Here is a 72089-nt window from a genome sequence, read left to right as displayed (position 1 = left end):
TAAAATCACAGAAAAACATACAAACTCATAGTAAAGTCTAGAAATGTAATTTTTGCATAAAAACTAATAAAAACATAGTAAAAAGTAATTAAAACATACTAAAAACTACCTAAAAATAGTGCCAAAAAGCCTATAAATTATCCGCTCATCACAACACCAAACTTAAATTGTTGCTTGTCCCCAAGCAACTGAAAATCAAATAGGATAAAAAGAAGAGGATATACTATAAATTCCAAAATATCAATGAAACTTAGCTCCAATTAGATGAGCGGGACTAGTAGCTTTTTGCCTCTGAACAATTTTGGCATCTCACTTTATCCTTTGAAGTTCAGAATGATTGGCATCTATAGGAACTCACAATTTAGATAGTGTTATTGATTCTCCTAGTTCAGTATGTTGATTCTTGAACACAGCTACTTTATGAGTCTTGGTCGTGGCCCTAAGCACTTTGTTTTCCAGTATTACCACCGAATACATAAATGCCACAGACACAAAACTGCGGATTCAAAATTGTAACCAAGCATCACCCATTGGTTCTATTCCCGATTCATAACAGAAACCTAAAAGAAAAGAATTGAAGAAGCCCATTCAGAAACAAGAAAATTACATTGTGATTTAATTTTATTTAGATTCGATCTCGATGAAAACAATACATCAATGAGGAGTCGGTAGTCATTGGTTCAAATCCAATAGTAGGTAAGTAGGTATAGGTCAAACTTATTACCTTTTCAGATTGTGACTCAGCTTTGCTAGAGTCCCCAATTAGAGGTGTCCAGGGTTCTTAAGCACACTCTTTTTGCTTTGGATCACGACTTTAACCGCTCAGTCTCAAATTTTTTACTTGACACCTTCACGCCACAAGCACATGGTTAGGGACAGCTTGGTTTAGCCGCTTAGGCCAAGATTTTATTTCTTTAGGCCCTCCTATCCACTGATGCTCAAAGCCTTGGATCCTTTTTACTCTTGCCTTTTAACTTAAAGGGTTACTGGCTTTTTGCTCTTGCCTTTTTGGTTTAAAGAGCTCTTGGCTTTTTCTGCTTGCTTTTTCTTTTTCTTTTATTTTCGCCATTTTTTTCACAAGCTTTGTTCTTCACTGCTTTTTCTTGCTTCAAGAATCAATTTTATGATTTTTCAAATTATCAATAACATTTCTCCTTTTTCATTATTCTTTCAAGAGCCAATAATTTTAACATTCATAAACAACAAATTCAAAAATATGTACTGTTCAAGCATTCATTCAGAAAACAAAAAGTATTGACACCACATCAAAATAATTAAACTAATTTCAAGAATGAATTCGAAATTCATGTACTTCTTGTTCTTTTGTAATTAAAACATTTTTCATTTAAGAAAGGTGATGGATTCATAGGACATTCATAGTGATCATGTAATAAAGACACAAACATAAATAAACATAAAGCATAGTAAACGAAAAATAGAAAAATAAAGAACAAGGAAATTAAAGAACGGGTCCACCTTAGTGATGGCGGCTAGTTCTTCCTCTTGAAGAAAGGTGATGGATTCATAGGACATTCATAGTGATCATGTAATAAAGACACAAACATAAATAAACATAAAGCATAGTAAACGAAAAATAGAAAAATAAAGAACAAGGAAATTAAAGAACGGGTCCACCTTAGTGATGGCGGCTAGTTCTTCCTCTTGAAGAAAGGTGATGGATTCATAGGACATTCATAGTGATCATGTAATAAAGACACAAACATAAATAAACATAAAGCATAGTAAACGAAAAATAGAAAAATAAAGAACAAGGAAATTAAAGAACGGGTCCACCTTAGTGATGGCGGCTAGTTCTTCCTCTTGAAGATCTTATGGAGTGCTTTAGCTCCTCAATGTCTCTTCCTTGCCTTTGTTGCTCCTCCCTCATAGCTCTTTGATCTTCTCTAATTTCATGGAGGAGGATGGAATGCTCTTGGTGCTCCACCCTTTGTTGTCCCATGTTGGAACTTAATTCTCCTAGGGAGGTGCTAATTTGCTCCCAATAGTTTTGTGGAGGAAAGTGCATCCCTTGAGGCATCTCAGGGATTTCATGATGAGAAATTTCCTCATGCTCTTGTTGAGGTCTATGAGTGGGCTCTCTTGTTTGCTCCATCCTCTTCTTAGTGATGGGCTTTTGAGATGAAACTCTCCATCTTCCATGACTCGGAGGTGGAAGCAATTGCCTTCTCTTTCCTCTTTCTAGAGGTTTCTCCGGCCTTAGGTGCCATTAGTGGTTATGGAAAAACAAAAAACAATGCTTTTACCACATCAAACTTAGAAGGTTTGCTCGTCCTGAAGCAAAAGAAGAAAGAAAGTAGTAGAAGAAGAAGAAAATAGAGGAGATTGAGGGAGATATGTGGTTTGGCCAAGGGGTTTATATAGGGGTGGGGGGAGGGTTAGGTTTCGTGTATTAGGGTTGGGTTTGGGAGGGAAAGGATTTTGAATTTGGAGGTAGGTGGGGTTTTTGGGAAAGTGAATGAGGTGATTGGTGAAGGGTATTTGGGAAGAGATATGGAGGTGATTGGTGAAGGGTATTTGGGGAAGAGTGTTATGAAAAGATGTGAAGAAGAGAGAGAGAAGAGGTGGGGTAGGTGGGGATCCTATGGGGTCCACAGATCCTGAGGGGTCAAGGACTTAGCATCCCTGCTCCATTGAGGCATTCAAAAATGCCCTTAGAGTGCAATCCTGGCGTTTAACGCCAGACTGTTGCTTGTTTCTGGCGTTAAACGCCAGCTTTTCTCCCTTTATTGGCATTTAACGCCAAGTTGGTGCTTGTTTCTGGAGTTAAACGCCAGACTGTAGCTTGTTTCTGGCGTTTAACGCCAGCTTGATGCTTCTTTCTGGCGTTAAACACCAGTCTGATGCTTCTTACCGGCGTTTAAACACCAGTAAGCTCTTCCTCCAGGGTGAGCTATTTTTAATACTGTTTTTCATTCTATTTTTGATTTTTTAGTTGTTTTTGTGACTTCACATGATCATCAACCTACAGAAAACATAAAATAACAATGGAAAATAAATAGATATAATTAAATAATATTGGGTTGCCTCCCAATAAGCACTTCTTTAATATCAATAGCTTGACAGTGAGCTCTCATGGAGCCTCACAGATAATCAGAGCAGGGTTGGGGCCTCTCAACACCAAACTTAGAGTTTGGTTATGGCCTCTCAACACCAAACTTAGAGTTTGGTTATGGCCTCCCATCACCAAACTTAGAGTTTGAATATTGGGGTTTTGTTTGACTCTGTATTGAGAGAAGCTTTTTATGCTTCCTCTCCATGGTTACAGAAGGAGAACCTTGAGTCTTAAATACAAGGTAGTCCTCATTTAACTGAAGGACCAACTGTCCTCTGTCAACATCAATCACAGCTTTTGCTGTGGCTAGGAAGGGTCTGCCAAGGATGATGGATTCATTCTCATCCTTCCCAGTGTCTAGGATTATGAAGTCAGCAGGGATGTAAAGGCCTTCAACCTTCACTAGCACGTCCTCTACTAGTCCATAAGCCTGTTTCATTGATTTGTCTACCATCTCTAGTGAGATTCTTGCAGCTTGTACCTCAAAGATTCCCAGTTTCTCCATTACAGAGAGGGGCATGAGGTTTATCCCTGACCCCAGGTCACACAGAGCCTTCTCAAAGGTCATGGTGCCTATGGTACAAGGTATGAAGAATTTTTCGGGATCCGGTTTCTTCTGAGGTAATGTCTGCCTCATTAATGCATTCAGTTCATTGGTGAACAAGGGGGGTTCATCCTCCCTAGTCTCAGTACCAAATAACTTGGCATTCAGGTTCATGATTGCTCCTAGATATTTAGCAACTTGCTCTTCAGTGATGTCTTCATCCTCTTCAGAGGAAGAATATTCATCAGAGCTCATGAATGGCAGAAGGAAGTTCAATGGAATCTCTATGGTCTGTGTATGAGCCAAAGATTCCTATGGTTCCTCAAAGGGAAACTCCTTTTGATGGTTTCAGTGGCTAAGAGAAGGGGGGGTTGAATCTTAGCCCCCTTTTTTTTTTTTTTGCTAACACTTGCTGGATTCAGAGGAGACTTTTCTGTTTTTAGCTCGTCCCTAGCCACGAGACATTTTCATTTTGTCTCGTCACTTGGCACGAGACATTTTTTGTTTTTGCTCCTGTGCAGTAGAAAACAGAAATGAGGTAGGAGAGGAAGAAAATCACACCAAGATATATCCTGGTTCGGCTGCTAAGTGCAGTGCAGCCTACATCCAGTCTCCATCACAACAATGATGGAATTTCACTATAATCAATCTGATTACAACTTGTAAAGTGCTAACCCAACTTACAAGGGGATTCCCACAGAATCATGAAACACAACATAGATGAACAAAGGAACTCTAAGACATCTATGGCTTTTTCTTTTAATTTTGCACTCTCTGCCTTTTTCCGCTCTATGGCTTTTTCATTACAAACCTCACTGTTTGCCTTTTACCATGAGACTCAAGACATGACAAAATTAAACAGAAAAATATAAAACAGAATACATTGAAGGAGAAGAGAAAACTGTTAGCTCAGGTAGCTCTGAGAACTCTGTGCCTTGCACTCTCAATTTTTCTCCTTGCTTCAAACAGTGGCTGTCCACCCTTAATATAGAAGAGGGGAGCCTCCACTTATTGAAGCCAAAACTGAACCAACATCTTCTTCCTTCAACAAAACCGGTTCGGCCACATAGAGAGAGAAGAGATAACCATGCATTAACCAACATGCAATTACCTCTAGTCCTTTCTTGATCATCACCCTTCATCAATCCGAGCTCTCCATCCTTGGCTTGCTCTCCAAGATGGAATTCTGGCCCTTGATGCTTCATGATGATGATGACTTCATCTGCTTCAATCTCTGCCTTCAACCATCACTTCGCCACTCTAGCTACTTCCTGTGGTGGTTGAGCAGAATCGAAGACAAGCCATGCTTCAAGAATCTCCTCCAGCTGGCCGAATCTTCTTCTTCCATTTTGAGCATGAAAGACTCAAGATAACCTCACCAAATCTAACCACATTTGGTGAATATCTTAGCCACAGCTCATTTTTATTTTAGTATGTTTTCTTGCCATCATTGTGATGGTCTTTAGGCTTGCTTTCTCTTCATCTCGGTAGCTTACTTTTGCTTCCATGGCTGCCAATATTTTCTGAGTAAAGACCGAAGAGAGAAAGAGTTGTGAGAGAGAAGAAAGAGAAAATATTCAATGGGTTTGAACAATAATCAATGAACAAAGAGAGAGAATGTAAAAGTTAATTCAAGTTTCCCACTTCCCTTTGTTGAGTAGCGTGTAGTGTCATAATAGCTATCAAATCAATCTTCTCTCTCTTTCTTATGTTTCCAATGTATTAATTAAATTTGAAATCCTTCAAAATAATGAAGTGGAATCCGTTGGAAGCATTTAGGCATTTCATTTGCTTCATGGATTCGAATAAGGCATGGAAACATTCATCAACATTGGGCTTGGTAGCAACAATATTTGATCTTGGCCCATTAATAACATTTGCTTTCCTGATAAAATTTGGAACATGCATAAAGCAAGTGGAAAGCATGTAACCCACTTGGGCTTAGAGCAGAAAATTATTTGGGCCCAAGTAACATTAAAACAGCCACATTTATTTTTGTTAATAAAACCAAGGCTGAGTGTAAATTGGGCTTAGCACAATACATTTGTTTCCGGCCCATGATTAAACCTGCAGCAAAATTATAATCATCAATGTATTGAATAAAAATTCAGATCAAATAATTTTGCAATTAATTAATTTTAATAATGTTTAGTCATCACACATATTAATTTAGAGTTTTCCAAACTCATCAATCTCCCCCTTGATGACAAACAATATTAAAATTGAAATGGAAAGAAATTTAAAATTGAGTAAGAGTACTCCCTTTAAATTTGTATTTCTCCCCCTTTCAAATTGTCACATTGCTCCCCCTTAATATATGCTGTTTTTACCAAGGGAAGCATTAACCTGTAACAATTTTAATCAAGCTTCAAATAACAATGTTATTTAGCATATTTATTACATGATGCTAAATGCTTGATTTATGAGCAGAGTTGGATGATAATCAAAACTCATTTGTTATCAATAATTTGATTTTCTGCTCAAACGTACACATATCAACAGAACACAAACCAGTGTTGTTCAGAAAATTTCCAAATATTTTCCAGTCCAGATATCAGAGCAATGTCATTCAAAATAAGGAAAATATTTTTGAAACACATAATAGCACATCAAAGCATGGCAGATGTTAGATAACACAGTTTAAAGGAACTGCCAAAAATAAATTTTCAAACCAACAAGTTTGTCAAATATGAACCATCAGCCAGGCATCACCATAAATCAAACACCAAATGCAGTTCATACATCAAGGATCATAATAGAACAAATGCATTCTTTGAACAAGGATAGTCATGAATTTTCAATTTGAAAATTTCAACCCTTGTCCCCTGTTTTTCCAGCCCCTGTTTTATTCCAATTTCAATTTTGGAATCTAAATTTCCTCCCCCTTTTGGCATCAAGGGGCATAAAAACCTGCAACAAGAGACATGAGCAATACATAATATTTATAACAAAGCAGTAATTGTTCAGAGTATCATACGGCAGGGAGTATCAAGTCATGCCTTTACAAAAAAACAAAAGAAGGATTGAGCCTATTGTTGCCAATATCAAATAAAAGTAGAGGAATAGTCACTAATTATCAGAAACATTGAACTCAGAACCAGAATCATCTTCAGAATCTCCTGTTCCCATTTCATCATCAAAGGTTTGAATCATGAAACCGACCCTTTCATAGCACTTCGTCCAGGCTTTCTCATTTGCATATGCCAATTTTCGGGCAGCCTTGCTTGACTTTAGCATCAATTTGGACATATTGCGGAATTCACTGAGAGCCTCCCTGATGGATGCCGTGACCTTTGAGGGTTCAGGGTGGCTTTCCAAATCGCTTAGAGAGGGTTCGGAGGCAACAGACTGCTTGCTTTTCTTGTTCGAAACTCCTCCTCCTTTAATCTGTGACACTTTGTTCTCAACAGATTCATTAGACAAATCAACCTTAAAATATTCGAATATACATGTAAGAAACATGCCATAAGGAAGATTAGCCTTTTTTTTGTGCTTCTTACTGCTTCCCACATATGACGTGTCATAATATAAGCAAATGAAATTGGAGTGGAAGTAATAAGAGCAAAGAGGATGATAGAGTCAGAAACTGTTACTCTATGATGAGAACCACTTTGAGGAGTGATGATATGAGTGATGATACGGTGTAACAGAGAGTTCTCTGGGCCGAGGGATTTGTGAGTTGGGATTAATCCATCAAGCCCGGACAGGTTGGCACAGATGTGTCGCATTACAGTTTGTTGAGTAACTCCCACTTGATCATCCCATTTATCAACCATATAAACCTTTGGTCCCTCATCTTCATACCCAAGGGCAGCACCAATGGTTTGAGGAGTGAGTGTTATGTAAACACGCTTGACATAAGAGTGGATTGACCCACCAATCAAGCGCATGTTTGCATAAAATTCCCGGACCAGCCCCGGGTATACCAATTTCTGAATGTGAGTCAGAGGAGTCCATTTCAGAGCATCAAACAGAGACGAAAAGTTCATTCCTTTGGTGGCAAGATTTGGAAGGTTCACCAAGTAAGAGGGGCAGAGATTGCGCTGCAGAAGAACATCTTTGTGAAATTCATAGAATGCACATGAGTGGAAGCGAGAAGGATCAAAATGTGAATGAGTTTTGTGGAATTTGTTTTTGAACTCTAGAGATTCCAGATTGGGGGGTTCGCTTGTGTCATGCAGAGCAAAGGTTTTCTGTTTCTTTTGGGAGCTTTTTGCATGAGGGGTAGTTCTTTTTGGTGGTGATGGAGGTGGAGTAGTATGTGATGTTTCTTCATCTTCTTCAACACTTGGTTGCTTGTTCTTCCCTGTCTTGCCTCTCCCTGAAGTTTTCTGAGCAATAACCTTTCGGCGCATGGTTTCGGTTTTCTTGGAGGGAGGTGACTGAGTAGAGGATGAGGTAGAATGGAGATGGATATGTGTATGGGTTGGAGGTGATGAGAAAGGTGGGTTTTTTGGAATGGGGGTTCGGCTACTTCGCCTAACAGCGGTTTTCTTTTTCATGGTGGATGAATGAGGGGTTGAATATGAAGGGGTGAGGGCTGAATGAGAGGAGGATGAAAGGAGGTTAGAGGTGCAATAAATGAGGATTGGAGAGAGATGATGGGAGGTTAATGACCATAATGGCACGGTTATTATCCAAATGGGAGTTTCAAAAAGTGATAAAGAGGGAGTTTTTCCTTGAATCAAGGGATTTAGTTGGAAGGAAAAGATATGATTTGACAACATGTATCTTCCAACTAGATTTGAAAAGACAATCTAAGAGATTTTGTGATTTTTATTTTTCAAGGAATAACTAACTAAACTGCCATGGTGGGGTCAGAATTTATTAGGTGGGGCCCAGGAGAATTTAAATTTGTGTTGCCTCCCCCTTGAACAGAGCTCCTCTATCAAGCTTGCGTTTTTATCTCGTCCAAACCTACGAGCAAAACTGAACAGAGTCACATATTCACAAATTTTCAATGAAACTTAAATCAAACATTCCCAAACTTTTTCTTAAGGTGCAGAATCTGTCTTCACAGAGAGGTTTTGTAAAAATATCAGCAATTTGGTCTTCAGATTTTACAAATTGAATATCAATAGTACCCTTTTGCACATGTTCCCTAATAAAATGATATTTTATCTCAATGTGCTTTGTTCTTGAGTGCAGAACAGGATTCTTTGAAATGTTTATGGCACTCATATTGTCACAAAATAAAGGAATACTATTGATTTTTAATTTGTAATCTTCTAATTGTGTTTTTAACCAAATTAATTGAGTGCAACATGCAGATGCGGAAATGTATTCAGCTTCAGCTGTGGATAGAGCCACTGTGGCTTGTTTCTTGCTTGACCACATGTTGAGTGAGCTTCCAAGGAAGCAACACATGCCGGACGTGCTTCTTCTATCCACTCTATCTCCCGCATAATCTGCATCACAAAACCCTACTGCACAAAATTCATCAGATTTAGGATACCACAAGCCATAATCACAAGTTCCCTTAATGTATCTAATGATGCGTTTAACAGCCGTAAGATGGGATTCTTTTGGGTGAGATTGAAATCTTGAACATACACCCACACTTTGAACAATATCCGGTCTAGAGGAGGTAAGGTACATGAGTGAACCTATCATTCCTCTATACCTTGTTTCATCCACATCTTGACCATCATCATCCTTTTCAAGTTTTGTGTTGGGATGCATTGGTGTACTCATTGCTTTGGAATTTTCTAGGCCAAACTTTTTGATAAGTTCTTTTGCATACTTTCCTTGGTAAATAAAAGTACCACTAGGAGTTTGTTTAATTTGGAGGCCAAGAAAGAAGGTAAGCTCTCCCATTAAACTCATTTCAAACTCACTAGTCATGAGTTTTCCAAACTCTTCACACAAGGAAATGTTGGCCGATCCAAATACAATGTCATCAACATAAACTTGAACAAGAAGCATGTCATCATTAGATGCTTTGATAAATAAAGTAGTGTCGGTGGTTCCCCTTTGAAATTGATTTTCCAACAAGAAGGCACTAAGCCTTTCATACCAAGCTCTTGGAGCTTGTCTAAGACCATAAAGAGCCTTAGTTAATTTGAAAACATGATTTGGAAACTCTTTTTGTTCAAAACCGGGGGGTTGTGCCACATACACTTCTCTATCAATAAAGCCATTAAGGAAAGCACACTTAACATCCATTTGAAACATTTTGAAACCTTTATGGGCGGCATAGGCAAGAAGCAATCTAATTGCTTCCATTCTAGCTACCGGAGCAAAAGACTCATCAAAATCTATACCCTCTTCTTGATCGTAACCTTGGGCCACTAATCTAGCCTTGTTCCGAACAACTTGTCCATCCTCACCAAGTTTATTTTTAAATACCCACTTAGTACCGGTAACTTTCTTACCATCCGGATGAGGTACTAGTGTCCAAACCTCATTCTTGTCAAATTGAGCAAGCTCTTCTTGCATTGCTTTAACCCATGATGGATCCTCAAGAGCTTGTTTGACATTGTTGGGCTCTATTTGAGACAAGAGAGCAAGATTGCTAGGTTCGGCTTGCCTTTTGGTGGATGATCTTGTTGTTACACCATGAGAGGGATCACCAATGATGAAATCATGAGGATAACCCCTCATAGATTTCCATTCTCTAGGCTTTCGGATGGGTGTAGTACTTTGATGATCTTCTGGTGGTCTCACTGTTTCAGTTGCTCGTGCCTGTTCAGGAGACAAAATGGAAATGTCTCCTCCAATCTGACGAGACAAAACCGGGCTGACAGATTCTTCACTTTGAACAGATTTGGGGTTTTCTTTACTTGTTCCAGCCTCTTCACAATCTGAATCAATATCCTTCACAATACTGGGAATTAAGTTAGAATCACAAAAAGTAACATGTATGGATTCCTCTATTGTCCTATGCTCCTTGAGATAAACTCTATAGGCCTTGCTTGTGGTGGAGTATCCAACAAACATTCCTTCATAGGATTTTGGATCAAACTTTCCAAGATTTTCTTTATTATTAAGCACAAAACATTTGCATCCAAAAACATGAAAATACTTAAGATTTGGAGGGGTTCCTTTCCATAGCTCATAAGGTGTTTTCTTTAACCCTTTTCTAATGATTGTTCTATTCAAAATATAACATGCTGTGTTCACAGCTTCAGCCCATAAGAATTTAGGAATTTCACTCTCACACAACATAGCCCTAGTCATTTCTTGAAGGCTTCTATTCCTTCTTTCAACCACTCCATTTTGTTGGGGGGTTCTAGGACATGAAAAATTGTGAGAAATCCCTAAGTCATCACAGAATTTTTCAAAATCTTGATTTTCAAATTCTCTTCCATGATCACTTCTTAAATGGGCAATTTTTAAATCCTTTTCATTTTGAATTTTCTTACAAAGGGTGGAAAAAGCATAAAAGGCATCATTCTTATGAGCAAGGAAAAGTACCCAACCAAATCTAGAGTAATCATCTACCACCACAAGACCATAATGTTTACCTCCTAAACTTTGAGTTCTAGTAGGACCAAAAAGATCAATATGTAACATTTCCAATGGCCGTTTGGTTGATATTCCATCTTTTGATTTAAAAGAGGATTTTACTTGTTTGCCCAATTGACAAGCGTCACAAGTAAGATCCTTATCAAACTTGATGTTTGGAATCCCTCTAACCAAATTTCTTTTAACTAGCTTAGAGATTTGATACATGCTAGCATGTCCCAACTTTCTATGCCAAAGCCATTTTTCAGATTCAAAAGATGTGAAGCATGTTACATTTTGTTCCTTTAAATCCTCAAGAGTTAATCCATACACATTGTTGCATCTTTTAGTTTCAAAAAGAACATTCCCAGTTTTTTCACACACAACTAAACAAACAGATTTCTTAAAAATAACTTCAAAACCCAAATCACAAAGTTGACTAACACTAAGCAAATTATGTTTCAAGCCATGTACAAGGAGAACATCATTTATACAAGAAGAAAAGTTTTTACCAACTTTCCCAACAGCCACAATTTTTCCTTTTGCATCATCACCGAAAGTGACAAGTCCTCCATCATAGTCATCAAGCTTTATGAAGAAGGTTGCCTTTCCGGTCATATGCCTAGAGCATCCGCTGTCCATATACCACACATTTTCCTTCCTTTTGGATGCTAGGCACACCTACAAAACAATGCTTAAGTAACCTTAGGTATCCAAATCTTTTTGGATCCTTTTACGTTAAACCATCTTCTATGTCCTAAGCCATTGTAATCAAAAACAATTTTATAAACTTTGTCACCAACCATTCTTTCACCGAAAAAGCATTGAATGGGAAAGTGTCCATTCCGATTGCATAGTCTACAAAACCTTGGAGTTGCCTTTTTGTTAAAGTAGGTGGGATCTTGAAATCTTGTGTCATTAGAAGATGAAGCAATATTTTCAAAATGTAAATTTTCAGATTTATGAAACCCCAACCCAGCCTTATCATAAAGAGGTTTTTGACTAGCCAAGATGTGATTTAAACTTTCAGAACTTTGTGTAAATTTGGCCAAGTCTTCCTCAAGTCTTTTAACCTTTTTAAGCAACTCTTCATTTTGTTTAAAACAGTCCACATATGCAAGAACACAATGGTTACTTTCACAGCTCCTAACTTGGGCTCTTAACTGTTTATTTTCTTCAACAAGATCACACGCAGTTTCGGCCTCTCTCACTTTTTCTTTTAGAAAACTGTTTTCGGCCTTAAGAATGGTAATTTGCTGTTCAAGTTCTTGATTTTCCAGCAGAAAACATCTTATTTTTTCAGAAAGGTGGTCTATCATAAGATGGAGATCTTCAGTATTAGGGTTATGAAAGACTACCTGATCTATGTGGTCTGCCATGAGACATGTTTGTGACTTGGTCTCGGTTTCTTCATCATCATCATTAGAATCATTCTCCAAGTCTTCCCATGTGGCCATCAGTCCTTTCTTCTTTCCCTTTTTTGGCTTTTCCTCCTTCTTCAGCTTGGGACAATCAGATTTGAAATGCCCCATTTCCTTGCAATTGTAGCAAGTTACCTTGCTGAGGTCTTTCTTCACTTTCCTTGTGCTGCTGCCTTTGCCTCTGAGCTTAGCCATTTTCCTGAATTTTTTTGCAAATAAAACAAACTCATTTTCAGAAGAGTTATCACTGGATTCATCATCCAGGGGGTTAGTCACAGAAGAAAATGCAATTCCTTTCTTTTTTGTATCCTTTTTTAAATAGGTATTTTCAAAAGCAAGAAGATTTCCTCTCAAATCATCAAGAGTCATAGAGTCTAAGCTACTGCTCTCAGAAATAATTAAGGCTTTAGTTTCCCACTCTTTTGTGAGACATCTCAACACTCTTCTCACTAGCACAGAATCAGAATGTGTAATTCCCAGAGCATCTAAGCCAACAATGATAGCATTGAAACGTTCAAACATTTCATCAATGGACTCTCCTTCCTTCATTGCAAACGTTTCATATTCTCTGTTTAGCATATCTGCCCGAGTCTTCTTGACAATGGTGGTTCCTTCATGGGTGATTTGCAATTTGTCCCAGATTTCCTTTGCCGTTGTGCATCTTGATACCCGTCGGTACTCCTCAAAGCTGATAGCACAATTGAGCAGATTTATTGCCTTGGCATTTAACTCCACCTTCTTCCTATCTTCCTCGGTCCATCTTGCTTCTGGTTTGATAGAAACAACTCCTTCTGCACTTGTGGTAGTTGGAAATTTAGGCCCTTCGAGGATAATCTTCCAAAGTCTGTAATCCACTGCTTGTACGAATATCTTCATCCTCTCCTTCCAATAGGTATAGTTTTTCCCATTGAAAAGAGGGGGTCTGTTGCTTGATTGTCCTTCAGTTAGATTATAAGACACCACATTTGCGCCACTGTTTTCTGCCATGAGGATCTTTACTCCAAGCTGCAAAGCTTGATCTCTTTGAGACCAAGCTCTGATACCAATTGATGGTTTCAGTGGCTAAGAGAAGGGGGGGTTGAATCTTAGCCCCCTTTTTTTTTTTTTTTGCTAACACTTGCTGGATTCAGAGGAGACTTTTCTGTTTTTAGCTCGTCCCTAGCCACGAGACATTTTCATTTTGTCTCGTCACTTGGCACGAGACATTTTTTGTTTTTGCTCCTGTGCAGTAGAAAACAGAAATGAGGTAGGAGAGGAAGAAAATCACACCAAGATATATCCTGGTTCGGCTGCTAAGTGCAGTGCAGCCTACATCCAGTCTCCATCACAACAATGATGGAATTTCACTATAATCAATCTAATTACAACTTGTAAAGTGCTAACCCAACTTACAAGGGGATTCCCACAGAATCATGAAACACAACATAGATGAACAAAGGAACTCTAAGACATCTATGGCTTTTTCTTTTAATTTTGCACTCTCTGCCTTTTTCCGCTCTATGGCTTTTTCATTACAAACCTCACTGTTTGCCTTTTACCATGAGACTCAAGACATGACAAAATTAAACAGAAAAATATAAAACAGAATACATTGAAGGAGAAGAGAAAACTGTTAGCTCAGGTAGCTCTGAGAACTCTGTGCCTTGCACTCTCAATTTTTCTCCTTGCTTCAAACAGTGGCTGTCCACCCTTAATATAGAAGAGGGGAGCCTCCACTTATTGAAGCCAAAACTGAACCAACATCTTCTTCCTTCAACAAAACCGGTTCGGCCACATAGAGAGAGAAGAGATAACCATGCATTAACCAACATGCAATTACCTCTAGTCCTTTCTTGATCATCACCCTTCATCAATCCGAGCTCTCCATCCTTGGCTTGCTCTCCAAGATGGAATTCTGGCCCTTGATGCTTCATGATGATGATGACTTCATCTGCTTCAATCTCTGCCTTCAACCATCACTTCGCCACTCTAGCTACTTCCTGTGGTGGTTGAGCAGAATCGAAGACAAGCCATGCTTCAAGAATCTCCTCCAGCTGGCCGAATCTTCTTCTTCCATTTTGAGCATGAAAGACTCAAGATAACCTCACCAAATCTAACCACATTTGGTGAATATCTTAGCCACAGCTCATTTTTATTTTAGTATGTTTTCTTGCCATCATTGTGATGGTCTTTAGGCTTGCTTTCTCTTCATCTCGGTAGCTTACTTTTGCTTCCATGGCTGCCAATATTTTCTGAGTAAAGACCGAAGAGAGAAAGAGTTGTGAGAGAGAAGAAAGAGAAAATATTCAATGGGTTTGAACAATAATCAATGAACAAAGAGAGAGAATGTAAAAGTTAATTCAAGTTTCCCACTTCCCTTTGTTGAGTAGCGTGTAGTGTCATAATAGCTATCAAATCAATCTTCTCTCTCTTTCTTATGTTTCCAATGTATTAATTAAATTTGAAATCCTTCAAAATAATGAAGTGGAATCCGTTGGAAGCATTTAGGCATTTCATTTGCTTCATGGATTCGAATAAGGCATGGAAACATTCATCAACATTGGGCTTGGTAGCAACAATATTTGATCTTGGCCCATTAATAACATTTGCTTTCCTGATAAAATTTGGAACATGCATAAAGCAAGTGGAAAGCATGTAACCCACTTGGGCTTAGAGCAGAAAATTATTTGGGCCCAAGTAACATTAAAACAGCCACATTTATTTTTGTTAATAAAACCAAGGCTGAGTGTAAATTGGGCTTAGCACAATACATTTGTTTCCGGCCCATGATTAAACCTGCAGCAAAATTATAATCATCAATGTATTGAATAAAAATTCAGATCAAATAATTTTGCAATTAATTAATTTTAATAATGTTTAGTCATCACACATATTAATTTAGAGTTTTCCAAACTCATCACCTTTCTATCTAGAGGACATCCCAGGAGGCTTTTCTCACTAGGACTCACATCCTCCTCACTCTCTCCAGGTTCGGCCATGTTGGTCATGGTTATGGCCTTGCACTCTCTCTTGGGATTTTCTTCTATATTGCTTGGGAGAGTACTGGGAGGAGTTTTAGTAATCTTCTTACTCAGCTGACCCACCTGTGCCTCCAAATTTCTAATGGAGGACCTTGTTTCATTCATGAAACTTAGTGTGGTCTTGGATAGATCAGAGACTATGGTTGCCAGGCCAGAATGGCTCTGTTCAGAATTCTCTGCCTGTTGCTAAGAAGATGATGGAAAAGGCTTGCTATTGCTAAACCTATTTCTTCTACCATTATTATTAAAGCCTTGTTGAGGCTTCTGTTGGTCCTTCCATGAGAAATTTGAATGACTTCTCCATGAAGGATTATAGGTGTTCCCGTAGGGTTCTCCCATGTAATTTACCTCTGCCATTGCAGGGTTCTCAGGATCATAAGCTTCTTCTTCAGAAGATGCTTCTTTAGTACTGTTGGATGCAGCTTGCAATCCATTCAGACTCTGAGAAATCATATTGACTTACTGAGTCAATATTTTGTTCTGAGCCAATATGGCATTCAAAGTATCAATTTCAAGAACTCATTTCTTCTGAGTTGCCCCATTATTCACAGGATTTCTTTCAGAAGTGTACATGAATTGGTTATTTGCAACCATTTCAATGAGTTCCTGAGCTTCTTTAGGTGTCTTCTTCAGATGAAGAGATCCACCTGCAGAATTGTCCAATGACATCTTGGACAGTTCAGACAGACCATCGTAGAATATGCATATGATGATCCATTCTGAAAGCATACCAGAATGACACCTTCTAATCAATTGCTTGTATCTTTTCCAAGCTTCATAGAGGGATTCACCTTTCTTCTGTCTGAAGGTTTGGACTTCCACTCTAAGCTTACTCAATTTTTGAGGTGGAAAAGACTTTGCCACGAAGGCATTGACCAGATTTTCCCAAGAGTTCAGGCTGTCCTTAGGTTGTGAATCCAACCATGTCCTAGCTCTATCTCTTACAGCAAAAGGAAAAAGCATAAGCCTGTAGATCTTAGGGTCAATCCTATGAGTCTTAACAGTGTTACAGATTTGTAAGAACTCAGCTAAAAACTGATAAGGATCTTCCAATGGAAGTCCATGATACTTGCAATTCTGCTGCATTAGAGAAACTAATTGAGGCTTAAACTCAAAGTTGTTTGCTCCAATTGCAGAAATAGAGATGCTCCTTCCACAGAAGTCAGAAGAGGGTGCAATGAAGTCACCAAGCATCTTCCTTGCATTGTTGGCATTGTTGTTATTTTTGGCCATGTCTCCTTCTTTTTCGAAAAGTTCTGTCAGGTCCTCTCCAGAGGGTTGTGCTTTAGATTCTCTTAGTTTCCTCTTAAGATTCCTTTCAGGTTCAGGATCAGCTTCAATAAGAATGTCTTTATCCCTGTTCCCGCTCATATGAAAAAGAAGAGAACAGAAAAGAAAAGGAATCCTCTATGTCACAGTATAGAGATTCCTTTATGTGAGTAGAAGAATAGAAGAAGAGAAGAAGGAGAAGAGAAAAATTCGAACACAGAGAAGAAGAGGGGGTTCAAATTTTGAGTGGAAGAGGAGTGTTAGTAAATAAATAAATAAATAAATAGAAAGAGATGAGAGGGGGAAGAATTTGAAATTTTAAATTGAAACAAAAGGAAAATATTTTTGTTTTTGTTTAATTAATTAATTAGAATTCGAAAATTAAAAAGAGAAATAAGATTAAATTAAAATTTAAAACAATTAGTTAATTAAAAGGAATTTTGAAAAAGTGGGGAGGAGTTTTCGAAAATTAGAGAGAGAAAATTAGTTAGGTGGTTTTGAAAAAGATATGATTGAAATAGAAAACTTTTAAAATCAAACAAAAAGTCAAGTAGTTAATTGAAAAAGATTTGAAAATCAAATTTTGTAAAGATGAGAAGTTAGAAAAGATTTTGAAATTGATTTTGAAAAAGGTATGATTGAAATTTATTTTGAAAAAGATTTGAAAAAAAATTTAAAAAGATTTTATTTTGAAATTAAAGTTGATTACTTGACTAACAAGAAACTAAAAGATATGATTTTAAAATTTAAAGATTGATCCTTTCTTAATAGGCAAGTAACAACTTAAAATTTTTGAATCAAAATATTAATTGCTAGCATTTATTTCGAAAATTATGAAACAAAATAAGAAAAATATTTTTGAAAATCAATTTGAAATTTTCGAAAATATGAAAGAAAAATTGAAAAAGATTTGATTTTTTGAAAAAGATAAAATTTTTAAATTGAAAATTTGACTTGACTCATAAGAAGTAACTAAATTTTTAAAAATTTTTTACTAAGTCAATCCAAATTTTTGAAATTTATGAGAAGAATAAGGGAAAGATATTTTTTTTATTTTTGATTTTTAATGAGGAACAAGAAAAACATCAAAATGACTCAAAACATGAAAATTCAAGATCAAAACACATGATGCATGCAAGAACACTTTGAATGTCAAGATGAACACCAAGAACACTTTGAATGTCAAGATGAACACCAAGAACTTATTTTTGAAAATTTTTAAGAAAAAAAAATATGCAAGACACTAAACTTAGAAATTTTCAATGTTTAGACACTAACAAATTGAAAATGCATATAAAAACAAGAAAAGACACAAAACATAAAAATGCAAAGATCAAACAAAGAAAATCATCAAGAACAACTTGAAGATTATGAAGAACACATGAGTTTTCGAAAATTTTAAGAAAAGTTAAAAATATGCAATTGACACCAAACTTAAAAATTGACACTAGACTCAAACAAGAAACATCAAATTATTTTTGGTTTTATGATTTTATTAAATTTTTTGTATTTTTCGAAAATTATTTGAAAAAAGAAAATAAGGAAATTCAAAATTTTTAATAAGAATTCCAGGAATCATGCAATGTTAGTCTAAAGCTCCAGTCCAGGAATTAGACATGGCTTACTAGCCAGCCAAGCTTTCAGTGAAAGCTTCGGTCCAAAACTCTAGACATGGCCAATAGCCAGCCAAGCTTTAGCAGATCATTACATACAACAGCTAAATTGCTGAGAAAGACAAAGAAGCTCTTCTAAGGATAGTTGAAACCTCGGTCCAAAGGATTAGATATGGCTTAACAGCCAGCCAGGATTCAACATATCTCATGAAACTCTAGAATTCATTCTTAAAAATTCTGAAGAACATAAAATAATTTATTTTTTTGAAAATTTTTTGAAAATAAAAACAATAAAAACAAAAAGCTTAAAATTAAAATAAAATTACCTAATCTGAGCAACAAGATGAACCGTCAGTTGTCCAAACACGAACAATCCCCGGCAACGGCACCAAAAACTTGGTGCACGAAATTGTGATGTCAACGGCGCCAAAAACTTGGTATGCACGATTGTAATCTCAACTCCTTTTCACAACTCCGCACAACTAACCAGCAAGTGCACTGGGTCGTCCAAGTAATAAACCTTACGTGAGTAAGGGTCGATCCCACGGAGATTGTCGGCTTGAAGCAAGCTATGGTCATCCTTGTAAATCTCAGTCAGGCAGATTCAAATGGTTATGAGGTTTTGATAATTAAAAGATAAATAAAATAAGATAGAAATACTTATGTAATTCATTGGTGGGATTTCAGATAAGCGTATGGAGATGCTTATTGCTTCTGAATCTCTGCTTTCCTATTGCTTTCGTCTAATCATTCATACTCCTTTCCATGGCAAGCTGTATGTTGGGGATCACCGTTGTCAATGGCTACCGTCTGTCCTCTCAGTGAAAATGGTCCAAATGTGCTGTCACCGCACAGCTAATCATCTGTCGGTTCTCGATCATGTTGGAATAGGATCCATTGATCCTTTTGCGTCTGTCACTACACCCAACACTCGCGAGTTTGAAGCTCGTCACAGTCATCCCTTCCCAGATCCTACTCGGAATACCACAGACAAGGTTTAGACTTTCCGGATCTCAGGAATGGCGGCCAATAATTCTAGGCTATACCACGAAGACTCTGATCTTTCAGAATGGAGGCTAAGAGATACACACTCAAGCTATTGCAGATAGAACGGAAGTGGTTGTCAGGCACGCGTTCATAGGTGAGAATGATGATGAGTGTCACAGATCATCACATTCATCAGGTTGAAGTGCGAGTGAATATCTTAGAATAAGAATAAGCTTGAATTGAATAGAAAAATAATAGTACTTTGCATTAATTCATGAGGAACAGCAGAGCTCCACACCTTAATATATGGGGTGTAGAAACTTCACCGTTGAAAATACATAAGTGATGAAGGTCCAGGCATGGCCGAATGGCCAGCCTCCAAACGTGTACAATATGATCTATGATAGCTGACGATCAGGTTTTTCTATCGGTAAAGAAATATAAAAATATGATCGCATTGTAAGTATAGCTTCTAAACCAACAGAAAATACTTTTGTACAAAAGTTTTGGTTGTCACAAGTACAAATCCCTTTAAAATTGATAACTGAAGTATTTAAACCTCGGTTCGTCTTCTCAAGGAACTGCAAGGAGGTGTTCTTATTATTGGTTATGAGTTTTGTAAATTGGGGGTTTTGAAAGTAAGGAACAAGTAATTTAAATGACAAGTAAAATAAATAAATAACTGTAAAGTAAACTCTTGGCAAGGTATGAAAATTCGAAGTCCTATCTTAGTTATCCTTATCAATGGTGATGAGAATTATATTTTGCTCCCACTAAGTCAACCTCTAACTATGAAGGTAAGTCAAGTGGATAAATCAATTTAACACCTAAAGTCCTAGTTAACTCCTAAGGAAAGACTAGAGTTATAGGAATTTAAATCAATCAGCAAAGATAACAATTATCAATCACGATGAGTTTGACAACTCAAGAGTTACCAATCAATCAACCAAAGCCAAAAAGGAAAAGTCTAACTTATTTAGATAAATAAAGAAAAGTAATCATAATTCTGAAATACCTCAAATTGCATTAAGTAGAATATTCAAATCTAACATGAAAAGGTTCATAAGCCAATTTGGCAACATAAGTCAAATACAAATAAAAGCAATAGAATAAATAAAAGTAGAAGAGAACATAAATTAAAGGAACATTGAACCTGTAATGAAGATAAGCAGTCCTAAAATTGAGAGAAATCCTAATCCTAATCCTAAGACCTAAGAGAGAGGAGAGAACCTCTCTCTCTAAAAACTACATCTAAATTGTGAAAAGTGAATAATTGTCGACCTCCTTATGAATGGATGCATTCCCCCACTTTATAACCTTTAATCTGTGCTTTCTGTACTTGGATCTGGGCCAAAAAGGGTTTCAGAAATCGCTGAAAGCGTTTTCTGCAGTTTCTGGTGCGTGGCGTCTGTCACGCGCCCGCGTGGGTCACGCGGTCGCGTTATCTGGGAGTTTTCCTTATCATGCGTTTGCTTCGGTCACGCGTACGCGTCATCTGCGTTCTGCTCAAGATGCGCGTCCGCGTCAGTCATGCGTTCGCGTCACTGCCTTTTCGCACTAGGCATGCGGCCGCGTCGTCCATGCGTTCGCGTCGCTGCCAGTTTCTTCAAAAACTCCATTTTATGCTTTCCTTCCATTTTTGTATGTTTCCTTTCCATCCTTTAAATCATTCCTACCTTAGGAGATCTGAAAATACTCAGCACACAAATCACGGCATCGAATGATAATAAAAGGTAATTAAAATAATTATTTTTAAAGCATAGGAAACATGTTTTTCACATATATCACATAATAAGGAAGGGAAAGTATAACCATGCAATTTCACATGAATAAGTGGGTGAAGGTTTGAATAAATCACTTAAATTGAGCACAATTATATCATGAAATATGGGTTTATCAATAGCATAGAACTGATCAAAGATATAAAATAAATCTCTAAAAGTAGTTTATATACTAGACTAGTAACCTAGGGTTACAGAAATGAGTAAATGATGCAAAAATCCACTTCCGGGTCCACTTGTTGTGTGTTTGGGCTGAGCATTGAGCTTTACACATGTAGAGACTTCTCTTGGAGTTAAACACAAGGTTTCAGCCTGTTTGTGGTGTTTAACTCTGGTTTGTAACATGTTTCTGGCGTTTAACTTCAGAATAGGGCAGAAAGTTGGCGTTTGAACGCCAGTTTGCGTCATCAAAACTCGAGCGAAGTATGGACTATTATATATTGCTTGAAAGCCCTGGATGTCTGATTTCCAAAGCAATTGAGAGCGCGCCAATTGGGTTTCTGTAGCTCCAGAAAATCCATTTCGAGTGCAGGGAGGTCAGAATCCAACAGCATCTGCAGTCTTTTTTCAGCCTCTGAATCAGATTTTTGCTCAGGTCCCTCAATTTCAGCCAGAAAATACCTGAAATCACAGAAAAATACACAAACTCATATTAAAGTCTAGAAATGTGATTTTTACATAAAAACTAATAAAAACATAGTAAAAAGTAATTAAAACATGCTAAAAACTACCTAAAAATAGTGCCAAAAAGCGTATAAATTATCCGCTCATCACTCCGACATCTCATAGTAAATCATTGGAGCTTTAGGGTTGACAGACAGAGGAGAAGGTAAGGCTTGGACTAAACTAAACTATCGGGCTACATACTGAGGAGAATAAAAGTATTAATTTTTTTTAAGGGTTCAGGATGATTCATGAGGTAGGCTGATAGGGAGGATTTGAGGAGTTAATATTTTATCCCACATATCATCGAGTATTGCTTGATTCTCTGGTTGAGAGCTAGTAAAAGAGTTAAAGCATGAAACAGAACTAGGTCGAAATGAAAATGGGTTTGGGAAATAAGAAACATTATGGTCTTCTTTGATGTTGAATAGAATCCGAACAAAGTGTCAAAAGGTACCAATGGGAGACATGGTATTTGGTCTCGTCTAAGAACTTTGGAAAAGATGAATACCATCGATTGGAGTGTTGGGAACTTTAGAATCAGAAACTGTGAGTCGAGATTCAAGAACAACTTTGAGCCACAAATTTACAACCCAGAGGGGACCAAAAGGGTTTATCGAAAGATCTCTTTGTCGAATTTCACCAACAATCAAGAAAAGTGTTTCATAAAGATGACTCATAATCAAAGCAGGAAGGTCGATGAGTTTTTTGCGATGAAGCATAATGGCAAGGGGCAAGTAGTTGTTCTTTTGAATTTAAACCGATTTTGAGCAGAATACAAAGGAGTTGAGCCAAAGCAAGAGGAAAGCTACATGCTTACTATCAAAAGTAAGGTCTCTATCAGAACCCATGTTATTTTGAATGAAACTCGATATGGAGTTCGAGTCGAACTTAATGTCAAAATCATCCTCAGGATAATCGGTCGACCATGACACGAATTCACCATCAATTAGTAAGCTGGTCAGGGTCGAAATGTCCATCAGAGTCGGATCCATCATTCCATAAGAAAAATGAAAGTTATTAGTGGTAGGGCACCAAAAGTACAAACTAGCCCCTATTAAAGGAGAAATGTAAGAAAAGTTGAAGGTAGCTAATTCTAAGGCATGAACAATATTTAGAGATTCCTAAATTGGTTTATACACAGGTGCAAGTTGAGATATCCAGGTCAAAAAAGGAAACTCAAATCCCTAGGGGGAGCAGTTCTAAAGACCAGCAAAGTATGAAGCCTTGACATTCTTGTAGAAAATCAATGATAAATTCTCTGGGATGAGATGAAAAGAAAGAAAAAATAGAATTAATTTGTTCTTGGGTTGTCAAAGGACTTAAGAAAGAATACAATGCTCCAATAACTGAAAATGGTAGGAATATTTAGCGACGCCAGAGATCAGAGGTCTCTGCAGTTGGGTTTGGGGCTTTCAAAGCTCCATCTTCATTGTAGAACTGCGCCACTTCGGCCACTAATGGAAGAAGGAGAATGACTTTATCACCTTTTTCATGAGCATGAGAAGCAGCAGCAATGGTTGTCTAAGAAAAGGAAGCGGCAGTGATGGCCGGTGTAGAGCTTGAATGGGAAATTGATTGGGAAGCCGTGGAAAGTATTTGAAGGTGGGAGTTTTGAAAATTGGGGATGATTTGATTGCAAAAGTAATGATGGCGTGAGGAGTACTCTATTCAAAAATGGCTCATTAAAACCCAGGGAACGTTATAAATTTTCAGAAAAGCGCGCGTCATTTTTGAATGATGTGTAACTGTCCTTTCAAATTTTGAGGATCTAAAAAGGTTGCATGTGCTTAGCAAGAGGAACGTTAAAACTTGTATTTTGAACAAAATAACAAGTTTTAAAGGGGCAATTTTTTGGTAAAAAAATAGATTTTTCTCGATCAAATGGGGCGTTTTGACTGCCAATGGTTTCAACTACAGAAAAAGTGTTTCGGCTACAGAAGCAGAGACAGGTAAGCTAAAGTATAAGAAATATAGTACAAAGAAAGTTGAGGTCGAAAGGTAGTTATTACTTTTTCTTGAGCATCAAGACTTGCTATTTGACCTTTAAGCTGAGTAAAAAATATGAGTGTAAAATTTGAAGAGCAAGCTAAAGAAAACATGGGACCTGAAAATCAAGAAAGACGTGCATGTTAAAACTTGGGAGACAAGATTTTTCATGGCCATGGCTAAGAAAAATAAGTAAGATAGTGGACAACATGCTCCATAGCAAGTCCATCTCTATGGTCTATAAATAGTAGAAACTTAGAAGAGTTCTAGGACTTCAATCAAGATCACTAAATCATCACATAAACTCATAAAATTCCCAGTCCCAGTGACGTAATGAAAGAACATGAAGTGCAAGTACAAGTGAGTGTTAGAAGTCAACTTTTAATTTATTTTCTTTTGTTTATTTGATTCATTTTATTTCATTTCTTTGCACTTTTGTTGTTATTCTACTTTCATTGAAATTTTTACACTTTTATTTGTTAAGTTTTTTTTTTATTTAATTAATTTATTCTTTTACTTTATTCATTATAAATCTGCCACTAGTAATTTTAAGATAAGTCACTTTAACATTATTATTAAGCAATTTTCGAGTCGAGTTCACTCTTTTTAGAAGAGTCGTATCTCTCTCCAAACTGAGATCTTGATACAAACTCGATTTGATGTCCTGTCTAAAAATAACAAAAATCGAGTGAAACAGTTATAAATACCTATTAATAATTCATTGTTTAACTAATCCTAAAATGTTCGAAATTATTAGGGTATTTGGTACGGGAATCTGTTATTTGTTAATTTTTGTACACTTTATGGTACACTTTAGTCTATACAAATTTGAGAGCTTCATAGATCCAAATTGGCACGTTATCCGGCCCATTACACAATTCCTACTAAGAGAATAATGTAACAAGCAAGCACTTCTTCTAATGGTAACAATCAATGGTCATTATCCTCTCGGTATAGTAACCGAATTTTAAATCTTTCAAGAATACATTTTTCCTTTCATCACTCACATCTACCTCACATCTCTCTCTCTCTTTCTCTGGATTGAAAAAATAACAACACACAACATCAATAATTATCCGAAAAAAGGAAAAAAGGAAAAAAGAAGAAAGGAGGATGATGATGAATCCAAGCGAGTTGCAGCGGTTTGCGGTGTCAAATCGATTCACAAGGTTCCCAAAATCGTTCTCCCTGCGGAAGAAGGTACCATGGTGGTACAAAATACTAGACCCACGGTCAAGATTCATCGCAAGATGGAACCGCACCTTCCTTTATGCGTGCATTGTGGCACTGTTCCTTGACCCTCTCTACTTCTACTATCCCATAACGGGCGACAAGGCTTGCATGCAAACCGATTGGTACCTGGGCGTCGTCGTCACCTTCGCCAGAACCGTGGCCGATCTTTTCTTCCTCTTCCACATGGTCCTCAAATTCCGGACGGCCTACGTTAACCCTCTCACTCGTGTTTATGGCCACAAGGAGCTCGTCACCGATCCCCACCTCATTGCCAAAAGGTACCTCAAGCATGATTTCATCATCGATCTACTTGCCACCCTTCCTTTGCCTCAGGTACGCATTATGCACTCAATCAATGTCAATCCATTACTTTCTACATCAAAATAATCAAGTGTGAGTGCAGATTGTGATTTGGTTCGTGATTCCGGCAGTGAAAGGGTCAACTGTAGCACAAGGAAATCACACAATATCCCTCATTGTCCTCATTCAGTATGTTCCCCGATTGTTTCAGATTTTTCCTCTTCAACGTCGAATCTTAAAGACTAGTGGGCTTATAACCAAAACTGCATTGGCTGGGGCTGTGTACAATCTTTGTTTCTACATGTTGGCCAGCCATGTAATGATCATGCATTCATTCACATTCATACTTCAAATTTGAAACCTAACACAAAATCACTTACATATTATAATAACCAAGGATTTAAAGATTATGGTTATGGTCACATTTATTTGCATACATTTTATTCAGTGGTTTAACTTGCTTCTTTTCAATGCTGCCCTTTGTGTCCCTGGCTAACGTGGTTATCAAAATTTGTCCCTTTGTGATCACAACCATAATATTGTGGCCATAATTGCAATGTGAAACCCTTATAATAATTAATTAGAGAAATAAGAGGAATGAGAAAGGGATTCATAAATTAATAGGGTTATATTGTTGTCAGTGCAGGTTTTGGGGGCATCATGGTATGTGTCATCGATCCAAAGACAATTTGAGTGTTGGAGAATAACTTGTAGGAGGGAGATGAATAGAACACACTCTCCATCTTGCAAACCAGCGTATCTTGATTGCAATCTTTTGGATGATCCAGCAAGACAAGCATGGTTTAAGAGAACCAGTGTGCTTGCTGACTGTGATGCTCTCAATGACAAGAATGACTTTCAATTTGGAATGTTTTCTGATGCTTTCACCGACCATGTTTCTTCCTCCACCTTTTCTCAAAAGTATTTTTATTGCCTTTGGTGGGGCCTCAAAAATTTAACGTACGCCATCCATATTTCTCTATTTCTTAATCCCAGATTACTTGTTTTAGTTCTTAAGGTATAATGAGTTCCGCTTGGATTTTTTGAGGAGAAAAGTATTTTTTTAATTACAAAATTTAATTTTATTCAATTTAAAGAGTTTTTGGAATTATTTTTTTAAAAAATATTTTTTTATAAAATTTTAAATGATTTAATTTAATATTTACATAATTCAATTATATCTATTGAATGATCATTTATATAGTAAAAGTAAAAAGTAGATATTTTTAATAATATATATAATTATGTAATTAAATTTATGTGTAAAATTATTTTATATTGTATGTTAAATTTAAATTCAATTTTTTTTAAAAAAAAAAATTATTTCGTGTATGTTGCATTATCTTTCATTTATTATCATCAGTACTTTACTATTAAAATTAGACTTTAAATTTTAAAGAATAATACATTCTTTATTTTTCGAAGAGCACATTAGCATTCATACTTTTGAAATTAATTTTTTAAAAAATACATTTCATAAAAATTGTAAAAAAAGAAACAAAACTAGTTCATGTGTTACTATACATTTCATGTATTAGCAGGAGCACTTCACCTTTTAAGGTTCTCTAACGGTGTTTTCAACTCTACTATTTGATGTACAGATCTTATGCTCAAGGTCTTAATACGAGCACTTACGTTGGTGAAACCGTATTTTCAAGTTTCATTTGCATCGCAGGTTCAATCCTCTTTGCGCATCTCATTGGTAATATGCAGGTATTAATCAAATAATAAGTACATAATAATATTTTTTTTTCAACGATAGTCATTAAAATTAACAATTACATGTTTTTTGCTCTTATTAAAAAGAATTATCTGCAATCTTCAACTGCAAGACTTGAAGAATGGAGACTGAAACAAAAGGATACAGAAGAGTGGATGAATCATAGGCAACTTCCACCGGAACTTCAACAACGCATTCGCAGGTTTGTTCAATATAAATGGCTTGCCACAAGAGGCGTAGATGAAGAAGCAATTTTGCGTGATTTGCCTATTGATCTTCGACGCCAGATTCAAAGGCATCTTTGTCTTGACATTGTTCGTCGGGTAAGTCTCCCTTTTATACCGCTTTCGCTTCAAAAATCAAAATATATATTTTGGTCATCCATTTGCTAAGGGGCATGCATAGCAAATATGTGGAAAAAGGATTATTTGTAATTTGTAAAGTGTGTTTAGGTTCCTTTCTTCGGTCAAATGGATGATCAACTCCTAGATGCCATATGTGAACGTCTTGTTGCATCCTTAAACACAAAAGACACATACATTGTAAGGGAAGGTGATCCAGTGAGAGAAATGCTCTTCATCATTAGAGGACAACTTGAGAGTTCAACCACTGATGGTGGAAGAACAGGGTACTACAACTCTATCATTCTTAGACCAGGTGATTTCTGTGGTGAAGAGTTGCTGACGTGGGCCTTGATGCCCACCTCAAACCTCAGCCTTCCAGACTCTACTAGAACTGTCAAGACTGTTACTGAAGTCGAAGCGTTTGCTCTCAGAGCTGAGGATCTAAAGTTTGTTTCAAATCAATTCAAGCGTCTACATAGCAAGAAACTCCAGCATGCTTTTAGGTGTGTATGTCCACATCATTTCTCTTACACCAAAACATTTCTTGCATTAGGTTCCTCCTCCTAAATGATGATGATATTATTAGTGTTAGTGTGTTATCTGATGCAACTCCAGAAATATGCCAGATAAAATATGAAAATAAAAAAATAAGTTGTTAAATTTTTTTTCTCAGGACATAAATTAGTTAAAGTTAGAGATAATTTTCAATTTGAGCTGTGGTACTTATCAAAATATAGTCTCTAATTTTTAAAATAACTAAATTGATATTTAAATTTATAAATTGTGAATTTTTTTGTATTTAATTCAATTACTGTTAACATAGAATTGGTATAGAACATTAAAGTATTAACATGACATCTCTAATAATAAGCTAATATGGTTAAAATTTTAGTATGAACAAATAGATATCTTAAATTAGTTCTAATTTAAGATATCTATTTGATCATATTAAAATTTTAATACTTTATTAATGGAGATGTCAAGCTAATACTATAATGTTTCATATTAACACTATATTAATGGCAGTTGAATTAGGAACAAGCGAATATTTGTGATTTGTAAATGCATAGACCAATTTGATTATTTACAAAAATCAAATACTATTTTGTTGAGCTATTAAAATTTTAGAGATCAAATTAAATATCACCTCATTAAAGTTAATTATTCATATGATTTCTTTTTAAAAAAAACTTGAGACACAAAAATATCTAGATTATTAGAAACAACTGACTAACTAAAGAATATATGTGTCTTATGTTTTCAATAATAAAAACGTTTGGGCAGTACAAATTTATTAAAATCAAAATCACGGACAGATAGTAAAAACCATGTCTGCCACATTCATAGATACGCATGCCCATAAATGAAACAGGTATACCAAATTTGAATAGCTATGAATAATTCAACGTGTGACCAAATCATGGTTTCATTATTAGGTACTATTCCCATCAATGGAGGGCTTGGGGGGCTGCCTTTATACAGACTGCTTGGAGACGCTATCGTAAGAGAAAACTGACAATGGAGTTGTTACAAAAAGAGAACTTGTACTACACCAATATCGAGCAAGATGATGATGAAGGTGAAGAACAAAGGGTAGGAGGGAGTTCATCAAGTAGTGGAAACCGCGCACAGATTTCAACTACCGTTTTGGCATCTAGGTTTGCTGCAAACACAAGAAGAGGTGTCGCTAAGAAGATTGCAATACCTGATAGTGATAGTTTGAAGATGCCCAAAATGTTCAAGCCAACAGAACCTGATTTCTCAACTTTCCAAGATGAAAATTAACTAGCTGAGGCGGTATATTACTATGATAGGCTAATCATTGGTAGCTGATCGACTTAACAAATATATTATAGCAAACTACTAACTAAGGAGGTTGCATTGTTTTATTTGTTAGCTTACGATACAATTTTTATTATTGTAGCTAGAATCATATTTTGCAGTTCTGCACGCGCCTAAGCTATTGACATTATTATTCATCATACTAACTTCTAATTCTGATTTTATCTAATTTCTCGTCTTAGTCTTACGGATGGGAATAAGAATAGTACTTATAGTATTTGTTGAGTTAGAATTGATTTTGGATATATTAATATGATGATAAATATTTATTATATTGGGTTAAAAATCTAAGTATAGTTTAATGTGTATTAGTATTGCAAGTCTAATACTTCATTTCTCAGCTCAACTCATGTTGCTTCAGTAAATTTTTACAATACACAAATCAAAACACAACCCAATGCATATAATGAGAAAAATCAGAACTAAGATACAAGAAAAGAAAGGTTTTACATTTGCTAAGAGAAAGGAAAAAAAGAAGCAAATGGGACATTTGGCATTATTATGGAAAAAGAAAAACAACAAGGATACAAGAACAACAACACTAAACTAAGGACAGTAGAAGATCAAAATTCAAAGGTTGGTAGAATAAAAACAAAATACAAGAGCAGTAGAGATAGTGAAGTAGCTACAAAGACCACGGAGATAGAATGGAGCAAAATGAAAAAGCATTGCATGTTAAGAAAGACAACTACAACGGACAGAATCAACAAGAAAAATGAAGAGCTAGTGATCAAATTTGAAGAGCAAATTTCATACTATAAAACTGAATTCTCAACAACATTTGAGATAAGCAAATTAGAGAGAAAAAAATTCTAAGCATCATCTCATATATGCAGAATTATTTTCCTTTTTCTTGAACTTCATTTTAGATTTTTTTGTTATGACTATATAAGTTTTCATGTAATATTATAGATTAACTATAGAAAACTAAAATCATATCTTGGCCGATTTCCTTCCAAGCCTAAAAACACCTCAAAACCTCGTTTTCACAAGTTTCCAAGCCTCCAAAGTCCACTTGACAAGCTTCCAACCACCAGAGTTTCAATTCAAGCACTCCACTTCACCAATTTAACATCAACTTCACATATATTCAACCTAATTTCATATAATTTCATACATATTCACAATTTCAATACCCTAACCTCATAAAATTGGAAATCCAAAAGGGAATAATGGTTTTTTACCCCACCCATTGATGATTGGGGTAAAACCCAACAATTATCCAAGGCTACATTGCACCTAAGCCATCAAAATCATAAAAATCTCTTAATATTTAAACAAAAAAATGTGAATCTGAGTGGAAGGAGGAACTGGCATGAAAATCTGAGTAATTGGTATTGTTTTTGTTATGGTTTGGTTGGCTTTGGATTGAAAATTTTGGAAAATTTGAGGTTTTGAGTCTTTGGTAAAATCTGAATTTTTTAAACCAACTTTGACACGTTGTAATTTGGCTCTCGAACCCTCAAATTTGGTGAAACTTATCTTAAATAAAAATTAGGTCTGAGTAGTTTATGCCGTTCGAAAAACAGACGAAAAATAATTTTTAACAAAAAAGTTATGCACGTTTGAAGTTTAGGTTAAAAAAATAGAATTTTGCAAAAATTATTGAAAACCAGAAATTCTGGTATATGTGCCCACACACACTATTGTGTGCACGCACGGACTAGAGCGTAAGGTGAGACTCGTGCGTACGCACACCCTGAAAATTTTACAAGTTGTGCATACGCACACTATGGTGCGTACGCACAGGCTGAGAATTCACTCTGGTGCGTGCGTAATTTGTGTTTTAATCCTTATTCTAAATATTTTTATTCTTCCAAATTATAAAATTTAATTTTTTAATATCCTTGACTCATAATTAATTTATTTATTAATTATTATTAATTTACAGAGTTTTACATCTTTTCTTTACAAATTTATTGTGTCTTGATGCGAGTAATTATGTGTTCAAACTTATTATTATGTTGTGTGCAAGTAAAGACATTTATGTTATGTATTTCTATACATATAATTGTTATAATGTATGCCGTTTGAAACTTTTTAAAAATTATTGTGGTGTGACGGGGTGTATGAAGGCAATGAAAGAAAGAGAGACTGTGGGTGAGGGACTGAGGGAGAAAACTGTGATTCCTTTTGATCTTTCGGCTTTGATTTTTTGAGATTCGTAACTCCAATAAAAAATCTAATTCGATAAAAGTATTTGAATCTTTCTCTTCTACGTGATGGCGTTATTTTTGTCCGGCAGAAGTTGATAATGACGTAGCTCCTCTTTCTCTTGAGTTCGGCCAATTGAAATTCTAGGAGTTACAGACGATTTTTGACGTTTTCTTCTTCAGCAACTCGGTCAGAAAGCTTCTCCAGAGTATTCGTTGTTTTGATTTCGTACGGAGGTAAGGTTTGGTAACTTTATAATAATTAAATGTGAATTTGATAAGTGAAAATGTTAATTTGGTAGATTATTGTTTGAGTTTGAATGAGTTTATTATTGAATTATTATTGTTACTTGTGATTTTTTAGTTTGGCTATAAGGAATAGCTCAGCTGTGATTGTTTTAATAGTTTTGGGACTGTTGTGATGTGGTATTTTGAGGAAATTGATGAGATTTGGTGGTTGAAAGATTAAATTAAAAGTTTAGAAAAATCAGTAACCGAAAGACTCAAAAACGGATTAAAATACAAGTAATATTTTGAAAGGAAGGGGTTAAGAATTTCGGTTTTGGTATAAAAGAAATATTAGTAATTATATTTTATTTTTGAAGGGTAACTTTTTATTTGTATATAAAAATCGAGGTACAATTTGTAATTATATAAGTTTCTAGGTATTTTGGGTAATAAATGAAGTACGGCACTAAAAGTGGTATTTTATAAAAGTTCAGGGTTATTTTTTAAATATAAATATAAGTGAGGGTTTCAAATATAATTTTATAGAATATTGAGGTTAAAAACAGAATATTAAAAAGTTCATGATTTAGAAATTAATTAATAAAAGTTTAAAAATAAGGTTTTATAAAATAAGTTTTAAAAGACGATTATAAATATTATTTTAAATACTTCTTTAAAATTATTCATTTATATTAAAATAAATTATTATTATAATTAGTATTTATCAAAAATATTATTTTGTAAGAATATATATTATCATGTGTAATATTAATGAGAAGAGCAAGCAGAGTAATCTTAAAAGCTTTAGAGAACGCAGACTTAATTAAAGGACTTTATAATTATTTTTCATAAGACACTTAGGGAAAGACGAGGGAATAATGCGAAGATAAATTATATTATGGAATAATAGAAAAGAAAAGAAGAAGAAAGAAAAGAAAAGGAAAGAAAAATACTAAAGAACCTCTGCCACAGGAGAGCAGAGAGTAAAAGATTAAAAGTATCTAAAGAACTTCTGCCACAAGAGAGCAGAGAACAAAAAAGAAAAGAAAGAAAGAACGAGCTGAAATGATTGTTTACCTGCTAGAAACAAGTAGAGATATGGTAGTGAGTCCACTGAGATTTACTTTCCAGAGATACATCGGCCAATCCAGGGGATGGTCGCACCTGTAAGATAGAGGTTGCTTACAGAGGTTATCAATACATACATTGGCCAGAGAGAGCCTCACCTGTAAGACCGAGGTTGCTTAGAGAGGTTATGTTTGCATATATCGGCTCAAGAGAGTCGCACCTGTAAGACAGAGGTTGCTTACAGAGGTTATGACATTGGAAACCGAACTCATACAAAGGTTGCTGAGTTATGTCGGGAGCGGGTCAAAACCGACAGATGAGCTCATTACCTGCACTAGGGATAGACATGCATCATACTTGTTTGTGCATATTTGTTTGTGAGTGTATTTTTTGTGATTGTGGGTGTGCTAAATGATTGTTTGAATTTTGTGTTCTTTAATTGTTGAACTAGATGGTACCTTGTTGATTGTTATTGCTGACCAAGTATATATAAAATGAACTTAACTCCTAACCCCGACCCTACTAAGAACTCTCCTGTTCTTACCCCCTATCTCTACCCTTTTCAGCTACAGGTGCGAAAACTTAGTGCGGAACTATAAGAGTATAGAAGATTCTGTTTATAAGTTAAGTTGTTAGATTTTATTTTCCCCTCGTCATTTATTGTTTTAGTTTTTAGAGGAGTAGGAATTGTATTTGAGGATCTTTGAGTAAGTCTATGTATATAATGCTACGTGGATACATATAATTTTGTGATTAAATGATTTGAAGTACCGACTCTTCATTTTCTTGGTGAAAGTTTCGGTTCGTATTTGCGAAGGCTCAGTATTAAATGAAAATAGTATAGAATAAACAGGTTTAGAGGTAAGTAACGCCAAGCTTTTAGTACAATCATGAGGTGTTTAAAGTTAGGGTGTTACAATTAGCCATCTAGGAGGAGTGTTTTCAAGCTGTATTTCAAGCGAGATAACTCCTTCGAGAATCACAATAACTCATGTAGAAAAAGGTCATACTCTCGTTCCACCCAATTCATAAGATTAAGAACAAAAACAATCCTTAGAATTGAATCAAACATAAATTAAATTAGAAGAATAATAATTCTAATCCATAGAAATAAACAGAGCTCCTAACCTTATCCACGGAGGTTTAGTGGCTCATAACTTACAGAAAAATTGTAAAAATACGGAAGTGAGGAGTCCCCCTCCCAGAGGAGAGATCGAGTGTGTCTTCTGGTGAGGAAGGAAGTCCCCTATTTATAATAAAAACCTCTAAGGCTAAACCTAGGATTCAAATCAAGACAAAATCAAATCTAGATCAAATCAAATCATTTGATTTGAAGCTAAAATAAAATATTGAATTCTAAACTTAAAAGATATTGTTTGTAATTAAAAATTATAAAAAGAAAATAAAATATAACTAATAGGTGCTAAATCCACTTGGAGGTCCAAAGAGGGGTGAATTCGGGCTGCTTCTGGCGTTTAACGCCATATTAGACGTTAAACGCCCCAAAGGGGATCAAAATTGGTGCATGCTGACTCTGTCCCTCTTGGGCGCTAAACGCCAGGCTCAGCATTTAGCGCCAGATTTAGCAATGATTTTAGAAAAAGAAAGTATAGACTATTATATATGGTTGGAAAGCTCTGAAAGTTGGCTTTCTAAAGCCGTTAAGACCGCATCAATTGGACCTCTGTAACTCAAGTTATGCTTGTTGGAATACAATGAGGTCAGGGTTGACAACATCTACTATCCTTTCTTTGTTTTTGCATAAAACTCTACCAAATTCGTCCGAAATTCACCTGAAATCATAAAAATACTAAAACAACTCAAAGTATCATTCAAAGAGGATTTTTGTACTAAAATATAGTAAAATATAATAAAAAACTAAAAAATGAGGAGAAAAGGGTATAAGATGCTCACGGATCAATCAGCAAAGTACCTACACACATGGTTAACATATATAATAAAGTAGTTTCCTAACAACAATTCATAATAATTGAACCACAATTATATTCATTCTACTTATGCCAACTATAATAAGGATCCGTCTCCTCTTCATCCGGAGAAAAGTGTTCCTCCTGCTCCATGGGTTGAGAGTGGTAATGAGCATACACCTGCATCAGATAATATGTATTAAACTTAATATCATCATAGAGACAAATTATAACAAAAGAATTAAAAAAAAAAAGCTAAAGAACAAACTTCATCAACTTCTTCCCCAAAGTTAGGAGTGTAGTAGTTATCTTCATCGACGTCATCCTCGTGGCTAGGCTGTTGTCCCAGTCGGCGATTTGACTGGCAAAAAAATCGATTGTGCCCAACCCGATGACAAACGCTGCACCATCTCACACCCCTAACCAAAGTACGGTTAATTGAGTCCTTTTTAGCCTCTTCTTACGACGCACAACAAGTAGGTCTTGAACGCACCCCTCGAGTGTGGATGATTGGCTGACAACCGCGGATGGGGAATGCCCAACTTCAGTATCGAGCTTTAATCGAGTGATCTCACTGTACCTTCTTAGTGACCGTTGCAAATTGATCTTCCCTTACTGAAGCAAGCACACACATCTCCCTACATAGGTCGTGTAGCATCCAATTGCGACAAGTTACCATAGAGTCCCAACAAAACGGTCCCTTGTCAACATATCGCCTCACCTTCGACCGAGCATTCTTAGACCATCTCTTCAAAACAAGACTCATTGGAATTTCCATGAAATCAAGATGTAGAACAAGGGCCGCAATATGATCGCATGGTATTCCAAGGGATTCTATCCTTAAACAAGAGTAATTAAAAATCTAATCCTTGGGATAGTGCGAAACATGCTAGCAGTTCTGTGAATTTCCCAACTGTGAAATGGTGTATATGTCCGATGTCGGAGTCAACGTACAAGACCGGACCTTTAATGTACATGCACGAGACAGCATTGGCCGAAACAAGAGAAATATCTCCCTCGTTAGTAACTTTGCAGCAGACCTCCAAATCATGTAAAGGACTTTGCAACACCAAGTGTCCAACCACGCTATGCATATCAGATTGTGTTTCTTGATACCTCATCTTCGATACACAGTGAAAAAATTGTTCAACAAAGTCCCTCAAATTATGGCAGGAGTGGAAAAACTTACCAAGCATTGAATGCAAACCCTCACATCTTGATGTCGTCCAAAATCCACCAAAAAAGTGGCCACGAATATGAGCTGTTGCCCACATTTTTCTCCGGTCATAAAGGTCACAGACCCACTGATTATTCTGAAGCTGAAGCTCAGTGACCAATCTCTCCCACCTAGCTTCAAACTCTGAAACCTCATAATAAAAAAGTATGCATTTCTTAAACTCATATGTAAATGTTGGATTTGCCAAATTCGATGTTGTATTCTGAAAGAGATGCCATGCACAAAGATGATAAGCCATAGAAAATACTTTTTCAATGGCCTTTCTCATTGCTCTGTGCCCATCTATGATAACACACTCAGGAGCTTTCTCCTTCATAACTTTCAAAAATCTTTCAAGCAGCCAAGAATATGTCTACTCACTCTCATTTGCAACAAGGGCAACAACGAAAACAATGGTTTGGTTATGGTGATTTACGCCAGAAAACACAACTAGTGGGTATATGTACTTATTCTTCCTATAAGTTGCATCAAATGCTACAATATCTCCAAACACATGGTAATCTAATTGACTACAGTTATCAGACCAAAAAGGTGCACCAAACGACCCTCTTTGTTCGCTAAGTAACGTACAAATATTTTAGGATTTTTCTCTGCAAATGATTCCAACCACCGAAGATAAGACATCGCATCGTCCCCTATTATTTTTCTCTGTTTATTAATCTGGTTGTACATGTCTCTGTTCAAAAATGGTACATTTGGGAAACCTCCCACAGTGTGCACAAATGATGAATAGATCTGTGGTATTTTAATCCCAACTCTCAACATCATAATCATTTGTTCAATTGCAACATCATTCATCTTCCTATTCCCAAGGAGCATAAATGTAAGTGTTTCGTCAAGCATCTCGTGGTTGTAAATACCCTCAAAGTATGAAATAATACATGCGCCAAACAGCCATATCTAGTCTCAGGCTTAAGCTCCCGCTTACGTTCGTGGGCCTTCTTATCAGTAACAAATTCTCTAAACCCCTGTCTAAAGTAAACAAACTGCTGTTGTTTCACCTGTTTCTTGGTATTTTGCCTTAGCCTAGTCTTCTTTGTGGCAAACCCATTCATTTTTTCATATAAATTGTAGAAAGCAAAAGCAACATGTTGATAATCTCAAGGATTTATACTGGTTCGGAATTCCACAAATAATTCTGTTATTAGTATAGCCCAAACCGATAGTCAAGCCTCGAGTCAAATTTAGAAGGAAATTGGTTGTCACAAGTTCAACCCCAATAAAAATAACCGAAGTATTCAAACCTCGGGTCGTCTCACAAGGAATGGGCAAACATGTGCATCAACATTGGTTAGAATTCCGGGGTTGTGAGCCATGAGCAAGAAATTAAACTAGGAATCTTAACAAGCAAGTAATCTTGAAGTGCAAGAAACTAATTCAAATAACTAAAGCGAGATGGAAACAATTCTAAACTAGCAAGATAACATCTAATGTAATTCTACCTTAAAACTAAACAACTAACTACAACTAAGATAAGCAATTAGGAATTTTGGGTTTTCAAATATGAATAATAAAAGCAACTCTTGGCTAGACATGGAAATTGGGGTCACTATCCTTGTCTAACAACCATATCTTGACAATTATGAGGAATCAAACTCATTAAGTCTACTTCTATACTTGAAGTATGTTAAATGATTTAGTCAACATCAACCCATAAGGTCCAACCTCACTACTAATTGACTTAGTAGTAGGCTAGTGTCAATGGTTATCAAATTGACCACTAAGGTTCCCAAATCATCAAATCCATTAAACCCAATGACTCAAGTTTACCCAATTCCTTTAGCCTAGGCCAAGAGTAAAGAGAACTACTCCATAATCAAAGGAAACAATTAATCAAACACATGGTAAGCATTAATAAAAGGCATATTCAAATTACAATTAAATTGAAACTAACAAATACCCACTAACAATTATCAACATACAATCATTCAAACAACACAATTAATCATAAAAATCATCAATGTAACATTAGCAAGTCAAGATTCACAACATTCATGAAATGGGTATAAAATGACAATTGACTAGAAATCATAAACTAACACAAGATCTAAACAAAATTATACTAAGGAATTCAAATTAAGCAATCACAATTAGTAATTAACAAGATCCAATTCAAAATTCAACAAGGGAAGATCAAATCAAAGCTAGATCTAAAGAGGAACAAGGATTTCTCTCTCTAGAAGAACAAGAACAAAAAAACTAGCTAAAAATTGTGTCTAAGTATGAAATGAATGATCCCCATTTCCCCTAGCATCCTTGGGTCTTTTTCAGGCAGAACCAGCTTGAATTTGGGCCTGATGAGCCTCAGAAATCGCCAGACACGATTTCCTTTAATGAGGTCACGTGCAGCTTATCACGCGTACGCACCATGCGTGCATGCACGCCGATTGCTTTTGTGATCCACGCGTGCGCGCCATGTACGCGTGCGCGCCGGTGTGGATTTTCCTAATCTGCGCGGATGCGTCCATCCTTGCGTGCCGCTTCCAACTGTCCACATCCACGCGTGCGCGCGAGGTGCGTGTGCGCGCGAGGTGCGCGTGCGCACCCATGCTAGAATTCCCAAAATCCAAATATTCATGTTTCTTCCTCTTGTGCATGCTTTCTTTCTCTCTTCTAAGCCATCCTTGCCCTATAATTTCTGAAATCACTCAACAAACATGTCACGGCATCGAATGATAATAGAAGAGGATCAAAATAGAGCAATTTTAAGGCAAAAGAAGCATATTTTTCATCATGAAGCAATATTAGGAAGAGAACAACAAACCATGCAGTTCTTGTGAATAAGTGTAAGAAATATTGATAAAACCCCCCAAATTCTACACAATATAAACCACAAAATTGGGGTTTATCACATGTCAATCAGAAAAATGTAGCAATCTCATCTGATCAAAAGTTATTTCTTTAAAGTTAATTCAAAATCAGCAATCCTGTCAATGCCTCTGTTTTCCCAGTTTTTGTAAAAATCATCACCAACATTATCGCTAGAAACCCTCTATATTCGCATCCTCACCTACCTCCGATGAAGGTTCATCACCTAGACAAACATCTGGGTCATCGGAAACGAGTTCTTCTTCGTCGCCGACATACAAATCTTTGTCAGCCATAGCCGCTGCACCATGAAAATAGGAGACGACATCTTCCTTTTCCATTCTAGCATACACCCTTCAAAGAAAATATTGCATTTAAAAAAAAGATATGCTGTAAATATAAGACCTAGATGATGAATTATGGATCAAAACTATGTTAGAATCTTCACAGAATTCCTTAACCCAAAGATTATCCATGTTAAATCATTAAGAAAGAAAATACTTGAATGTAGAAGCGTACCTAAATTCATAAACATGAATCATGATTGGAAGAGTTTGGATCTTGTGGTTCTTTCGATCTTCCTCAACCAAAGCCTTCTGTATTCCTAGGCGGCTGAATTGTAACTTCTCTGATAAGAAAAAAGTTGTTGAGGCGGCTTTGGTATATTGGGGATCAAAACCCTGAATGCACTATTTATATTTGAGCATGGCACCCATTAAACCCTAAAACCCATATAAAAGAGTATCTAAAGTCCAAAAGATAATATATCTAAAATCCAAAAGATAATTATCTAAAGAGCAAAAATATAATATCTTGTTTTATTCTCATTTAATTTCAAATCAAAAATAATTATAACTTATTCAATTTAGCATTTATAACAATAAATGAGATCACTATTATATAAGTCATTTAATTTGAAATAGCATAATTTGTGCTTATAATTAATATATGTCTTGTCCACAAACAAATTAGAAAATTAAAATAATTTCCTAACAAACTGAAACTGAAGCTGATTGTGTAACAACAATAAAATCTACATGATTATAGTAACGACAATTCTTTGTTTCGTTCCTAAATAATTTTGCGAAAATGAATTTAACTGAAAATTGTTTGTTGCATGTAAAACCTGCAAAAAAAAAAGAGGAAAATACCTCGAAGGCTATGAACTCAGCTGATGAGAAGAGGGAGCGGCTGCATCCTTGAAAAGGGAAGACGATGACGTGACTGACCAAACAACGATGGCGTCACTGACAAAAGGAGGGGGCGTCGCGGCAGAAAAGGGGACGATGGACTCTCTTGAGTGTGCCACGATAAGATACACTGGTACAGAAAAGGAGTTGCTCATCTCAAACATCTTTTTAGTTCCAAATCTTTAGTAAGCAAATGCTTTCTTTTTTTTAACCCTCACATACTTTTACATACAATATTCATTGGCCCATCTTGAACCATTTGAAAAATCGACCCATTTGCCAAAAAGAATAGCATACGTCTTTTTTTATAATTTCAACTTTTTAACATAATTCTACAATAAATAAAATTTTTAGGAGCTTAAAATTGCATTGTCAAAAGACCTATCACATTATTGTTAACTGTGTCAGAAAATATGGGCTAACAATAAGTCTAGTTTCGGAGGGAGAGGCTAATGCTAAAAGTCATCGATTTACATAAGGTAGTAGGTAACATGGGTTTGGGCTAGGTCTAGTGACCTAATAATCAACGTTTTTTTTTTAATAATATGATTAGATTTTTCATTTTTGTTAACATTTTTTATATAATAAATTATGCCTATTTTAATATATTAATATAATACATCAAATTTAAATTATATATATTAAAATTAAAAAAAAATAAAAAATTCAAAAATTAAGATATAATTAAACTAATAAATATTTTTGTGTTCATTTTTTGTTATTCTATAACATATAGGATATAATATCATAAATTATATAAAACTTTGATATTTGAACTTTTTCTACTTAATCCATATAGAGATTATAAAATTTTAGTTAGTTTTACATTTATAATTTATATATTTTTTAAGATTTATATTATAATATATTTATATTTTTATATATTTATTTATAATTTTTTATTTTATTATGAATTGATGATTTCGATTATACCACAGTTGAACTAGTTGAACTTTTAAATTAATAAACCAATTACTAGTAATTCCATGATCGATTCTGTTCTCTGAAGCTTGGCAGTGACGCACTGTATTTTTGTTCATACATAGGAATCAAAATCATGCATACTATCTTTTTTTTTTTTGGGTAATGTCATGCATACTATTTACTATTAAGTATTGACATCGAACTACGTCACTGCAGAGAGTTGGATGCATGTAATTGGACCAGATCACCTGCTCATCAAATCATAAAATAAATTAAAGTACTTCAATATTCCAGTTTCGTACCATGGCGGCAACCCAAGCAAGATGCATCGAATCTGAAGAATGTTTACGTGTAGATTAGATACATATTATACAAATACAAATAATATATGACAACGACCGTCCTTCTTATTTGAATAATTGTCATGGCTTCGGATTTCCAGCTTCAATTATTCCAAGCATGAATGAAAATGAAATGCATGCATCTTTAGGTTATGTTGCATAAATACCGATATAGTATCCATAGCAAATACGTATAACGTATTATTGAGTACGAAACTTTTTCAAAAAATAAGGTGGTATATATAGGACAATTCACTCTAATAAATCTAATGCAAACTAAAATTATGTGTATCTTCCAATGCAATCTATAAAAGATTACGACAAAGTCTCAATTTATACTTTTTATAGTGTTTGTTACGATACGATGATAAATTCATACGTACCGATACGTTTAAAATATAGACAACTAATAATAAGATATGTAGAATTTATTTTCCACGTTAGCATTTAATTTTTTCTTTTTTAAATATATAGTATATCACCACTACTTTTACTAAAACACCCATTTAATTAAATAAAAATAAAAAATATTTATTTATTTAATTTTATAAAAAAATTTAAACATTCTTCCTTTATTCGATTAGACAAAAATACCCTTTTAAATTAATCAAATTTTAGAATTCAATTAATCCTAATTTTATAGTTTCAAATAATTGAAACAACAAAACAAAAACACATTAAAAAAACAAAAAATCAAAATTGTTCTTCATCTGTGTTAAACATATTAAAAAAATAAAAAACCAAAATTGTTCTTCATCTGGGTTCAGAAACCTTCTCGTTCACGCTTCTGAGGGTTTCAGTCTTCTTCATCTTCTTCTCTCCTCTTCCTATCCTCTCTCTCTATCTCTCTCTGCTCTTCGATCTCTCTCATCTGTCTCTGCGTCGCACGCAAGACGCCATTGTTTTGCTGGGATGCCCTAGCCAATTACCCAACCCAGCAACCTTAGCTCCACACAACGGCTAAACGCGAACCCATCCCTCCCATCACCCTCGAGCTCCTCCTTCCTCTCTCCGTCATCGATCTCACTCCCTCACCTCCGTCCATCTCCCGCCGCCGTCGACGAAAGGAGCTTCGAAGCCACCGTCGTTATCGTACAGCTCTGTTCCACCATCGTGCAGCTACTGTTTCAGCTTTGAAAGCACCGTCGTGCAGCTCGGTTCCATTGTCACCGAGCTCGCCTCCTTTTTTTGTCGCGCAGCTCTGTTCCATTGTCACCGGCGCTATCTCTGTTCCACCTGTCATCCCTTCGGTTGTGCCCTTGTCCCCCTCTTGCTTAGGATTTGCTCTGCTCTGTTCTAGGGCTTCTAGCTTCTAGGTATTTTTTATAACAATTATTTAATAATTGTTGTTAGTTAATTTGTGAACTTGTTATGGGTTGAATAAGTGTTAATTAATCTGTGAATCTTACTGTTTTTACTGTGAATTACTCCATTGTTAATAATTCTGATAATTCATCGAAGAAGGCTGTGTTTGATGAGGAAGATAAATGCAAGGAAAGGAATCCGGGAAATAGTTTGAAGAGAAAAGAGAGTGGTGGTGGAGGAAAGTCAACCTTGGAAGAATTGATAAGGGAAGAGGAGAAGAAAAAGGAGAAAATCAACAGGAAGGACTATTGGTTGCGTGAGGGAATCATTGTTAAGGTTATGAGCAAGTTCTTGGCAGAGAAGGGGTACTACAAGCAAAAGGGTGTGGTGAGAAGAATATGCTTAAATACAGTTGCTCTTGCCTTCGAAAACAACACAACTCATTGACAATCTTAAGTGTCAAACACTTAAAAGCACATTCTTCTTTTAAACTTGGGAAGTTTCCCTTGCAGATATTATTACATACATACTAGAAAAAAATGGGTTTCCATTTACCTGTTATTCGAAGGACATCATCATTCTCAGCTAGCCAAGCAGCTTCAAAATCCGCGGAAGTCCCAAAGGAGCATCTAGCAGTGTATGTCAAAGAGAAACAGAAGCGGTTTGTGATCCCCGTTTCATACTTGAACCAACCTTCAATCCAAGATTTGTTGAGCCAAGCTGAGGAAGAGTTTGGATATGATCATCCTATGGGAGGTCTAACAATTCCATGCAGTAAAGATGTCTTCCAACAAATCACTTCTCACTTGAATTGACGATGAATCGCATGCTGTAAGAGACTGACATAGATTAGTACACACATTTTGTACAATAGGTTACTTGTAAAGATTACACATTTTTTAAAGTAAATGAAAGAAGAATGACCATTACTATGACAAGTTCAAAGTGTTTCCTCTGTTGATTGGTTTAATGACAAAGAAAGAATTCAACTACTCTAGTATTTCATTTTTTTTTAAAATACTTACCTCTTCAAACGGAACCATATGCAGTATCTAGTAGTAACAATTCTGCCTGGTGTAAGATAAACTATACTTCATTGTTCATTTGTTCTCATAGGTTGCACTAATTCTCAAGTCTAAAAAATTATAAGATTTTAATATAGAAAAAAGGGATAGAATTATAGAAAATTTTAATTCATGGCACCAATGATACACAAGAAGCTGATTCTACCACCTGCCAATACAAGTTTACACTAACAAAGGGTAAATTTCAACTGATAACATCTCCTTTATAGCTAAAGAAATTTCTAACATGGGATGTATGGCTTATTTATTTATATATATCTGTTCTCTTCTTTCTTTATTGATGTTTTAGCAATGCCTTAACATTTTCAAAAAGAAAATACCAGTCTTACATTTAACTGATTTAAGTTCTATTTTCATCCAAGGTCAACTGCAATTTTACTCAATATATGGTTAACTTTTGGTTAAATTTTCTGAATCATCTCTTATTTATGCAGCAAATCAAAATTGGATTCAAGTTTGGATAATTAAATGTTCCCTTCACCTTTTTTTTTCCTGCATTCTAAAATTATGAGCAATCTATGTGTTCAAAAATGAATGCAAATAGAGATGTTAAAGGTTAAGATATGAATTTGTAGTTCTATAACACAGCCCTCTGCAAAACTAGAATCACTGTGAAAATTAAAGTTCGTGACACTCAATCATGGAATGTCTCCAGCTTGTGTTACTATTTATAATGACATGGAATGTCTCTTCCTTTCACTTCTAATGTAAGAAAACTGTGAGTTCATAACAGATTTACAATTGTAGTTTCAACCGCCATTCAAAATTCTAATTTAAATGAAATGAATCATCAACTTCAATGAATTTCTTCAAAACAATGTTGAACTTAATTTTGAATTGCTGCATAAAGATATAAAAGATGATTCATATTCAATAAAGCCAATAAAAAATAAATTAGTCAACAAATGAGATGCAATAACTTTCTTTCATTCATGTGCTACTTTTACACTTTCAAAGGAATGATACAAGGAAGAGACCAAAATGGACAATCTTCAAAATAAAAAGAAAGAGCCTTCTGTATAAAATTTGTCTCAACTAATCTATGTCAGTCTCTATGAGCACAATTTACTGCCCACTCAATTAACAAGTGAGGTTCAGGAATGCATCCTCGCTGCAAGGGATTGTGAGACCAATATGCTTAATATTTAATGTTTGATTACTAAAAGTGCTTCTTTCACATCAGAAAAAGAAGAAAAAGAAACCACACCTCATCATATTACAGCTAAGCATGTAAAGACGAGATAACAGCAATTTCAGAGACTTGTTTAATGTTTGATTACTAAAAGTGCTTCTTAAATAATCTAAAATTGCAGGAAGAGTAAGTAATATAAATATATAATAGTTTATATAAATAGCTGAATAACGTGAATATATATATATATATACCGTACAAGGAGTTACAGAAGCGTTAAGACTTGAGAGTTGAGATTATGTTACTCTTACTCTTAAGGTATGTTGTACAAGAAAAGTGATTTCTTGCACACTTGCTTTTCTGATGTACAAAAACTCAAAGTATTTCTTTATTTTCCTATAACTTTAAGCAATCAATTTCTGGGAAGCAGCCAGTTCAACTGTTAAGATGAAAGATGATTTGCCAGATTTCCTCAGATACCGCACGTCTCCATTCATCAGCTTCAGCAACTTTCTGCTAATGAGCAGACTAATACCCTCCTCGGATTCTTGTCCCTCTCGTCTGAACATTTGGTTCAGTAATGTTTCCGGAACACCAACACCATCATGTGTTATGCTGCAAAGATATAGAATGGCAAAGACTACCAAGAAATGGCTACAGTCATGTCATCCTCTGCCAACTACCAATTTAGAACTGAGAAGATCACAATATGGAACAGGTTTTTTGACCCTTTCTCTTCTTTTTCTTCTACTTTGGAGGCTAGAGAACTACTTTGATGGCTTGGCTGCATCAAAAACAGCCTTCACATTCTGTATTCAAAGGCAGATATGGTTAGGGACGTGATATTATCTAACCTTTGAAACTTTTATAGATGTAGAGAACATATATGTACCTGCTGTATTTTTGAACTACATTCGATGTAAACTGGAGCACCGATAAGTTTTTTCAGTTTCTCACCCTTCAACAAAGAAAGAAAACCAGATCACTAATGTATAAAGTAAGCAGATGGTCTCTCTTATGATCACCAACTGAAGGCTAAAAGGAAATGAAATAAGACACAAAGCGATAGCAATGGATATTGGTAATGGAAGCAATGAAAGCTAAGAAGTACCTGCACTGTGGTGATAGGCGCTGCACCAAGATGATCTTGAAAAAACTGCTTATCATCTCGAAGATCTACACAAGTCGCATATTGGTTGTCAAGAAATGCCCAAGCAAGTTAATAATGACATCTTTACAATGAAAGCATTAAATACGTATAATTAAGTTAGCACTATATATGAGAGAAGACAAATTCCAAAAGAAACTATATGAAAAATTGAGACTAGAGACAAAATTTTCAGAATAGAAATTCTACTTTTGTTATTGACTATCAGAAATGGAAATTCTAACGAGTCAATAAGAAAAGAACTTATGGAAACACCAGATCCACCATGGCAAATTACTCATGTTAGGTAGTAGCAATCTTCTGTCACTTTAAACTTCCTAATACTCTTCATAAATCAAGGTTTTTTCAAGATTTATCAACAGCCATTTAGTTTTTAAAACAATCATTACATTAGCCTTTTAGTTAAACAAGGAGGTAAAGGGAAAAATTAAGAAAGCATTCCATGAAATGGTTTGGTATATCTGAATCAATTCTTGATTAAAGTCATGAATTAGGTAATCTTCGAGGATGAACTTCCTTCTCTAAACCACTACTGAATAACAAGCAATCAAAGGAAAAAAAATAACAGCAATGACATTGGAATCCAAAATCTATTCCCCAACTTTCTAATAATGAAAGAAACATAGTATGAGTAAAAGACAGCAATTAGTATGATAATAAGATAAAACTTCACAGGATCACGGAACTACTATCATGCTGAAGGTTATCAGGTAGATAACATGGACATCAAACATCAAGAAGGTAAAGAAAGAATAAGAATCTAACCAAGTTTTGTTTCAACAAGAATAATTGGAACACCAGGAGCATAATGCCTCAACTCAGGAATCCACTGGAAAAGGAGGAAAAGAAAAAATTAGTCCAGAGTAGAGAGAAAAAAGAACAATAATAATAATAAGTATATACCAATCTTACTTTCTTGGCAACATTTCCATAGCTAGCCCTGCTTATGAGAGAGAATGCTAGCAGGAATACATCAACTCCTCGACAGCTTAAAGGTCTTAATCTACTGTAATCTTCTTGGCCTGTTCCAAAGTAATTGAAAAAAAAAAGGATAAAATGGTGAATAGAAAAAAGACATACCCTGCAGTGCCATGTCCAGCATCTTCTTGACTCTCTCTGCTGAAAAATCCTCAACCAGCATAAGTAAATCCTTTCCAATAGCTTCCTTAACTGAAAGGCCTGTCAACTTCATTTCCACCAACACCAGTATCCGAAGGGACTATAATTTCAACTTCTTCAACATCTATTTTGATCTCATCCTTTCCCTTCAAACTAGTCCCCCAGTTCATATGTAAAAACGCAATCTCTCACATTTTCATCAGCATATATCTTATTTTCAGGCAATACATCTGGCATCACTTCAGCTTTGTGGGGATCTGATACCGTTGACGAGCCAACATTCATTGCATCCTTAACTGCCATTTTAGACTCCCCTTCACATGTTTCACCCACAACAGCATCAGAAGGGGTTATAATTTCATCTTCATCTTGATTAGACCTAATCTTGTCCTTCCCTTTCGAATTAGTATCTAATGCAGCGGATGTCAGACTGAAATCTGTTACATTTTCACCAGCTTGGATATCATTTTCAGGCAATACATCTGGCATGGCTTCAGCTTTTTCAGGACGTGATTCGGATGACAAACCAAAGGTAGTAAAATCACTAACTGTGAGGTTAACCTCATCCTTTTCTTCCGAAATAGTATCCAATATAGCAGATCTCATATAAAAGAACTAAATTTCAATCACCAAAAGAGTATAAATTCATACATAGTCAAATGGAGACATTAAATAATTCGGCAAATAAATGCCAACACAAACGTAAACAAAATATAATGTCGTCGTCACTAGACGGTTCATATGCCCACAAGAAAATAATAAAAAATAAAAAAATAATAAATATCCTATGTTGTAAATCTAATCTTGTGAAAATTCATAATCATCACGATGGTGATTATCATACAGCTTATTAAGATTTTTAATGGCATTTTTTGACCCTATAGCTGATCATATTATGATTCTTTAACACGAGTGAGACTGCAATCTTCATGGGAACCTCATCATCCACCTAATAAAATTTAAAAAATTACACATTAGGCTTAACTACCTAAATATAAAAGAAAGAACGAAGGAAAAGATTAGTGCATAACATTACCTTTATGTTAAAATGATCATCTTCAAAACAAGCTATCATCCAATTAGCAATCCACACACCCGCGTCACTCCTACATATCGAGGAAGCTATATTAGAGTATTATATAATTGCATAAATTTCATATCAATAACTACTAATTATACGATCTTACGATCCAGCTTCGAGGGTCGGAAGGCCTTCTAGCTCTTCAAATTCAAATTGTGAAGAAATCAGATTTGGAGTGGTCTCAAAGTCATAGAATGAACGATCTTCCAATACCTCGTCCAAATAAATGGCCTGTTTATGACTATGTTAGATTTTTCTTTTTTAGTCATATATGTAGATAATTAACAAAAAAAAAGAAAATATAGTTACTAATTTCAAGGCTGTCCTCTTTCGCTTGAACTGTTTCCCAATGGGTAATGGGTCTAGCAAAATAATTTGTCTTTTAACACGATCAATCACTACGAGGTACCAGTGTTCATGACCTTCATCAGTAGTTTCAGATACAAGGATAAAGACCTAATCAAGAGAAAGTCATTTTAGTTATTAAAATTATTTTATGCCAATATTTGCTAATATGAATTTAAAATGAGATAAACTTACTCTTTTTAAGCAGTCAACTTTGCCCAAATAAACATATGTGATACAAAGCGATAGACGGTTGGGATCCAATTTTGTCTTCTCTGACAGCTACATTATTTCAGCCACTAGTTTATATGCGCAATACAAATAACAACTACCAATATTATTTTAGTATACACTCCTATTTACTGACCGCAAAAGTTGTGGGTAAAAACCAATAACCACTTTCTCTGGTCAACTCTATCCTCATCATATCTGCTACTAAGTCTAGCACAAGAGAAATGATTGACTTTTCTGGCATCAAGCTCCTGAATACATCTTTGTGAGCTGTAAACTCTGAAAATACTATATCCTCCTCGTAGCTGCCAAAGATAATTTAACATAAATAAAAATAGTTAAACAAATCAACAATACCGTTAACAAATAAAACTAATTGAGTTTACTTACTTATCCATCAAATGATTACCATAAAAGTATGTTGCAATTGCAAGTTCAGTTTCGTCCAAACCCATTGAAACTGTTGGTCTAAAACAGACTTGCACCCACTAAATATATTAAAAAAACTGTTATTAGTGAAATAATAATAATAATAATAATAATAATAATAATAATAATAATAATAATAATAATAATAATAATAATAATAATAAACTACTTATTATTTAGTACTCACACTAGGTAGCTCTAATCCAGGAATATTGATTAGAGCAAGTGAATTTGTTCTCCTTTTTTTAGCAATGAACAGATCTATCTTGGCCTTCTCAATACAGCATAGCAACAATGGATTATTCGACGCACTACTTTGTTGGTTAAGAGTCTTAGAATTGGAACCAAAGACCTTAAACACCATTGGACTATTTGGGTCAATTGCTCAACAGAATTAACTAATGAGTCTAAAGTCACTCTGTTCTTCAATGATGGATTGGGTTCACTGTAACATTAGAACATTGCTTGCAGGGTCAAAATCTCATTTTATTCACTATGAAAAAACCAAAGTCCATTTAGCTTTTACATAAAAGAATACAAAAATATAATTAACATGAAGAATATGTACAACTAACTGAGAACAAAATTTCGAGATTCAGATCAATAGCACAAAAATTCATATCAATATGTACAACTATATCTATTAGCACATATAGGAAGGTAACAAACACAACAGAGATCACATAAAAGATGCTTTGAAAATTTAGCAGCCAAATTATTCCCAAATTGACAAAGGACCATACAATCAAATTAGTTCCAAAATCCAAACACAGTCTACCATCAACCTTAATCACAAGATCACCATCATAGTAGCCATAAACGCATAACATTAAATACCAGTAAAGATAAACAAATAATAGATATTAGAAATAGAGAATATTCAGCAAATCATGCATTGCAAAAACCAGGTTAAGACTACACCCTACAATCGACATAGTCAACTTATGGTCAAAAAACAAAAATTGCAGAGTCAAAATTCTTCAACTTGACCCCAAAAAATTTAAAAAAAAAAAAAAAACTACAGTTACTCTCAAATTATGCCCCCACCACTACTAAGCCCCAAACTATAGTAACACAGTTCGTCATCATCAGAATAAGCTTATGCATCAAAGCTAACCGATCAAACACAAAAACAACTTCAAAAAGGGGAAGAAAAAAAGGAGAAAAATTTGAGTCAACTATATACTTAAAAATCATAAAAACAGAGAAATTTTTTCTTTTTACTATTCCTTAAAAAAAGAAAAAAGGTGAAGGTACATGAGAACTAAGGAAAAATTTAAAAAAATTAATAAAAGAAGAAAGAAAGTACCTTTTGTTGAAAAAGAAGAATAAAGAGAGAATATTGTTGTTGTGCTAGAAGGTTTTCTTGGATTAGGAATGTTATTAAGAGTGGTGCTTGTTGTTTGAATGAAGAAGAAAGAGTTCGTGTTGATCACGAAAGATTGAAGGGAAGAGAAGTGAAGTGAAGTGAAGAGAAAGAGTTTTCGTAGAAGTAGAGAAATTTCATCCTTATACTCTTCTACTTCCTCCTCTATCGCCGGAAAAGTAGAGAGCAAAGGAAATCAACAGTGAGAGAAAATTTTTTTGGAAAATCAGTGAGAAAAAGGAACGAAAAAGAAAAGAAAAAGAGAAGAAAGAAAATTTAGCAGTGAGCAGTGAGCATTGGAAGCATCTTTTTTTTTTTCTAAAAGAATCAACATAATTTCTATTTTATTCTTTTAATCAAAGATGTGAATAAATATACTCATTATTAACAAATTATACAAGACCATTCAGAATAAATTTATAATACAAGAAAGCAAAAAAAAATAGTACGTACTTGTTCAAAATTTCAGTTGATTCTTGACAGATCTTCATGTTAGGAATAGAACTTGCCTCAACAGAAGTAGCTCGATTATTTCTTCGCGTTTTTACCATTGTAATTAGCTTGTAGTGTTATGTGTTTGAGAATAAAAATACATAACAATAATAAAAGAGAGTTGTTATTATATATCAATTTACGCTAAATCTATATTAAATGCAAATTCATTCTAATTATTGACAATCTAATTAGTTTATAATCAACAGAAATCACATCAATTATATTATTTATAAGTAAATTATATATTCCGTCAAAATTAATATTATATCTAAATCAATATTACAAATTTAAATGCTAGTATTACGTAGAGTTATAAGTTAAAATAAGTTAAAATAATAATATCTATTTTAAATCATGTTTTAATAAACAAAATAAATTTTCAGTAACTTAAAAATATTACATATTTATTGTCACGTTGAATAATAAATTTAAATAATAATACCTATTATGAATAATTTCGACATAAAAATAATAAATTTACAATAATATATAATTTTAAAAATATTATATATTTATTATTAAATATTACGTATTTATTATCACATAGAATAATAAAGTTAAAATTAGCATGTTTTGGTAATGTTGTGATCTTTTAAAAAAATTAAATATTTATTAATAAATATTATGTATTAATACGCAAAGCTTTTCACATTATATTATCATGTACATTATAATATCAACTTAAAATAATACATTTGAATAATAATATCTATTTTAAATAATTTATAAATAAAAATAATATCCACTTTAAATAGTAAATCTTTTTAAATTACAATCGTAGATACACATTCTTTATAATTATATTATATGATATATATATAAAATAATAAAATATTTTTGAAAGATATTTTTTAATAATAAAGAATAAACAAACAAAATTTTATTCTATATATAAAAACACTCCTCAACATATCATTAGCAAATTATATTCACATTATAATTCTAATTGTGTTACATATATGCTTGAGTGTTTGATATGGGTAAGCGAGAATCATCTGGATCCCCTCAACGTAGCGAGAACAAGAGAGACACAAGAAATGTTAGCATTAATGCTATTGATAACCAACTCTTAGATTATTCGTACTTGAACCATATACCTCACATACCCCAATTTTTGTATTCTATGTACCCCGATTTTTATACTGCTGCAGTATATTCTAACCAATATCTGACAACCATGCATCCATCACTATACAATATATTCCCACCATCATTTATTGTAGGTCCAACTGTCACAAATTTTTAGCCTCCTACTCTCTTATATCCTTTTCAATCTACTAATCCAAGAGATACAGATGAAATTCTTAAACTGTTAAAGTCTACACAACATCATCAGTCTGACTCTGGTACAAATAAAAAGGCATCAAAACAGATAAGTGTACGCGATAAGAAGATATCTACGGCCAAGAGAAGAATTGTCTGGAATTCACATTTGTCTGAAAATAAGGTTGGTGTGAAGGCTGCCTCCATTAAAGACAACTTTTTAAAAAATAAAAAAACTCCACCAGAGACCTCACACAAATCTCTAACTGAGGAGCAAAAGGCACTCTTAAAAAAGAGTACACCAAGTGGATATTCTATTAGCATGCCTACCCTAAACCAGAAAAAGATCGAGCACAATAAACGGAGAATTGAATGGCCATCTGTAAGTTCTCATATCACAAGCATTCGCATGAATCCTCTATGGTTACATAACTTAGTGATCTCACCTTTTTTTTTGCAGTGGATCCCGATTTTATTTAAGCCTCCTGCATACATGGATTTGGATGACTTAGATATTAAAATGGCAACCTATGTGCTTGCACCAAATAAAAGAAGGTTAAATATCTCATTATCTATCTATTAAAAATTTAAAAAATAGTTCAATATTAATGTGATTCGTATTTGTAGTGATGAAGTATTGGCGACAACAAACAAATTTAGCGGAACTCGTGACAATTTCAAGTCATTAATTCCCAAGGAGTGGGTACATGGGGATGTAAGTGCATAATTAAACTGCTATCTCTAGCATACTTTAATTCCTAATATATTTATTATTTACCACATAGGTGTTGGATTTGGTGGCTACTATGCTAACCATGCAAGAGAAAGAAATAGGATGTCAAACACACTGGTATTTGCCAGCTGTGTTTTCGGTACGCAATGTCTTTTTCAGGCTTGTTACCGTTTTTATTTATTTTATCTTATTACTTAATTGGTGTCACTGACTTAGCCCCTAACTATTAAATTCAGCAATGCATACTGCAATGTGATACCAAAATTGAAGTTCTGTTGAAATATTATCAAAAAAAATTTATGGAAAAAGTTGATGAAGGTCTAAAAAAGATATATGATTTATTGTATTTTTAATTTTTTTTTATTATTTAATGGCATTTATCTTTATGAACTGATCTATACCTTTTATTTTTTTAAAAAAAATTGTATCTAGTAATATTCTAATACGTGAAAGTTGGTACTAGATTTTTTTACCTGTCAACGAGAACAACACACATTGGTATCTAGTTGTTTTTTTTTGTGCAATCATCAAACAATTCTGCTAGACTCCCTACCGATTGCTACAGATAAATAACAAAAGAGATCGAGTATAGTAAAGCTGGTAAATTAACTTTCTCCATTTTCACTTTTATGACATTTTTTTTAGGTTTCAAATATCGTCCTTTATTTAATTTTTTTCCTATATAAATAGGCAAAATATCTGGAAGATATACTCAAGTATGACTCGTTCTATGAATACAACACTTCGTTCAGGCCAAGGATACTTGATTTTGCATTTGTGGATATGCTAGAAACAGGAGAACAAGCTCCTGGCTCGTAAGGAATATCTGTATTTGTGTTTTTCTCTTTCAAATTTTTATCTGCATAAGCTCGCCGCGTCTTATTTAACACAGTAATGATTGTGGGGTATGGGTGGCAACCTAGATAAAAAACTACAGAAAGACGTATAGTTATACAATAAATGTAATTTTCTTTAGCTAAAAAAAAGTACTTCAATTGCTAATGTCTATGGTTTTGTTGGTAACCTAAACTATTTATATTTTTCAGGATAATGATGGTACAAGGATGCAACTTGCGTTGGATTTGATTCTAAGGCCTCACAACTTGATGCTGCGTAATGTCATTGAATCTGCTACCAGGAATTACAATAAGTATAAACAAAAGGTGTCAAACAAAAATTAAATAATCATAATTATCATGTAGTCATGTTTAGTTTATATTAACTACTAAGACTTGTTAGTTTCATCTCTTTTACTTAAAAAATTATTATGCACTATATTTTTTATGGACTCTTGTTGAAAATTAATGTTTCTGTCTTTCGTTCGATTTTAGTTGAATTTAGGTAAAGCTTAATTTTCACTCTAGCATTTAGATTCCTTGAACCACTTCTGTGTTGTAAGCTTAATTGAAAATTTGATACTAAAATATATTAAGTATTTTAAAATAAAAACAACATGAAAGAATGGTTATAATCTATCTTCTGAAAATCGGTTCAGACCGGCCGTTGAATCGATTGAACCATGAACCGCTACAAAAAACAAATCGTACAAATGTTAAAACCCCAAATTTCAAAAACCGCAATTGAACTGTCGAACCGGCTAAGAACTGGTCGGTCGAACCGAACCGTCACCTGGCCGAATTTTTGGAATAAGGGAAAAACACAAAGTTCTAAGAACGGTTTGAACTGACTGGTCGAACCGGTCAAATCATGAACCGAGGGAAAAAGCGGTTCGGACCAAGATTCTAAAAATTGGTTCGAACCGGTCAGTCGAACTGTGAAACGGTATAAAAAATGAATCGGTCATATATCAAAACCAATGTTCTAAAAACCGGTTCGAACCGATCAAACCGGGAACCATTAGCAAATACGGTTCGGACAGAAGGCAAAATCGCCAAATTCAAGAACCAAAATTGAACCGTCAAACCGGCCGGGAACCGGTCGGTCGAACCGAACCGTGACCCGGTCAGTTTTCTAAATTTTTCCCAAAACGCTATGTTTTGCGTTTGCATGCTGAAAGGAACCCTACCCAATTAGTCACCCACCCATTCACTCCTATGGCCGTCTCCTCTCGAGCCTCCAGCCCTCCACTCTAACTTCTTGCTCTCAGTTTTCATGTCTCCAGTCTCCACCGCGAGCTTCCGGCGCCACTTCCATCCAGCCACCGCCGCCATTGTAACTTCTGTGGAGCGAACGTCAGCCAACTCTGTTCGGGCAGCAACTCTCCGTCACGGTCAGCCGTCGAAATCGTAGCCACCGCCAGCTCCACTTGCCGTCGCGCAGTGTCTTCCCGCCACCACCAGCTCTGTTCGACCCTTCCACCCCTTCAGTCATTGTCTTGCCTGTTGCCAGCCACTGTCCCTGTCGCCGCCAGCTCTGCATTCTTCCCTGTCTTCCACTAACCCTAGGTATAAATTTTCTTCACAGTTTGTTGTGCAGTGTTTGTCGCTATAACTTTGCATTCACCAAAACTTCCCAACCAACAGTGTCACACTGTCACATACATATTCTATTGTCTCTCAGTCTCTTTTTTCTTAAGTGAAATCTCAAAATTGTTGGAAGTTTTTGTAAAATTGGAACAAAGAGAAGAGTAAATATTGAATATACAAGAGGGGTTATTGAGTTGCACTTTGAATTTTAGGGTGAATTGCAGAATTTAGGGTAGATGTCTAAGGTAACAAACTAGAAAAAGGTTTGCAGAAGAGTAAGAGCAACACACCAAAATTAAATTTATTCTAAAGCTTTTGCTTTCAAGTTTCAAAGTATTTATGGCTCACCTATAGAGGGACCTGTAGTTTGAACTCTTAGAGTTTACACTAATAAGAAAACAATTAATAGTTGAATATGTATCACCCGTTTCTAATACGCATTAGTTGTATAATGGTTTACTGCAGGATATACACATTGAATATGTATCACCCGCTTCTGCGTCTGTTTTTTGGACAACCCTTGTTCTGCCCTTTTTGGTCAACTCTTGTTCGAGCTGCTTAGCCCTCTGTTCAATTCTCTACGCCGCGTGTTCGAGCCTCTGTTCAGCCTCTGTTTCGCGGCCTTTTAGCCACCGTTCCGCCATTGTCTGCCTCCATTCAGTGATCTCTGTCGCGATTTAAAGCTCCTCCCTTTCCTTGTACTGTTTGAATTTCAGAACTGCTCCATCCTAGGGTGATTTTTTTTTCTTCTTCCTATTCTTTCTTGTATTACTTATTCAGTTATTGTTTTTTTATTGTTATTTTCATGGTTAGTATGTTTTCTAGTTCTTATTTTGTTGTTAGTTTGCTGTAGTTTAAAATGTTAATTGTTCTTGTTATTTTGATTTTCAGTTTTAATTGATCTTATTAACTTGTTAATTTGAGAAATTATTGTTTTGGTGTTGTTCTCTACCTTTTGATTGTTATATTGTGTTTTGCTGTGGTTGATTTAATAAATTAGTCATTGAGTGGAAGATAAAAACTTGCCATGGTAAAATTGCTCCTGCCATGTTAAAACTGCTCCTATTGGTTTAGTATGGCTCAATCCATGCTTCCAAAGAGATTCTACCACCATGCTTGGACCTTCTCTCTGAGGTTGGTCCTGTGATGATTAAGGATGTAAATCTTGTGACCCACTTTAGGAATTAATTTTTTAGTTTCTTTTTTAAATTGGGTATCAAAATTTTGTTTGTTGATCCTAGTAATTTTGTTTGTTGATGTGTGAATATATTCTTTCATATTCCTCACTAAGTCGTAGTGATCTGTATGCCTTTGATCCCATAGCCTTTGTATTGTTGCATATTGGTAAATAGAAGGTATCAAATTTTGTGACATAGCTATTATGTTGCTGATCTAGAAAATTGGTTGCTTTATTATATTCCCTAGAAACAATACAACTATACAACTACTAAACCTATAAACCAACCAACATATTTAAGGATATCCTTCAATGGTGCCATTGTGAGAATGGTTGAATTCTTGTCTTCTCTCTCTGGAAAACTTAATTTGTACAATTTGTAGAGTTGAAGTTCAACAAAAGCTAGAAAAAGTTGCCATAAACAAGAATAAGAAGAGAAAAAGATGATACTTTTATTTTCAAAATAAATAACTTGAGTGGTTTATACACTCTACTGTACAAATGTTATCCTCAATTATCAATACAACCTAAGATATTATCATATTGCAAGCTCAAAATTGCTTCACCAAAATTAATAATGAATGAAAGAATGATTAGAGAGAACTCAATAAAGGAAACCTCAAGCAGGAAGATCATTCTAACATTACAATGCACCCTTGAATTCTTCCAATTTGCCCTCGAACTGCAGGAAGATCAAAGAGTTCTAGCAGCAGTCCCACTGCTTCCTTCCTCTCTTCTGCATCTCTTGTTAGAGACTTCACCACTAGTGATAAAAACTCGGTTTCTGCCATCTTCTCCTGCATAATACTATTATATAAGATAACTAAGTAATTAACAACAACAAATACAGTCAATTTCACAAGAAATATTGCCTTATTTTTAGAATTCTACCTTTGTCTCATCTTTGCCCAAAGCCGTATTCGTAACAATTGAATGATGTTAAGAAATTCAGAAGGAAATTGAATTGAACCTGTTGAGAAAATGCAAGGGATGACTAAGAAATTTGAGAAAACACCTAGAAGTTGAGCTTAGACTTCCACATGTTAAAAGCTGAGAACTTTTTGAGATATCCAAACCAACAAGCAAAGAATAAGACCACCTCACTTCTTAATTCTTCTTATTCTCACTATTGAAGTTGATACAGAACGTAAAACAAGGGGTTGAAATTTGAGGTATGTATTATAATAAGAACAAGTCATTGTTTGATAGGAACTACCCATTAAATGTAGGATTGTATTATATGGTTGTCTTGTTATAATCTTCATGGACCTCACGCTGATGAATTAAAAGTATACCAAAAACATACTCTTATGGAACTGATATAGTTCTGTTCCTTTATGTATTAGTGTAATCACAAGTTACTCTCCCATCATTCTTTGTACCCAGCAAGGTTCTTACTTCTACCTGTGTTCCTTTTGTGGGTCTTATCTTTTCATTTGGGTTGCCTAAAAATACTTCCTTTTAATGTGATTTGATCTGGGTTTTAGTGGATCCTTGTGGATGAAGCTGCCTTTTGATATCTATCATATGCTAACATAACTACATAAGTGCAAATGCTTTCAATATTGATGCTTTGATTTGAAAATTTCTACTTTGCTTCAGCATTATTGCTCTTTGCCTACTTGAAGATTGTTGATCTCCTTGCTTTCTTTATATATAAATAATGTATTTTGATTAGTTTTCTCCCCAGTTTATTGATTTTGATCCCCTTGTCTGTTTTTGATTTTGCATCTGGAATCAGGAGTACATATTTAAATTATTAGTCTCTAAAATTTGAACTATTAGTCTCTAAAATTTGAGTTAGGTAATTTAGTATTTTTAATGATGTTTAGGATAAAATAATTTTTTATGATACATATGTAAAATTTTAAAGTTAAAAAATAAAAGAGTTTATTTATTATATTTATGTTTATTATGAATTTTTTATTTATAAATTATTTTATTTTAAAATATTTTATAAAATTTTAAAGAATTTAAGAAAATAAATTATTCTTCGTTATAAACATGTTTATTATAATTTTTTTAAGTATTAAAAACTGTTTTAACATTCTTATGCACTAATAGCTCTTAGGTTTCATAGAATTTGATTGACCAATAATTTTAATAAAAAAAAAAATTTAGTTCATTTTGCCTATTCCATTCTCCTAGAATTTAGTTAGTACCTAACATGTTAAAATTTTAAGTTCAGTCATGGAGAATGATGGCAAAGAGTCGTATAAAGGAAGGTGATCAATCTGAGGTTTTAAGTGTTGAGTATAAGTACAGTTCTAATGAAAGTGATGATATGGTGGATGTAACTGTAGATGAAGCAGAGGCAGATATAATTAATACTGATGGTTGTGAAAAGTTGATAACTGATTTGACCATCGAAGACATATGGGGACTGGTATTTGATACAGAATCTCAAGTTTGTGAATTTTATGTCAAATATGCCAAGTGCTATGGATTTGCGTCCCGGAAAGACTTGAATGCAGTGGATGCTAATGGCAACATTAATACAAGAAAGTTGGTTTGTAATAAAGCAGGAGAAAGAAATTGGAAGCACCTTAAAATGGACAATCGGCAAAGGGAGCATAGGGCAATTACTCGTGTCAACTGCAGGGCGAGGATTCGGTTCATTTGTCACTATAGAACGGGTAAGTGGAAAGTCAGTGTCTTTGAGAGTGAACACAATCATCCACTGTATCTACCTAAGTACAGACATCTTATTGCCGCGAATCGTAGGCTTGATGAGGCCGATAAAACACAAGCAGACAGCTTGCGAGCATGTGGTGTTAAAACTTGCCACATAATGGGTTACATGGTTTCCCAAAAAGGTGGATATGATAAAGTGGGTTTTACCAGCAAAGACTTACATAACCACATTAGTAAGACTAGGCGTGGCAAAGTGAAAGACGGTGATGCATTTGCTGCGTTGGCCTATCTATTTTCTAAAGCAGACAATGACCCATTATTTCTAGGAAAGTTCACCTTAAAGGATTGTAGGTTGGATAATTTGGTGTGGACTAATGGAAAAAGCGTTGTTGATTACGAATGTTTTGGCGATGTACTGGCTTTTGACACCACTTACAAGAAAAATGTATACAACAAGCCCTTAGTTATATTTTCAGGGACCAACCACCATAGCCAGACAATTATCTTTGGATGCACTCTGCTCTCAGATGAAAGGTCCGAAACTTTCAAGTGGGCACTGAAGGAATTTTCAGAAATCATGTCAGGAAAACTACCCAGAGGCGTTGTGACAGACGGAGACCGTGCTATGAGAAGGCTATCTTAGAAGTATTTTCTGGTATACCACACAACCTTTGTGTATTGCATCTCCATCGTAATGCGGTACAGAATATAAAAAACAAGCATTTTTGGGACAATTTTAATGTATTGTATGGACAGTTTACCGTACAAATATTTGAATAGAGATGGAACGAAATCATATCCAAATACGGACTTGCCGAGAATGAATGGGTCCAGGGCATTTATAATGATAGAATGAAGTGGGCTACCGCATATTTGAGGGAGCACTTCTTTGGCCACATAAGAACTACATCACAGTGTGAGAGAATTCATTCATTATTGAAGAACTATGTTGACAGTAAAACCAGTCTCCTTGAATTCATGCATAAATTTAGTGAATTACTAAGGCATTACCGAAACAACCATCTTACTGCTGACTTTGAAACCTTTTATAAGTTTTTTGTTTTGACTACGTGCTTTGAAAGTTTTGAGAAACAAGCTGCTGAACTTTATATTAGAAATATTTTTGAACTTGTGAAAGATGAGATAGAAGCAGCAGGTGCCTTAAATGTGACTGAATGCCTAAACAGTGGAGACATTGTTGAGTACAACACGAGTGAGTATTTTAATCAGCAATGGGAATTTAAAGTATCTTACAATAAAGACAAGGACCTGTTTGCGTATGAGTGCAGGCTATTTGAGACTCGTGGATTACCGTGTTCCCACATCTTTGGGGTCTTGAAGCATCGCAATGCAAAATGCGTCTCTACATCTCTTATCCTGAAAAGATGGACAAGAAATGCAAAAAGTGATTTTATATGCTCAATTGGTGAGCAAGACACCGCTGATAATATAGTGCCCACACTTAGATGCGGTGCAATGGCATCTATTTGTTGGAAGCTTTGTGATATTTCTTCCAAAAATTCAGCCAACTATAGGGAAGACTCAGGTGAGTTACTTAAGCTAATTTCGAAGGTGCAAAATAAAGGTGATGCACAAGCGAGGCTTTCCCCACGTCAGCGCTAATAGGTGATCCAGCTGTTGTGAAGTCAAAAGGGGCTCCAAGAAAGGTTCCAAAAGGCTAAAAGAGGCGAAGATGTTCGCATTGTAAGTCAAGCAGGCATTTCGTTAGGACATGTCCATTACTCGCCAAGGAGGACTCTCCCGCCGAATACTCAAATGCTGAAGATGAACCAATGGTATTAATATAATGCCTTGCTTAATTAGTTACTTTATGCTTACCTATTATTTTAGTGTCTTTCGCAGAACTATTAAATAATGCTATATTTTGAGCAATTTTTAAAATTTTTTTTAGCAGGTTGAAGAATGTGATGCCAATAAACAGACTCTCTCTCAGAACACAAAATCAGTAGAAAACACACTCGTGCACAATAACAATAATTTTAAAGTAAGTACTTGTCCATGTTATACCATCTATCAAGTTTATTGTCATTTCAATTCAAATTTTCAACATATTATTCTCATAGTGCTTATATTATTTCTTATTATTCTATTACAAAAAATTCAAGGGTTGTGGAAGCAAGAAGTCTGTATCTAAATTGACAGAGACACCGAAGATTAGAGCAAATGGCAAAAAAAGTCGACAGAAGGTAACATTTCGCATATCTAATAATTTATATTAGATAATTCAAGAAGGAAAATTAAAGTCTTAATTTGAATTTAAATTATATTAATCCAATACCATAAGTGTAACTGAGAGTTCAAGGGTGAGTGAGGCCAACACTTTGAGAAAATTCTTACTCGACTCTAGCTTGTCTGACTAGTTTCTTTATTTATTTATTTTTTAAATTTTGTATCGTAATTATTTAAAATTTATGATTTATATTTAGACCGAAGAAATTACTCTAACTCAAGAGATATTAAAAGATAAGACCAACACATCAGGAATAGAAGTGACCGAAGTTCCAGATGCAGCCACAACCAAGATACCAGGATTGCCATAATATCCTATGAATCATTATCCAGTGGTCCTTCCTTATCAACCTTATGGTGGAGTCCTCCCTATTCCTTTTCATCCTGTTCCAAATGGCATGGCGTACTTCAACCAATATCCTTCTACTGCCGGAATTACATCATATCCTCAGTTTTCTCATGTCTCGTCGTATTCTAGTGGACCCAGTGATAGCAATACATGGGCTGGACTTTTGAATGATGTCATCAACAACAAAAAGCCATAGAGTTATAATCTATATATTATATTTTTAATTTAGGCATGTTAAAATTGTTGATTATATCTTCCTTTCAAGTGCTTGTGCTATCAATTTATAAAAATTAGGACTGGTTTCACAGGATTAGATTTACAACATAGGATATTTTTTATTATTTTTGTTTTTATTATTTTCTTGTGGGCATATGAACCGTCTAGTGACATACGACATTATATTTTGTTTACGTTTGTGTTGGTAGTCTCTATTTGACTATGTATGAATTTATACTCTTTTGGTGATTGAAATTTAGTTCTTTTATACTCTTTTATACTCTTTTAGTTCAGTGGCATCGTCTTTCTTGAAAGCATATTTCTCTTGTGGGGATGACCCTACTCTTTTATAATCATGAGAGTCCATCTATTCTGAAGTTATCCTTGAGGCTTCAAGTTCTTTCACTGTGCTGTGCTGGATCTAAGGCTATCAATGATCCAAAAGGTTAGTTAATATGATCTTGATATCTTGAGCAGAAACTGTTGTAATTATCATTATTGTTATTGTTGTTGTTGTTATTATTATTCTCATCATCAATGCTTTTTATAGGAAAACTCTAGTTACTAATGCTTTTTATATGAAAACTCTATTCCCCCTTATGAAAAGTGCCCGTCTTTTTGAGATTTTGGGTTGTTTGGTTATGAAAATTATATCTGAGGTCATTTGAAAGATTAAATTTGTTAAACTGTTAGTTGGGATATTTTTAAGCTGTTCTTTTTTCTTGGTATCTATAGGGCATGAGAGTCATGGAGTTCATCTCTGTCACAAATGTCGATGGCCTTTCCCGAATCCACATCCAAGTGCCAAGCACAGGCGTGCTCACAAGAAGATCTGTGGAACCATTGAAGGTTACAAGCTGTGTTCCTCCGAGGAATAATCTCGCTCAAACGGCTCAGATGATGGACATGGTTCTAATGATGATAAAAAAATCCCCAAGTGATTTTTTTTTCTTTTTTCAGAGTGTAAATATGCAGTGTCTAATGTAATGTGTTGATTTGGTGAGAATATATGATTTTTTATGTATAAATGGTCTTTGATATTAGTGCTATGTTCTAAAATGGCTAGGTTGTTTTATGTTTGTGCTGATATTCTATTTATTAGGTTATGTCAGGTCCAGAGGTCTTGAATATAGGCAACAAGGAGAAGGATGATAGTGAAATTGGAGATAAAATAAATAGATCAGAAGATGAGGTATTTTTAGATGCAGTTGCAGACTTTTCAGATAGTCAAGGAGTTAAGGAATCTCTGTAGGAAGGTAGTTTGGACTCAAGTACCAGTGTGGAACGGGACGGCAAAGATGATCCAAAATTTTCAGGGTCTTCCAAGGACAATAATTTTTTATGGTAAGAACTAAGATGATAGGTTTAAATCACATGTTCTCTTAATTTTACAGCTCAGTAAAATACTTGTGCCTGAAAATTTGAAAATTAGAGGAAACTTATTCTTTAGGTTGTGAATGATTATATAGATTGTAAGATTAGTGGAGATATATACTCAAGAAAATTCAGAATATATTTATAAAGAATAATTTATTCTCTCTTTGGACATCTGTAAGAACTAAATGCAAAAATTAATATATACTTATGATTTATGATGATAATTAATAAAGCAAAACAACTAAGGACAAAATGAGACATTAGAAGAACAAAATCTGTGTAAAAATTCCTAGATGATATATTGAATAACGGAATAAAACCAGCTTGCTATTTATAGGAGATATACTAGTTCAGGCTTTTTCTATTTGTTCTAAGGCTTCTATTTTAGGAGCTTCCTTAACACTGAGATTACTAATATTTGGTAGTTGAAGAGTACATAGAAGAAGGCAGAAGTTTGCAATACTTATTATAGCCATGGATTTGCAACAAGAGTAAAAAAAAATTGCTGATGTATCAGAGAGTGAAAGGAATTGTAGGTCAAATATCCTGTTTATTTTTGAAGGTATCAGAGAGTGAAAGGAATTGAAGAGAGAGAACAAAGAGAGTGAAGGAATGCTGTTTTTTATGAGAATGAAAACTACTAGATACAAGTTGGTGAGTGTGTATTTATACAAGGATTAGTGTCTAACAAACTAAACAAATGTATAGCTACTTCTTAACAGTATAGTGACAACTATCATAACCTCTAACTAACTTTCTCTAACTTGACTAATATCTCTAACATGCTCCTTCAGACTGAGGCTAGTAGAAGCTTTTGCTAAAAAAAGATAGGGATTTTTTTTATGATAATGATCTTGACCTTCTTGGGCATGTAAGCCTAAAGATTATTCAACTTAATCTCACTGTATTTTTGTTTGCAGATTCTAAAGTGATCTCACAATTCAAAAGTTCAATTTTCATGTGCTCTAGGCATGGAGGCTGTGGTGTGAAGAGAGGCCATTGGAGCTTATAGATGAATCATTAACTGACTCAGTTGCTGTAGCAGAATCTGAAGTGCTAAGATGCATTCACATAGGGCTTTTATGTGTACAAGAGAGACCAGAGAATAGGCCAGACATGTCAGCCATAGTTCTAATGCTGAATGGTGAGAAACCATTACCAAGGCCAAGGGACCTGCTTTTTATCCACATCAGTTTGGCTTTTCATCAAGGAATTGTGCAGTAAATTCAGCTAATGAAATTTTTGACATTGTTAGATGCTAGATAGTTTATTTTAGAGTTTAACATACTTTAAGGCAAAAGAAAAACGTTCACTCTAAATGTATATATCATTACAACATGTTCTTACTTATAATTATACATGTTCTTATAATTATACCTATGCATATACCTATACCTCATTGAGTGCACTTTCTTGTCTATTATATAGTTTCATTTCTATTTAGATTCAGGATCCACCAAAGGGATATTTTTCTTACGCTTCCTTCTTTTACTTTGTTCCTTCCTCTGAATTTATTTTTGGGTATTTTTCATATTTTTGTGTGCACTTCTTTTCAACTTCAACCCCATTCATAGAGTATAAATAGGCATGACTCATAACCAAAAAATATCAACGCTCAACACCATCCCTGAATCATAGTTACAAGTACTCCTATTCAAGCACTTCACAGTAGTACCAAATTCCATTTGAAGTATTTTGCTACTGTTATGAGAAATGTCATTTATTGTAAGTTGAATTGGCCAATTATCAATATCATCCTTGAGCTTAATGTTGAGATCCTTCAGAATAAATTTTTAATCAAATTCTAACGCGCATGGACCTGAGTAACCGTGAGTTCATTGTTGCTTAATGTAGAATGGTCACCAATCACATCTCTCTCAATAAAGAACCCTGGCTTCTTTGGCTGAGGTAGTTCCCATTCACTACTCAGCATCATAAGCACATATAACATGCTTGGTCGATCTTCTGGATTTTGTTGCACACATAGTAAACCGACATGAATTGTTCTTATGACTTCTGGCAAATTAATTGAGTCTCTGATCGATGCATCAACTATTTCTAAGCACTTGTCTTTGGCTAAATATGTCCATGCCTTTATATATATATATATATATATATATATATATATATATATATATATATATATATATATATATATATATATATATATCCATATATTTAGATATTGTGATAACAACAATGAGATCTTGTCTAATGAGAATAATTTGACTAGATAGATGATGCTACGTGATTAGAAATGTAAATAAATATTAGGGACAAATGAAAAATTAATTCTTACATCGGCAAGAAGATTAAAGTAATGGTCAATATCGATGAATCCTTTATTTCGCTTCCCACTAAATATTTCTAATATTAGTACACCAAAGCTATAGACATCAGATTTTGTTGAGTACAGCCCACCAACTATGTACTCTGGTGATAGATAGCCGCTACACAAAACATCAACATACAATTTCAAATCAAGAAAAAACGATCTTATTCATTCCTATCAACATGTCATATAAATGCTTACTTAGCCACTTACTAAGTTCCAACAATATGTCTTGTATTTGCTTCGCTTTCATTTCCTACAAAGCTTCTTGCTGTTCCAAAGTCCGAGATTTTAGGATCCAATTCATCATCTAACAAAACATTCCTAGCCTTGAGATCTCTATGAACTATTCTATTTCTTGAATCTTGATGAAGATAAAGAAGACCTTTGGCAATCCCATTGATGATACGAAAACGCTTTGGCCAATCTAGTAGCTTTCCCTTCTCACAATCTATTTTAAAGAAAATGAGTTGGACTAATATTCTAATGAGGCTTTAAGAGTTGCATAATCATTCTTAAATGAAAAGAAGAGTATGGTTCAGCAGGAATTAAACCAAATATGAAGAAGTCCAAGCTTTTGTTGCTCATAAATTCATAAATCAACAATCTTTCTCCAGCTTGAATGCAGCACCTAGTAGCCTTACAAATCCCTAAAGCATATTTAGTACTATGATCGTGACTTCACTAGTATTTTAAGGCACAAAAAATAAAATTATTTCTATGCCATTGAAGAAATATTAAACCAAATATAAGATTGATAATGACAATCAACAAAGAATTAAATAGCAAGTATTTCCTTCTTTTATCGCTGTCTTAGTTCCTTAAAACTCTCTGGTTTGCTCATCAATTTTACAGTGATAAACTAAAAGTCATTAAGAGAGACAAAAATCTGTTTAGTCAAGAAGGTAAAAACAATACAAATTTAAGCTAGATAAGTAACAAGGATCAAATTCTTTGTAACATTACATGCATATTTAAACCAACTGCCTATTTCTGCTATTGACTACTAGGAAAGAGTTAAAACAGTACTATTAATTTGGTTTCAATTTTCAAAAGGAATGCAGCTCTTCAATTTTCTTTTGAGTTTTATAAAAATGATTTGTAACATGCTCTATGAATTATAATTAGCCAAACTTCAAAGATTTAGAGTTGTATTACTAATTATGATATAAATGAAACACTCATATATGAAATAACATCAAATAGCGTGCTATGGTGAATCATAATAGATGCAGTGAAAAATCAAGAATCAAAAATCAAAGAACAGAATCAACTCAAGTACAGAACAGGAAAAAATAGAAGCATTAAAAAATTATAACAAAAATCAAGAATCAAGAATAGCAACCAAGAGAATACCAGAGAACTGCAGAAAATATGCCAACCAAGAATCAAGAAATTTAAAAATCATAACTAAAATCAAGTACTACAATACTTAGGAACAAAGCATAATTAAATCAAGAACAGAACAGAAAAACAAATAGAAGTAGTGAAAAATCAGACCAAAACAAATCAAGAATCAACCTGAGTCAGAGGCTCCATTCTTGATGATGCAGACAGAGAGTGGCAGAGTGCAGGGAGGAGTCGAGGAAGACGCGGTGGCTGCCAGAAAGGGAGAGGCGCTGGACGACGGCGGATGGACGGGGCTCGACGATGGAGGGCGAAGGGGCATTCAAAGAACTTGCATAGAGGAGAAAGACGCAGCATTTGCCCAGTTGAGTGATTTAGCCTTCCTTCTCCTTTAGGTTCCTTTCCGGGGGTGGCTAGCTACCGAGATCAATGCAGTCAATTATTGCTAGGGTTTTGCCATTTTGGTGAGCTTCCGAGGGGAGGAAAAGTGTTGAATCCTTCTCCACGAATCAGATCCCAAAGTATGAACCCTAGAGTCGAACCCCGAGGTAACGGCGGAAAAGCGTTGATCTTCCAACGACGGCAAGTTTCTGAACTTTCCGATGGACGGATTCCAGAGAAGGAGATTTCTGGAAATGGTTAAGAGACAGAGAGAGAGGATAGGAAAGGAGAGAAGAAGATGAAGAAGACTGAAACCTTCATAGGCGTGAACGAGATGGTTTATAAACTCAGATGAAGAACAAATTTGGTTTTTTATTTTTTTTAATATGTTTAACACAGATGAAGAACAATTTTGATTTTTTATTTTTTAATATGTTTTTGTTTTGTTGTTTCAATTATTTGAAACTATAAAATTAGGATTAATTGAATTCTAAAATTTGATTAATTTAAAAGGGTATTTTTATCTAATCAAATAAAGGAAGGATGTTTAAGTCTTTTTATAAAATTAATAAATAAATGTTTTTTTATTTTTATTTAATTAAAAGGGTGTTTTAGTAAAAGTGGTGATATACTATATATTTAAAAAATAAAAAATTAAATGTTGATGTGAAAAATAAATTTCACATGTCTTATTGTTATTTGTCCATATTTTAAACGTATCAGTACGTATGAATTTATCATCGTACCATAGCAATCACCCATTTTTATATAAATCGAATTGATTAAATTCAATTTAAGAAAACACGTACTAAATCAAAGCAACAGGATTTGATTTACATGCATACTGAGTTCCCTAGTAAATTGAACGAAATCACTTCAATTTTAATATCATAGTAAATTGAATTGAAGAAATTCGATTTAGCCACGTGAAGCAGCCCATGGTAAATCAAAGCCAATGAGTTTTGATGGTTTTAGTAAATCGAAACCCATAGATTCGATTTACATGCAATTGGTCCTTCTACTAAATCGAACTCAATGGCTTCGATTTAGGGTAAAACTTATTATGTATACAAATTAAATTCATTTCATTCGAACTACAAAACACACAAACCCCACACCTAACTCCACCACGCAGATCCAAAAATCTTGGAAAACAACCTAAGAAAAATTGAATCTGTACACATGGAGGACGATCTGAATCATCTATATCGGCTAGATGGAGTCGTGCATATTGCTGGCGCCGTCCACCTTGAAGTTAGTGAAAGAATTTTTTTACACGAATTAGTGATTTTACATATGTTAACATAGTTCGCGTGGTAAGAGCTTATAGTCGTTAATTACAGATCATGAAAAAAATTTTTACTATATGTGCATGTTAGAAGTAGTAAGCTATTAGGTGGTTAAATTTTGATAACTTGAAATGGTACATAAGAAGGTTACCTAGGATTATAGGATATGTTAGAATTTTGAATTTATTAGCCTTATATTCAACGAGACTTGGTTTATGACTAGGGTTAACTATAAATTTTTTGAGTTAGTTGAAAGAATAAATATAAATATTTTTTGGATTTGTGATGCACTTAGGGCAGTTTCGTTTTAGCATTTACTATTTAGTGTTTTGTGTTGGGTCCTATGAAAAATTTGTTGGCCGATATTGTAAATAATTTTTTAAAGTTACAGCTTGCAATGTTTATGATTTTCAGAATTTTATGCATTGAACACTGTTTTGTCATGATTGTGATAAGAAATTTTCTGTCATTGTCCAGTCCCATCGATGCATCACCAGTATGAGACGGCAACACGCGATGATGTCATGAGGATTGAGGATTTCGATTCGAATCTCTAGAACTATAGATACCACATCCACAAGTTTCGCCAACGGTTCTGGAGTCCTCACCTCGAAAAACTGACGATGACAATGGAATAGAACTTGTAAATCTTTGTCACTGTTAATAACGAATGAATCATACTTTGCATAATCGCGTAACACGGAAATCAGGATTTTATAGAACAACTTCTCCACCTGTTTGACGCCATACAGGCCTAGTTTCTGGAGTATAGTATTTTTAAATTCAGTAAAACTCGTTGAAGGTTTGAGAGTCTTTATCAGTAAACTTAATTCTTGATCGCGTTTTTTTCTTAATGGACCCTCTATAGTGCACTAGAGCTAAAAAAACTCTCATCACTAGTCATTGTGAATCTCACTATGGTAAAACATTCACGTTGAGCTCGTATTTATATACGTTAGTACTCTATAAATTAAATTAAATGTCTTCGATTTAATCATATAGTACAATAAATAGTAAATCGAAGCTAATAGTATCGATTTACCCTAAACCCTATGAATCATTGTAAATCGGCTTCAATGGACTCAATTTATCTAACTGGTGTAAATTGAATTCACTTGTTTCAATTTAATGGGTGTATATAATTCGAATCTATTAGTTTTGATTTACATGTGAATAAGAATTTGTATGTAAATCGACTCCTATTGCTTTGATTTAGTACGTGTTTTATTAAATCGAATTTATATAAAAATACAAATTGGATTGAGATAGCCTTTTACAGATTGAAAAATTCACATCATTTTGTCAAGGGTTTGATTTATTAGCGTGTTTTGTCCTAAGGTATAGTTACAAATATATATTTTATAAAAAAAATAAGAAATTAATTTTTTTTAATTAATTATATTAACTAACTTTAATATTTAAATTTATAATTTAGAATTTAAAGTAAATAATTTATAATTTAAAAAATAAAATTTAAAATAAATAAAATAATTTATAAAAATTGATTGATATTAATTAAAAAATGATTTATTCTTTATAAATTATATTAAAAATAATAATTAAATCATACAATAATAAAATAAAGAAGAGGTGTGTACGGACCGAGTGAAAACGATTAAGTGTTAAGTTCCTTTCCAAACGATTACAAAAGATCTAAAGGAGTAGAGGTGTATGGGCCGGGTGCAATTAATTTGAAAACAAACAAAGGGGTAAATCCTAAGAAAGAGCACGTAATTTTAATGGAACATTCAGAAGTCGGACAAGTCCCTTTATGAAAATAATTTCGGGTACATTGAAGCTTAACTTCTTGTGCAATGTGGAGCTTTTGGATTTGGTAGCCTTTTCTAGGGCACGGATTTGGTACGCCCTAGTTTGCGTACGGAAATGCTAAGGTATTCTTTGACGTACCAGTCAGCTAAAAACTATCAGAAATCAAAATATTTGTTTTTATGGGTCTTTTTTTAATTACACATAAAATAGAGGAATAACTTTTTTTTTAAATGAATATATTTCACTCAGTTGTTAAAAGCTGCTAACTTCCTCCTCTAAATTTTCTTCTTCTCCTTTCGCAAGCGCCCATCCTTTTCATTATCTCCACCACCAACAACGACTCAACCCTCCCACCGCTTCTCCTACTTGTTCCTTCGCGCTACCAACTCCTTCCCTTTCCCACTCAACCATGGTGGTTTTGGCATCGTCTTCTCCGGTACGTCCGAAGTCACTACCCACACTCTGCCGAAAATTACATAACTCATACCGTCCATTCCTTCAAAAGTGCCCACGTCCTCATACTCAACAGTGAGATCCACTTCCATAGCATAAAGATTGGTGAAGTCATTGACTAAAGTTGGAGTCTTTGTGAATCACTGTTGAAAATCATCGCTCAAATTATGAGCTGGGTCGGTGGAAATTATAAGAACAGAGTTGCCAACAGTGACGAGAAGAATCGAGAGTATTGAGCTACATGTGGTTTTGCCAACGCCACCTTTACCACCAGCGAAGACCCATTAGAGAGCTTTCTGCTCCTGTTTCTTTCAAATGTGTTTCCAAATATTCTGTCAAAGCCTAAAAGAAAATTCGGCGTTTTTGAATAATTAATTAATTTTTATGACAATTATAATTAATAAAATTATTTTAAAAATTTACTAATTTATCATATTATATTACTATAATTAATAAAATTACCAGAAATATAAATAATTAATTTAATAAAATTAATCTAAAAAATATTAATTTTTTACAGCATATTACTATACTCTAAATAATTAATAATTTTTTATGACATATTATTATAATTAATAAAATTAATTTAACCATTATTAATTTTTTATATTATAGTATTATGATTAAGAAACTTACTTTAAAATTATAGTAATTTCTCATATTATATTACTATAATTAATAAAACTACTAAAAAGATAATTAATTTCCTAAATTTATTACTATAACTTATAAAGTTATTCTAAAAAATTACTAATTTCACATAACATCTTATTATATAATGAATAAAATTATTCTCTATATCATTTAACTATAATTAATAAAACTAATGTAACAAATCACTAATTTTCAATATATATTATTATAATAAATAAAGTTACTCTATAAATTACTAATTTAGAGTTTAGGGCTTAAGACTTAAAGTTTAGGATTTTTTTTTCCTTCTTCTTATCCTCGATATATTCTATCCTATTATTTGAACTTTAGAACTTTTTACATATATTTTATTTTTATTTTCGATTTATTTTCCAAGTCAGCGATAATACCTATCAATTATTTAATAAAATTAATCAAAAAATACTAATTTCATACTCTATGTAATTAATAATTTTTTATGACGTATTACTATAATTAATAAAATTGATTTAACATAATAATTAATTTCTCATATCATATTAACATAATTAATAAGATTTAATTTCTTAGATTATATTATT

The 72089-nt window shown here is 34.5% G+C and overlaps 3 protein-coding genes, 1 long non-coding RNA gene and 2 pseudogenes across 4 annotated transcripts; 3 read left to right on the top strand and 3 right to left on the bottom strand.

The window, feature by feature from the left end:
- Window positions 1-24925: 24925 nt before the first annotated feature.
- Window positions 24926-29188, top strand: LOC107640975 (putative cyclic nucleotide-gated ion channel 16). The gene is made up of 7 exons (XM_016344483.3): window positions 24926-25372; window positions 25443-25655; window positions 25986-26299; window positions 26941-27052; window positions 27146-27382; window positions 27512-27906; window positions 28840-29188. Exons 1-7 carry the CDS (start codon window positions 24926-24928, stop codon window positions 29186-29188), a joined length of 2067 nt encoding a protein of 688 aa, XP_016199969.1.
- Window positions 29189-34706: 5518 nt separating this feature from the next.
- Window positions 34707-36914, bottom strand: LOC148565784 (protein FAR1-RELATED SEQUENCE 5-like; annotated as a pseudogene).
- Window positions 36915-37907: 993 nt separating this feature from the next.
- Window positions 37908-42365, bottom strand: LOC110262981 (uncharacterized). The gene is made up of 4 exons (XM_088487231.1): window positions 42219-42365; window positions 39187-39356; window positions 38874-39021; window positions 37908-38675 (listed from the first exon to the last, which is right to left on the bottom strand). The coding sequence occupies exons 1-4, from the start codon at window positions 42363-42365 to the stop codon at window positions 38604-38606; spliced, it is 537 nt and encodes a 178-aa protein (XP_088343357.1). The 3' UTR covers window positions 37908-38603.
- A 601-nt stretch (window positions 42366-42966) lies between these two features.
- Window positions 42967-43242, top strand: LOC148565783 (auxin-induced protein 15A-like). The gene has a single exon (XM_088488646.1). The coding sequence runs from the start codon at window positions 42967-42969 to the stop codon at window positions 43240-43242; it is 276 nt and encodes a 91-aa protein (XP_088344772.1).
- Window positions 43243-45282: 2040 nt separating this feature from the next.
- On the bottom strand, window positions 45283-49381 carry LOC148565782 (rac-like GTP-binding protein RHO1; annotated as a pseudogene).
- Window positions 49382-55793: 6412 nt separating this feature from the next.
- LOC110272291 (uncharacterized) lies at window positions 55794-64764 on the top strand. Its single transcript, XR_015883726.1, has 4 exons — window positions 55794-56033; window positions 62662-62863; window positions 63029-63270; window positions 64224-64764. It is a non-coding gene; the product is annotated as an uncharacterized LOC110272291 (long non-coding RNA).
- The last annotated feature ends 7325 nt before the right edge of the window (window positions 64765-72089 follow it).

This window comes from Arachis ipaensis, chromosome B5 (assembly GCF_059453495.1).
Source record: "Arachis ipaensis isolate K30076 ecotype BB chromosome B5, ASM5945349v1, whole genome shotgun sequence".
Classification (NCBI taxonomy): domain Eukaryota; kingdom Viridiplantae; phylum Streptophyta; class Magnoliopsida; order Fabales; family Fabaceae; genus Arachis; species Arachis ipaensis.
The sequence above is the reverse complement of the archived record's forward strand: the minus strand, read 5'-3'. Positions and strand labels throughout refer to the sequence as shown.

Coding starts and splice junctions, on each gene's coding strand:
- LOC107640975 (XM_016344483.3), top strand. CDS start 24,926: ATGAATCCAAGCGAGTTGCAGCGGTTTGCGGTGTCAAATCGATTCACA. Junction 25,656..25,985: donor TCTACATGTTGGCCAGCCAT/GTAATGATCATG, acceptor TTGTCAGTGCAG/GTTTTGGGGGCATCATGGTA. Junction 26,300..26,940: donor TGGGGCCTCAAAAATTTAAC/GTACGCCATCCA, acceptor TTTGATGTACAG/ATCTTATGCTCAAGGTCTTA.
- LOC148565783 (XM_088488646.1), top strand. CDS start 42,967: ATGGGTTTCCATTTACCTGTTATTCGAAGGACATCATCATTCTCAGCT.
- LOC110262981 (XM_088487231.1), bottom strand. CDS start 42,365: ATGACAGGTGGAACAGAGATAGCGCCGGTGACAATGGAACAGAGCTGC. Junction 39,357..42,218: donor CACGATGGTGGAACAGAGCT/GTACGATAACGA, acceptor AAATATAAATAG/TGCATTCAGGGTTTTGATCC. Junction 39,022..39,186: donor ATTCATGTTTATGAATTTAG/GTACGCTTCTAC, acceptor TTTTCTTTGAAG/GGTGTATGCTAGAATGGAAA.